Source organism: Camelus dromedarius, chromosome X, assembly GCF_036321535.1.
Source record: "Camelus dromedarius isolate mCamDro1 chromosome X, mCamDro1.pat, whole genome shotgun sequence".
NCBI classification, from domain to species: domain Eukaryota; kingdom Metazoa; phylum Chordata; class Mammalia; order Artiodactyla; family Camelidae; genus Camelus; species Camelus dromedarius.
Window position 1 is genome coordinate 11,742,342 of NC_087472.1, and position 72,089 is coordinate 11,814,430.

Here is a 72,089-nt window from a genome sequence, read left to right on the forward strand (position 1 = left end):
CATCATATATTGTGAAATAATAGCCAAAATCAAGCTGATTAACATATTACCTCACATAGTTAACCTCTTCATTCTTTTTCTTTTTCTTCTTCCCTCCTTCCCTTCCTTCTTCTCTTTCTTTTCTTTAATAATAAGAACACTTAAGATCTTCCTTCTTAGCAAATTTCAAGTATACAATACAGTACTGTTGACTATATTCACATTGCCGTACGTTAGATCTCCGTAATTTATTCATCTTGCATAACTGAAGCTTTTTACTTGGCCAACATCTCCCCATTCCCCACTTCCAGCCCTTACTCTTGGCAACTATCATTTTATTCTCTGTTTCTATCAATTTGACTGTTGTAGATTCCACATATAGCTGGGACCATACAATATTTGTTTTTGTGTATCTGACTTGTTTCACTTGGCATATTATCCTCCAGGTTCATCCATGTTGTTGTAAATGGCAGGTTTTCCTTCTTTTGTAAGGCTAAATGATATTCTATGGTATGTACATGCCACATTTTCATTCTCCATTCATCTTGCAGTGGACAGTTAGGTTGTTTCCATATCTTGGTTATTGTGAATCATGCTACAAGGAACAAGAAATGAGGTATCTCTTTGAGATACAGATTTTAATTCCTTTGGATATATACCCAGAAGTGGGATTGCTGGATCATGTGGTGCTTTTATTTTTAATTTTTTGAAGAACCTCCATTCTGTTTTCTGTAGTGGCTGAACCAATTTACATTTCTGCCAACGGTGCACAAGGGTTCCCTTTTCTCCACATCCTCACCAACACTTACTATCTTTTGTCTTTTTGATAATAACCATTCTAACAAGTGTGAAGTGATTTCTCATCGTGGTTTTGATTTGCATTTCCCTGATGATTAATGATGCTGAACAACTTTTCATATACCTGTTGGCCATTTGAGTGTCTTCTTTTAAAAAATGTCTGTTCAGGTCCTTGCCCATTTTTAATGAGGTTATTTGTTTTCTTGCTCTTGAATTTTATGAGTTACTTATATATTTTGAATATTAACCCCTTTTTTACTTGATACATGATTTTCAAACATTTTCTCTCGTTATGTAGGTTGTCTCTTCACTCTGTGGGATGTTTCCTTTGCTGTGGTAAAACTCTTTAGTTTGATGTAATCCCACTTGTCTATTTATGCTTTTGTTGCCCGTATTTTGAGATGATATCCAAAAAATCATTGCCTAGATCAATGTGAAGAAGCTTTTTCCTTATGTTTTCTTCTTATAGTTTTACAGTTTCAGGTCTTATGTTTAAGGTTTTAATTCTTTATGAGTTGACTTTTGTATATGGTGTGAGATACAGGTCCAGTTTCATTCTTCTGCAGATGAATATCCATTTTTCACCAAATCAATTATATATATATATGTGTGTGTGTGTGTGTGTATGTGTATATATATATATATATATATAGTCAGTTTACAATGTGTCAGTTTCTGGTGTACAGCATAATCCTTTGGTCATACATGAATATACATATATTCTTTTTCATATTCTTTTTCACCATAAGTTACTACAAGACACTGAATATAGTTCTCTGTGCTATATAGTATGAACTTGTTGTTTATCAGATTTTGTGAGAATCCTCCTGTATTTTGAAGTAAGAGACACTCTGCCAGAGTTCAGTAGGTGTCCTGTGTGATTCAGTGGGTTTGTAGATAAAATTCTTGGTGTATTTGTCAGTGAGGGTGAGCTGTGAGTCTCTCTACTCTGCCATCTTGGCACCTTCCCCCCAAAATCATTTATTGAAGAGACTCTTTTCCTGCTGTGTGTTCTTGGCACCCTTGTTGAAGATCAGTTGACTGTAAAAGTGTGGATTTATTTCTGGGCTCTCTATTCTCTTCCATTGCTATGTGTCTTTCTTATGCTAGTATCATACTGTTTTGATTACAGTCGCTTTGTAATATATTTTGAAATCAGGAATTGTGATGTCTCCAGCTTTGTTCTCCTTGCTCAAGATTGCTATGGCGATTTGGAGCCTTTTGCAGTTCCATGTGAATTTTAGGATTTTTTAATCTGAAAAATGCCATTGTAATTTTGATGGGGTTTGCACTGAATCTATAGATCTCTTTGAGTAGTATAGACACTGGTTGTCTTTCCGTTTATCTGTGTCTCCATTAGTTTTCTTTATTGATGTTTTATAATTTTTGGTGTACAACTCTTTCACCTCTTTGTTTAGGTTTACACCTAAATATTTCATTCGTTTCATTGCTATTGTGAATGAGATTATTTTCTTAAATTTCTTTTCACATAGTTCATTGTTTGTATGTAAAAATACCACTGTTTTTGTGTGTTGATCTTGTATCCTACAACCTAACTGAATTCATTTTTAGTTCTAATAGATTTTTTTTTGTTGTTGTTGAATGTTTAGGGTTTTCTTCAAACAGAGATAATTTTATTTCTCTGTTATCTTCAAACAGATAATTTTACTACCCTTTTCCTATTTGGATGCCTTTATTTCTTTTTTCTTGTTTAATTGGTCTGGCTAGGACTTCAAGTACTATTTTGAATAGAAGTGACAAGTGTGGGCACCTTTGCCTTGTACCAGATCTTAGAGGGAAAGGTTTAACATTTTCCCAATTGACTATGATGTTAGCTGTGGGCTTTTCATAATGTCTTTTATTGTGTTGAGGTATAAAATAGCCAAGTCTTGAAAACAAAAGACAAAGTTAGTAAACTTATATGTATGAATTCAAGTATTGCTATAAAGTTTCCGTAATTAAAACAGTGTGGTACTACCATATAGATAGAAAAATATATCAATGCAACAGAGTAAGGACTCTAGAATTAAACCTAAACTTCTAAATTCAATTGATTTTTAGCAGTGTGCCAAAGTAGTCCAGTTGGAAAAATGAAGTCTTTTCAACAAATGGTCCTGAAACAACTGAATAACCATATAGAAAAAAAAAACCTCTCTTAACTCCTACCTCATACCATACAAAGAGTATAATTCAAGATGGCTCATAAATTTAAGTATAATGCTTAAATTACAAAGCTTGTAGAAGGAAACATAAGTGAATATCTTTGCAGTCTGGGAGTAGACAATGTTTTTTGTAGAGGACACAGAAAGAAATAGATATATAAGCAAATATCTTGGTCAAGTAGACTTAATTAGAGTAAGACTTTTATCAAAAGATACCATTAAGAAAATGAATAGGCAAGCCAAATGCTTGGAGAAAATATTCACAAAACATAGTAAAAATAATGAAGAGGTGGAAAGGACTGTGTTTCCCCCACCAAATCCATTATTCTCTACTGTATCTCCCCAGTATTCCTGTTCTACCATTTATCATAATATCTAATTATCCATTTGTTTATTTGTTTGTTGTCTCTCACACAAAAATGTAATCCGTCTAAGAGAAGAGTCTTCTGCCAGTTTCTATTTCGGTGTATACAGTAGGTGCTCAAGAAACATTTGTTGAATAAATAAATAAATAGTATATATCCATTGATCTAGGAGGGGCTAGGACTGTATGTTTATTCACTTGGTGAGGATGGGCATCATCGAAAGAGCCAACTTGGCTGTGTGTGGGAGGCTCTGAATGTGCACCTTTCACAGTTCAGGCTGGATCTGCTTTGGTAGTTCCATTTGTTGACAACTTGAGATACCTTTATTCCATGCCTCTGCCTCAGAAAGAAAAGTTTGATGTTTGTTAGTCATCAGGAAGCTGAACAAAATTTTTAGGTTTGTATTGTTCCTTGAGTTATTCAACTGTGCTTAGCTAGCAACTCAATCAGAATGGTCCCAAATTTCATGGTAAATCTTTTGGATTGGAGTATGGCAAAACCTAGCACTTTATCATGGGTTTAAAGTTGCCTTCACATATTGATGAGGATATCAAAGTATTTCAAGCTCCAGATGAAGGCACTTAAATGAACTGCACATCATCTTGGTACAGGAAGCATTGACCTTGGTGCTCATTACACATAGGACTTACCAACCCTGTTTTACATCTGAAAATGCTAACAAAGATAGTGAACACTGAGAACAGTTTGGCTATTGACTGTTTATATACCAGCCAGTGTTAAAATTTTGCTTTCAAATTCTCAAAGTCTATTTCCATTTATTTGCACACAAATAAAGAGAGCAGGGATTTGAACTCAAATTGGCACCTAAATAAATGCCCCTGATAAATTTGGCCAGCATTTCTAACAGCCATCTGGATGGGGCAAAGTGGGTAATTTGCAAAGCTGTGTTTACCCTGAATAAATTTGAGAAATTCTATTTCTTTGCTTGCAGCAGGAGAGTGGTGGGTGCAGACTGTCTCCCAGTGGGCCAAGACCTGCTGGCCACAAGGGGTGGATGCTCACCATTGAAGCTGATCCTGCCTCCTCTTCCCTACGTGCGTGGTGTGAGTCATTTCTTTCTTAGCAACCTCAAACTGTGGTTGATCTCCTGGGACTGTTGTCCATGGTGGCATGCATTGTTATGCTCTTTGCTGTCCTCCATCCGGTGGGACTCCTTCTCTGGAGGTGGTAACAGTTGCCACTTGGTTGACAGTTCAACAAGCACCTCTTGTGTTCCAGGCTTCATGTAAGTGAGGTTCTAGGGAGGTGGAAAAGTAATTAAAACCTAGTCTCTCTGCTCCAAGAGGCTCATGATTTAGGAATAGAAGTACACAAAAATTATACTTATCATTTGCTAAGTACCTACTATGCACAAGGACTTCATCTAACCAAAGCTTCTTCTCGTTCCATTTAGCACAGAGTTACTTTTGTCTTGGTTTTGTTGGGACAGCCCTGGTTTATTCTTGTTGTCCCTGTGAAATGATTAATAGCACCCTTTTTACTCTCGAAGTGTCTGGATTTGAACAATAAATTATATAGTCAGCCTAACTGAGCCACATGGGCTCTCAAATCTGCTGACTCAGAAGTATAGGCAGAGTACTGTGACTCCTGGCTAAGGAGCAATGAGATCACCCTTGGGTTGGTTGAGGGAAGAGGGGGTCATGGAGAGGAATTTGTGGAAGACTAAACAGAGTTTCTGACAGCAGAGGTGATGACTTTTGATATGTTTTTCCTTTTCCTTTGTTATGAGTATCTCTGTGCTTGGATGTTCAAAGCCAGGATCAGTGAGTCCTGCTCCAAAACCTAGGGATGTACATCTAAGCACAGAAAAGTGTATGAGTGAAAAATAGGACAGAACATTGATTGATCCCTTATTAGGTACCAGACATTGTACTAAGTCAGTCATGTGCAACACGTCATTGAATCCTTACCAACCTGTGAGATGGTGCCTGTGAACACTCATCCCCTTTCTAAGGAGGGGAAATGAAGTCTAAGTGGGGTCAAATGACATGTTCGGGGTCACACAGCTAGCAAGTTGTGGAATCAAGATTCAGAGAGAGGTCTTTCTGACTCCAGGGCTCGTGTTCTTATCTTTTAATTTGAGATATAATTGACATATAGCAGTGTGTAAGTTTAAGGTGTACATCATGTTGATTTGATACACTTGTATACTGCAGTATGACTGCCCCCATGGCATTAGCTAACACCTCTATCATGTCACATTATGACCATTTCTTTTTTGTGGTGAGAACAATTATGATCTGGTCTCTTAGCAACTTTGAAGTATATAATGTAGTATTGTTGACTGTGATCACAGTGCTGTGCAGTAGAGCTCCACAACTTGGTCATCTTCTCACTGCAGGTCTGTGCCCTTTGACCAACTTTTCAATTCTCCTACCCCACAGCCCTTGGTAACCACTATTCTACCCTCTTTCTTTTATTTTGGCTTTTTAAGATTCCGCATGTAAGTGATATCTTACGGCACTTCAGAGTTCATTGCAGAGTTATTCTCAATAACCAAGATGTGGAAACAACCTGTGTCCATGAACGAATGAATGGATAAAGAAGACGTCGTATGTGTGTGTGTGTGGGGCTGTATATCTATATAGATACATATACATAGTCTACCTTCAGCTATTACTCAGCCATGAGAAATAATAAAGTCCTGCCATTTGGGACAGCAGGGATGGACCCTGAGGGCATTGTGCTAACTGAGAGAAGTCAGACAGAACTCACATTCTTAAAACCTTTACTATCCTGCTTCCAGATATTTCCATAATCTGGAATCAGAATTCTGCTATTGTCCATGCAGCTGACAGTTTCCGTTGATCATGGTAACAATGCTAGGGACCACCATGTTTCGAGCATCCACGATCTACCAGGCACTGCTCATAATTTAGTTTTAATCCTCATAACAACCCTGCTAAATAGATACTTTTCATCTTATGGGTAGGGGATCTGGAGTTCATAGAGGTTCGGCGCCGATACTTAATTGTAAACTTCACGTCCTTCATGATGGGGAAGAATGGTAAGCATAAGGATGCCTTCGGGTAGCACAAGGGCTGTACACTGCTGGATTTCATTAGACACTTCCTGAGCTGGTTCTAAGAGAGGCAAAATCTCCTGTTCTTTCTAATCAGTGAACCTCTGGGAAATAACACAGAATGTTCTCTCTTTGCTTTCTCAGAGTCACTAGCCATGTCACCCTAGGCAATTTCATTCCTCTCTAGTTTGTTTATTCATCTGTACAGTGGAGATAACTCCTGCCTCACAACCATGTGAGCAAGATTAAGTGAGAAGGTGCATGCAGACTACTGAGCCCAGCGTCTATCTGTTCATTACCCTTCCCTTTCCAATAATTATTGATCTTGCCTTTTTGTGGGCAATGGACTGGTATCTGTTTCACCTTTGCAGTAGTCATGGCTAAAATTTAGCTCAACTACTTTTCACATTAGGAATATGTGTTTCTACATGAGAATTTGGATAACTTGGGAAAATTAAGCTGGAATAATTTTGTATCTGATTCCTCCCCACCCTGAAATCCAAGCAGTCTGTTCTCTGGATGTTTACCTAGAAATACTAACCTCCTAAAGAATGTACATAACAGAGGTTTCTAAACTTTGACCTTTTTTCTTACCTTATATTTCTAATAGTACATGCACATGGGGGGAAAAGGCAAAAGCTATTGAAGGTTATACACTGAAGACTAAGTGGTTCTTTCCTACCCCCTTCAATTCCCTAGTCACCCTTCTTAGAAGTGGCCACTGCACTTCTTTTGTGTGCCTTTCAGGAGAGATACCTGCTCATGTACAGGCATATCTTTTTATTTTTATCTCCCTGCTTTTCTTCACAGGCATCATAGCATATTCTGTGTGCGGTTTGAACCTTGTTTTTGTTATTTAACAATGTGTCTTGGCAATCTTTCCATTTCAGTATGAATAGCTCGCCCTCATTATTTTTAATGGTGGTGTGGTATTCAAATATATGGATATCCTATAATTTATGTAAACAGTCCCAAAGTTATTTGTGGTCTTTTGCTATTACACATAATTTTGAAGGCATTATCTTCATGCACACATCGTTGTGCACGTGCATGTAGAGTCTTAAGATAAATACCTGTTAATGGAATCACTGGATGAAAGTATATGTACATTTACAATGTTGATAAATATTGCCAAATTGTCCTTCAAAGAGGGTGTCCCAGTTTAATTACCACTAACAATGAACGAGGGTGTTTCTTCGCATCCTGGAACACAGTTTAGTTTATCCTTTTCAATTCTGGTTGGAAGATGTTCATTTGTTTCAGTTTAATTTTGTATCTCTGTTACCATGAGTGAATTGATCATCTTTTCATATATTTAAGAGTCATTTACATTTCTTTTTCTATATATATGTTCCTTACCCATTTCCTTATAGATTATTAAATTAATTTTACCAATTTATGAAACCTCTCTCTATATTAAAGATTTAGATTTTTTTTTTACCATATATATATTTTGTCTGCCACTTACCTTTTGATTTTATTCCTGGTATCCATGCTATTTTGATATATGGATATTTTAAATTTTAATGTCTTTGTCTCTTGTTTAATGGTTTTTGGTGTATGTGTCATACTTATGAAACATTTCTGAGAACATAATAAATTTTCCCTGTTTTCTTTTGTTACTTTAATAGTATCATTTTTTAAGAAAACATTTGACATTTTTATCCATCTGATATTTATTTTAGTATAAGAAATGGGGCAGGTATCCAAGCTAATTCTTTTTTCAAATGCCTAGCCAGTTGGCCCAATACCATTTATTGAATAATTCATTTACCCCTGTTGATTTTAAATGCATCTTTAATAGTAGAACAGATTTTTAAAATACATATTTTGGTCTATTTCTGGACTCTGTTCTGTTCCATTGATTTGTCCATTCATTTACTGGAATCAAACTGTGTTAATTACACCAGCTTTATGATATTTTAATAGATGTTATTGCTAGCACACTCTCACAACTCTTTTTTTTTTCTCAGAATGTTCCTTGGGTTTCTTACAAGTCATGTTTCCACTTGAACTTTAAGAATAAGTTTGGCTGTCTCAAAATAGAATCCTATTTGTATTTTATTTAGATTATTGACATTTATAAATATTCTTGAAAGAATTGTTTTAGTAAGAATCATTTCTGTTGCTACTTTAAATGGGTTATTTTCTTTAATTATATTTTCTAACTGGTTATTTGTTATATATAGGAAAGTTAATGTTATTTTTATTAAATAATTTCCTATGCAGCTATAAATATTGCGACAGGGAAGCATGTGTATTGTCTACATGATGAGTGCCCTGGTTCCAGTTTTGAAATATAGACAGATATAAAGACTCCTAGAAGATACATTGGCAGGACGTGAGCCAAAATATCAACCTTGATTCTCCCTGAATGGATGATAATTCTGAATGATCTTTGTTGTCTTATTTGTGTTGTTCATTGTTTCCCATTTCTTACAGTAAGCATGTATTGCTGTTATATCAAGAAGAAGAAATATTTTAAAAAGAGGGTTGACAGTATACTTAAGAGATATAACTTTGGAATATACTTGTGATGCTCCTATAGGGAGGAAGAGAATACCGTGATCAGCTGTGTAGTCGGGGTAGATGAACTGCTGTAATAAACTACCCCCAAAGATTCAGTGGCTGGAAGCAATCAAAATTTCTTTCTTTCTTACAGTGTAATGCAGGTCCACAGGAATTGGTGCAGGGATGGGGGGCTGTTGCCTATAGCAAGTTTTAGGGTCACTTTCTCTCACGTTCCATTGGCTCGCACTCAGTCATATGACCACGTCTAGCTGCAAGGGTGACTGGGCAGTGTAACCTAGCTATGTGCCCAGGAAGAAGAGAACATGAAGTCGGATGTGCACTCCCAGACTCTAATGAGCATTTACAGTTGCACTGTATTGCAAATGGATTTGCAGTTGCTCCTGCATCATATTCCAGGGCAATTACTTGGGTTTGGGAGCATTCTTCCCAGTGAGCTTCCATGAAGTTGTTGAGAGTACCCTGATGGTCCCTGAATAACTGAACAAGCAGAGCTGTGTCTCCCTCCCCAACCCAGGATTCCTATGCAAATTTCTTGGTATCTTGTAACCTCTGTTCAGCCTTCTTGTGCATTGAGCCATCTCCAATCTGAAGTTGAATCCTCAGACTCTGATTCCCCACTTTACATCTGCTCTGGCTTGATATCTTCAGTCATTTAACTCAGTATCTGACCTTCAGCTACGTTGGGTGCTGCTTTCTCTATGTACAATGCTTTGGTGCACTGTTTACATTTCCTTACGTGTCTGAACTCAATCCATCTCCCACTTCCTGACCTGACACTGGATTGTCAGGTTGGCATCTCGAAAGGACTCTGTATCATCTTACCTATGGCTGATTACTTCCTGGAGAAGGAGGGAATAATTCTCCTTGCCCTGGTTTCTGGAGAGTGATTGATGAACTATTTAGTTCAGTTCATGCCGTCCCTTGCCCAGTGTTCTTTGGTACCCTGAGTTTGTGTAAGGAAGCTGATGGATGGATGCAGTACAGCCGGACGTGGCTTATCTGGAAAGGATTACTGATAGACAACTGACACCATCACCTCCCCACAGAACATGAAAATGCATGATATGGTGAAAACATTCAGTATGTTATAGAGGACAGACCCTCAGTAAATCTCCCGGGAAGCCAAGGTCTGATTTTGCTAGCTCTGTGCTCACACTGAAAGAAAGTATTTGTTTCTTTCTCATAGGGCCTTCCTTTCCCACCCACAAGTTTTCTGTGTTGTGTTTTAAATGAGCCTTTATTTAAGCAGTGTCTGTGCTCTGCTAATGTTTTGTGATCCAACAAGCTGCTGCACAAACAAAATGCCTGGGCCCTATGACCAACCTTGGGTATTGAAGTCTAGAGCTATTTGAAAATACCACTTTCTTTCTGATTATAAAAGTAATGTGTGACAATGGCTTAGACTTTTGAGTACCTCCTAAGAGCTCAGTACTGGTCTGTGTTTTGTATGCATTGACTAGTCGTCACAACTCTCTGTGGTAAATAATATGATTTCCATTTAACTTAAAAGCAAACTGAGGTCCAGAGAAATCTAGTATCTTGTTCAGGATCACAGAGCTGGGAAGTGGTGATACTAGAATGAGAACCTGGGTCTTCCGAGCCCTGAGCCTGCAAATCGTGCCTCTCTACCTAACTATTACAGCAGATCTGAAGACAAGAAAATATAATGAAGAAAACAACAGCAAGAATAAAAATTATCCATAATACCTTAGCCTAGAGACATCTGTTACATTTGGTATGTTTTCTCCAAGTCTTTACCCTTGATAGAGAGATAGATACATTTTTTTAATGAACAGGTTCTATTCGTGGTTTTGTACTTGCTTCTAACACTTAACCTCTTATTGTGAGCGTATTTTCAAGTCATTAAATTATGTTGAAAGCATTTTCATGGTTGCTTGCTGCTCAACTCTACTATAATTCATTTAACCAGTCTTTTATTACTGGACATTCTTCTGCTTTCAGTTTTTTCTATTACAAAACCAATTATAAATAATTCTACCATGAATCAATTTGTCTATATTTTGACTGATTATTTCCTTGTTATAAAGCCCTAGGAGAATTACTGTTTTAAATATAGGGTTATGTTTAAGGCCCTTGACACATATTGTCAAATATAACAGATTTTTGATCATATCTATATCACTCAGCCACAATTGACTTTAATATATGTCATAATTGATTCTAACCAGATCTAGAGACATCTTTTTTATATGGCCAAAATAGATTTGGATTATTTTAAACTGCTATGTCTTCTTCCTTATCTGAAGATGTATATTTTGGGAATAAGGGGAGGATGGGGCTTCAACCCTACCAGCTTAGAAAGGCCTCAGGAGACTGGAGGTGGGGTTGGATGATATCTCCCACAGTACCTGGCCACTACTAGAGAGGACCTGCCGAACAAAGGCTGAGGGAGTTCTGCCTACTGTAAGGATTGTGCATAGATACAGCATTTGCAGCTACATTCCATTTGTGAGATTGGCATCCTTGAGTAAGGAAGATGGGTAAAAATAACTTTGAGCACTTAGTCTCTTCCAGCTTAGAGACTGAATTTAAAGTACTAGACATTTGAAGCTGTCATGAGTTTCCCTATGTATTGCCTTTGCAACAACCCTGTACGCCACACAGATTAAGTACTATCATCCTCACCTTACAGAAGATAAGAACAGGAACAGTGGAAATTTATCAAGCACATACTATGGGACAGGCATTGTGCTAATACTTCACATGTATTATTCTCCTTAATGCTCAAAAGAATCCTATGAAATGGGTATTATATTTCATGTATTAGGACGATGGGACGCAACAATTTGAAATAATAATTTAAAGCCACAAATTTAGCAAGTGATAAAACTGGGATTCAAACGTACTTAGTCTGTCTCCAGAGAAATCTCAGAGAGGTTAAGGGTCTTGTAGAAAGTCTCCCAGAGTATTGCCTCACACTGGTCAGAATGGCCATCATCAAAAAGTCTACAAATAATAAATGCTGGAGAGGGTGTGAAGAAAAAGGAACCATCCCATGTTGTTGTTGGGAATGTAAATTGGTGCAGCCACTATGGAGAACAGTATGGAAGTTCCTTAAAAAAACTAAAAATAGAGTTACTGTATGATCCAGAAATCCCACTCCTGGGCATATGTCTGCAGAAAACTCTTGATTTGAAAAGATACATGCATTTTTTTAAATGAACTATCTACAATAGCCAAGTCATGGAAGCAAGCTAAATGTCCATCAACAGATGAATGGATAAAGAAGTTATATATATAGTGGAATACTACTCAGCCATAAAAAGGAATGAAATAATGCCATTGGAGATTGTTGTGTTAAGTGAAGTAACTCAGAGGAAGACAAATGTCACAGTGTATCACTTATATGTGGAATCTTAAAAAATGAGAAATGAACTTGTTTACAAAACAGAAACAGACTCACAGACGTAGAAAAGAAACTTATGGTTGCCAAAGGGGAAAGGGAGGGATAAATTAGGAATATGGGATTAACAGGTGCACACCCCTATATATAAAATAGATGAAAAAAAAGGACTTACTGTAGAGCACATTCAATATCTTATAATAACCTATAATGGAAAAATATGAAACTGTATACCTGAAAGTAACATAATATTGTAAATCAACTATAGTTAAATTTTTGAAGGGAAAAAACTATTAAAAAAATAAAAAATAAAGTCCTGGAAAAAAAATAAAGTCTCCCAGAGACTAAGCAGTTGAACTGGAGCCTGTGTCCAGGTCTCAGTGTTCACTGATCCTTTCTCTCCACCAGGGCCCCACTGTAGCCATTGGGATGCAGTCGGCAGTATCAGCCCTCATTTGAAATGCCCAACCCTGCTAAGAGACTTTCAAGTACAGACCAAGTTTGATCACTAACACGTAGCGACAAATCATTGATTTTGTTCCCTGACATCTGTGTATGCCCCTATGTGTGTTTGTCCCTGTGAGGACCAAAAGTTCCCAAAGGCACCATTTTACCCACGAGTAGGTAGAGGAACTGAGAGGTAGAATACTGTGTCCCAGGTCACACAGCTGGTAATGTAAGTAGAAATCATAATACCCATCTCCTGGAATTGTTGAGAGTGTTATATGCATGTTGGAAGGCACCTATTGCAAGGTAAGCATTCAGTAAGTAATAGTAAATATTAACAACACTGTTGATGATAATTATTCTGTTACTATGATAGGGTAGTGAGTTCTTCAGCCTCGTTAATCCTGTGTCCTCAGCTAAGGACCATTGTAGTCATTCACTGTCTTACTGGACCAAACACTACCTGTGAGATTTGCAAATACTGATTGCACTTTGTATGAAGAATGCCTCCTTGGGAAGTTGCTGATTGGCCCAGAGAACCTCGGCTTTGTACCGAAACTACACGGCCTTCTAAGCAAAGGCATTGTTTTCAATACGTCACCCTCTCGCATATCTTTGATAAGCAGGGCACTTCTACTTTTACACACTATACTTGGACACAAGTCTGCTTCCACGTGATAGGAAGCCACATGCTACCCTGGGCCTGCTATTTTGAGTATTAAATAGCAAAATCCTGTGGCAGTCTGGGAAACTTACTCTGCAGGATGTGCTGACACAGTAGAATGGAATTAAACAGGACCTCATACCTAGTGTATTCCACCACCAGCATGTTTTATTCATCCTTGCTCAGCTGTATGAATGGGCAATTTTCCTTCCAGATGAAGAGGCACTCTAGTAACAGAGCTATAATTTTCCTGGGAGAATTACTAGGGCCCTGTTTCGGAGGAAGAGGTCATTTTGGCTGGGAGAAATTGTTAGTTTCCCCATGTGGAATTCCCTTTACCACTAAAATACATGGTGCGTGGATTCCAGCTGGATTTGTCCTATGAACGGAGAATGCAGTGAGACTCCCTAGTCGTCCTCCATTATCAAAGCCGCATGTTCTAGTGAGGCTAGAACCAGACGTGGCTCTCTGCTGGCGTTCTGGCTGTAATTGTGCTGGGGAACACATCAGTGCCATGTGCGTTAGTCTCCTCACTGGGACATGGGAAAGTAGAGCAAGCCATACCCCTTAAAGAGGACTCGTGAAGAAAGTGGGTGTCATTAGCCTCCCCCCTAGAGCACCGAGTGCGGTGTATTGACACGCTGAGGGCCAGCCATTACCAGGAGACCAGGCAGACCGCATGGCAGATACTATTGACCCAGTCCCACTCCCAAAAGAAAATATGAAATAGAGTAGTTAATGGAAGACTTGGTTTCTGCTGACCATCAATTATGTGAAAGAATGAGGCACCTAAAATGTGCTAGAGTATTATAGTGGGTACTTCACTAACAGTATTGCCAAACCTGAAAACAATCATGTAGGCTAGCTACTATTATTATCATACCCATTTTCAAGATAAGGAAACTGAAGCTCAAAGAAATAATTTCCCAGGAAGAGACAGTAGGAAAGAAAGCTGAGATGGAACCTGAGAAGTTTATTTAATTCATGAGCCTGTGTTCTTAACCACTAGGCCAGTTACTGAAAATAGGTGCTTTATTGTGAACACTAGATCAATACAGGAATTTTACAGTGTATTCATTAGAATACCTATGTCCAGTTCCGTGTGGAACACTTCTTTAAAAAAAAACTCACAGTAGCCTTAAAAGTTAAATTCTATTGTTATCTCCACCATACAGATACGGAAACTGAGCACATGATAACTTCCCCAGGGCTGTCTTCTTGTTTGGTATAGTACAAAGCTGAGACTCAAATTCCAGTTTTTCTGATTTTAAATCCCCAGCCTACAAAGTGGCTGTAAAGATGAATCGAACAAGGCTCTTCCTCGTCATGAACGTGTGTTCTAGTAAGTGGGGAATGGACTCTGGACATGAAGCACTGTGATACAGAATCCAAAGTAATAAGTTCCATATGGGTCATGAAAAAGAAGAAGGCGTAAGAGGGGAAATGGGAGGAGGAGGAAGGAGGAAAGAAGAAAGAGGAAGGAGGAAGAGGCGGAGAAGGAGAAGTAATCCCGTGAAGAGGCAGATACCATTTCTGTTCATAAATGGCTCCATGCGAGAGGGGGTGGTAAGTGCATCCTTGAGGGATGGATAAGGCTTAAAAAGACAGCACCTCCTTTTATTTAGAGCCTGCTATATGTATGCCAGCACTAGATATTTTTCTTTTTTGATAGCAACCTTGAAGTCTTTGTTTTCTTTTTTTCCTGCTACAGCTAAGTTTTTTTTTTTTGTAATTGAAGGATAGTTTATTTACAATGTTTCATGTATACAGCAAAGTGATTCAGTTATATATATTCTTTTTCAGATTCCTTTCCATGATAGGTTACTATAAAATATTGAATATAGTTCCCCGTGCTATACAGTAGGTCCTTTTATATATAGTAATGTGTGTCTGTTCACCCCAAATTCCAAATTTATCCCTCCCTCACTTTCCCCTTTGGTAATCATGTTTTTTTTTTCTGTCTGTGAGTCTATTTCTGTTTTGTAAACAAGTTCATTGTATCATTTCTTATGACTCCACATATAAGTGATATCATATGTTATTTGGCTTTCTCTGTCTGGCTTACTTCACTTAGTATGATCATCTCTGGGTCCATCCATGTCACTATAAATGCCATTATTTCATTCTGTTTTATGACTGAGTAGTATTCCATTGTGTGTGTGTGTGTGTATATATATGTATACATATACATATACATACACACACACACACACTTCATCTTCTTTATCTAGTCATCTGTCAATGGACATTAAGGCTGCTTCCATGTCTTGGCTATGGTAAATTGCACTAGGTAATTTACATCCATTAAAGATTCGGTCTCACAAGAACAATGCCATTATTTCCACTTTGTAGATGAAGAAACAGAGGCTAGCAAGAGATGATGTAGCCAGATGTAGGTGAATGGCATGAACAAAGGTCTTGCCCAGGGACCATGAATAGAGATGTTGTTTTAACAGAGAATGCTCAGGGGAAGGGTGTAGCTCAGGGTTAGGACAGGTGCCTAGCATGTGCAAGGTCCTGGGTTCAATCCCCAGTACCTCCATTAAAGATAAATAAATAAACAAACAAACCTAACTACCTCCACCCAAAATGAAAACAATAATTTTAAAAATTATTTTAAAAAACCCAGAGAATGCACAGTAATATTGGAAGAGTCCGCTGGGCCCAGCTTCCAGGAGTTCTGGGACTCTATGGAATTGACAGTGGAGAGCTAGTCAGATTTCCTGAGGAGGCAGGAAGGAGATAATGAGAGCTGTGTTTTAGGAAGATTCTCAGGCATTGGTATGCAAGGATGAATTGAATGGCAAGAACTAGAGTGAGAAAAGACACTATTTTTCTACTCCAGGCACAAGGCAACAAGGCACAGGCCCTAGGGGCCTGAGTCTGAAGCTGAGCTCTGTCATCAATTAGCCGTGTGATCTTAGGCAAGGCATTCGGTGTCTCTTCACCTACAGTTGTCTCAGCTATAGATGAAGATGGTAACAGAATGTCCCTGGTCTCACAGGGATGCTGTAAGGAGTAAACAAGACAAAACGTGTGAAGTGCTCTGCCCAGTGCCTGACCCACAGTAATCGTGCCTGAAATGGGAGCCCCGATTTTTTTTTTTTCATTAAAAAGAGTGAGACCAGCTTGGAGATTGTTGATGTGCCAAGGGCCCAGCCTGAGATGGTGTCCAGAGAGGACAGGAGGAGGGAAATAATGATGTTAAGTGTAAGATGCTTGACTCCTCCTTGCCTGGCTAGGTTGTTGAGAAAAAAAAAAATCTTTCCTTAGCCAGAATATTCTGTTGTCAAATGCAAACCAGATTTCAAAATGAAAATTATCTGTCGTGTGCAGTGTAGTATTTGTAGGGCTTTTGTTAGATTGTGAGACATGGACACCAATTTCGTAATATCTAGATCTATCATTCTCTAAGCACATTCAGAATGTTGATTTCCTATCTCCTAAAGCCTTTCCATTTTGTAACTATTGAAATGAAAGTTTTTGAGATAAAGCAAGGGATTTGAGTATATGTGAAAATGCGTCCTAAAATGGAAGATTGACTTTCATATTTACAACCTTTTAGTCTGATTCCAGAAGACTTGCATTTTCATCATTTCCATTATGTTTCCTAAACTGGCATGAATGTTAATAGATATTAAGTCTGATATTTAATTAAAGGGAGATTGTCTGTTCATGTAATTGCTATCTAGGGTAATTAGTCATTTGTCTTAGGTAGCTGGCACTGAAATGTTTCCACCACAAACCGATGTTAGCTATTTGATACATAAACCAGACCCTGGAGAGAATGACCTTAGGAATTCAAAATGTGGAACTTGTCTTTGATTGCAATATTCAGCCCACAATAAAAAAAAAAATAATAAAAATCCAACCTCCAACCCTTTCTTAAAATGAGTTTATTAGTTGATCATTAAACATATGGTATATGCCACATAATTAATTTTATAGTAAAGTTGGCTAGAGCCTGGATAAACGGACAATTACTCCTTCCCCTGCAAGCAGACCCATTATCATAATTGCTACTGAAACAAAGTTCACATGCATACGTAAGACACAAATAACGCCGCCCTCTCTCTTAGGTATTTGACACAGAAGCAAAAAGCCCAACCTGTAATATCTAGCAGGACTCATTCCCTCATTATTTCCTTTATCTTACAATGGTAATCAAGTTTTCTTACAAAGCTGTGCTATCTTGTTTGCATTTAATTCTCCAGCTTCCCTTATTGAAACCTAAAGCTTGTGTTTAACACCGGAATATATTATTAGCTAGATTTTGAATGCCTAGATAAAATGAAAAGAGTATATAAGTTTCAGTAGGAGGCTTTAAAAACATAATTAATGTAATAGATCACTTATAATATGTCTAAGCATTCATAGGTTTAATATCTCTGAATGAAAAATAAGAGAAACGACACATACTTTGATAACTTCTCTGCTGTAGACAATAATATTGGTGGATAATATACAGAAAAGATAAACAAAAAGACACAGCTGGTCTTGGAGAGAAGACAAGTCTCTCCATGAATTGGATGTAGAAAAGCAAAGCACAAGTGAGAGTAGGGCTGAGTTTCTGGGCTCGTGCTCTGCAAATTGGCGACAGTGGTCAAGTGGTTAGGTCCTTGGTGAAAGCAGCTAACATGCTCCACATATAAAGGGGATCGGGACTAACTCAGTGCTAACTCAGTCCCAGCCAGATCCAGGAATGGGGGACAGAACACTTCAGCTTCTCTCATGACAGGAAGCTGCAAAATGTTACCTAAGACCATATCCTCTGCCTAAGAGATGGGCCTTAGGAAACAAGAGGACACAGAGACAGCCTCATGACCGAGGAATGGGCCAAGGGGTCCATTTGTTCAGTGAAAGGATCTACCAAGTTCCCAGTATTACCCATGGGCAGAAACTCCAAACTGACTGTGTGACACATGGTTCTGGAATAGGGACCTGTAGGGCAGGGTGGAGACAACAGTAACACCAGAACTGCTAGATGGGAAGGGCTGAGAACAGAAGCAGACACAGAAAAATAAACAAGGCCCTAAGCAGGCTGCTTTTAAGAAAGCCCTTGCGCAACACTGAGAGGAAGCGGCTCCTTAAGTTCTGTGACCCAGCTACCTGACTTTCCTCACTGCGTCCTGCTCTGGATCCACCAGTCCATACAAATATCAATATAAATAAATCATAAATAAATGGAGAATTTGTGAAAGCTTTTCTCGACAGAAAATGTTAATAAATGTAGACGGAATAATAGAAAAATCACCATTTGGCGATAATCATCAATAGATGCTAAAACTTGCAGGTTCCATTTTGAGGAGAAATGGCATATTTACATATTTTAAAAGAATCTCCTTTATAAGACACTTATTAATAACAAAGAGGAAAACAGTGACTTTATAGTGGAGAAACCTGGAAGACATCACCATAACCAAATGATCAAAATTTTTATCACCCATAACAGGATGCAGATACCATGTATCTCCTGGTTAGAAATACTGAGGAGGACATGTCATTTCTTTGACATCTCTGCCAAAATTATGTAAATAACCTGAATTTTATCTTGGGGGAAAAAAATCAAACAAACCCAAATTGGTGACCATCTTCCAAAATAAATGACCTGTACTCTTCAACATTGTCAAGATCACAAAAGACAAAGAAATGTGGTCTGTTCCAGATAAAATAGATACCAAAGAAATGTGACAACTAAATGCACTAAACATAAATAAGATTTGTAGATTGTAATACTGTATCAATGTGAATTTCCCAGTATTTGATTATTGTACTGTACTTGTGTAAAAGAATGACCTTGTTATGAGAGATAAAGAGATGTTACACCAGCAACTTTCTTTCAAACAAAGCAGTTTAGAAAACTATATAATATATACAATTATATATGTTTATGTGTGTATATATATATGCGATGTTAACATTTGTGGAATTTGGGTCGTGATACATAAGAATTCTTTTATTATTTTTGCAGCTTTTCTGTCAACCTTAAATTATTTAAAAATAAAAGATTGCGTGTTATCTTGTGAAAGTGATAATTAAAGGTAATTTTACCATCTTAACTTCATTTAATTAAAAATTAAGGAAAATTGAAGATAAATGAATTAAATGTTCAACTCAAGAAACCAGAAAAAAGGAAAACAAGGTAAATTAGAAAGAAGGAAGTTGTTAAGAGCAGAAATTAATGAGTTTGGTAGAAAACAAATCAACAAAAATTTAAAAATTAGTTCTTTGGGGAAAAAAGAAATGAGTACAGTGAGAAAATAACAATAGTGGTCAAGAAAAGACAAATAACTTTAGGACCAAAAAAGAGAATATTTACAATCGTATAGGTGAGTTGAAGATTTCAGTGATCATAAAACTAAAATCAACTTTATGCCCATAAACTTGAAAACTTAAATGAGTATTTTCCTAGAAAATGTATCAAAAGTGACTCAAGAAAACACATACCTCCATAAACCAATAAACATCAATGGAAGTGAGTTGGTATTCAAAAGTTTTCTACCTTAAAAACCACTAGGCTCAGGCAGTTTTATGGCAAAAATTTACCAAATCTTCCAGGTCAGATAATTCTTCTTTTACAAACTGTTGCAGAGAATAGAAAAATAGAGGAGAAACAGCTACAAGATTTTGGAAGAACCAAGCAGAGCATCTTGCTGTACCTGATATCAAAACTTCCTATAAAACTATAGTAATTAAGACACTGTGCTTGGTTCAGGGAGGAGCAAAAACCCTGGTGGATGAGAATAGAGAGCCCAGAAATGTACTCAGATGTTCACGGAACCTGGATATATGTTAGGTGTGGCATAGCAAATCAGGGGAATGGAAGCATCAGTCAGTATATGCTTCCTATTGAATTAGGGATAATTTGGGGGAAAATAAAATTAAACCTCACACATAATATAAAACCAAACACAGGAGAAAATCTTTGATTGTTGGACAGGGAAAGTTTCCTTAGACAAAACAAAATATAACAAAAAAGCACAAATCATAAATGGAATAACTGATAAATTTGATTCTGTAATTTTTTAAAAATCTGCCCAGAGACATCATTTAGTATCTTGCAAACATAACGTTCAGTGAAAAAACCATGTTGCCTCATGATACAGTGCGATCTCATTTGTGAAATGTTGAAAAATACACTAATAGTATACAGGGTTTATGGATGTGTATGTGTGGCGTAAAATTACTAAAAATATGCATGGAAACTTTAATGGTGTATTCCTAACTAGCAAGAAGAGAAAAATGGGGAATGGGGTTCTCAACCCTATCTGAAATGGTTTTTGTTTCTTAAAAATGAAGTCTGAAATAAATATGGGCTAAAATTAAGATTTGATAACATGGAATGTGGGTAAATGGATATTTGTTAATATCATATATTCATATCTGTATGCTTGAAATACCAATACCCTGTGTCCAAGCTATAGTGGGAAAGTATCAGCCTAGATCATGGTTGAAGTCCAGGCTCTATCACTTGTTAGCTGTGGCCTCTGCCAGATTATTTAATTTCTTAGAACTTCAGTTTCTCCATTTGTAAATTGGGGATAATCATAGTACTTAAAACATTGTTATGAAAATTATATGAAACAGTGCATGTAAAATGTCTTGCATGGTGCCTGGTACATAATAAATACTTGACATACTCTGGCCTTTGTGATCGTTTTCAGCAAATCTGCTAAATTTTAATTTTTAGCAGTCCTTTCTTTAGTGATGTGTAATTGACATATAACATTATATTAGTTTCAGGTGTACAAAGTAATGATTTGATATTCATGTGTATCAGAAGTGATCATCACAGTAAGTCTAGTTAACATCTGTCACCATGCATAGTTACAAATTTTTTTCTTGTGATGAGAAATATTAAGATGTACTCTCTTAGCGACTTTCAAATATGCAATACAGCATTATTAACTATAGTCACCATGCTGTACATTACATCCCCATGACTTATTTTATAACTAGAAATTTGTATCTTTTGACCCCCTTCAGCCATTTCACCCATGCCTCTGGCAACTAACAACTTGTTCTCTATATCTGTGAGCTCTTTTTTTTTTTTTTTTTTTAAGATTCCACATATAAGTGAGAGCATATGGTATTTGTCTTTCTCTGTCTGACTTACTTCACTTAGCATGATCGTCTCCGGGTCCATCCATGTTGCTGCGAATGGCATTATTTCATTCTTTTTATGGCTGAGTAATACTCCTTTATACATATATACCATGTTTTCTTTATCCATTCATCCATGGATGAACACTTAGGTTGTTTCCCTGCCTTGGCTATGTAATGCTGCAATGGACATATAGATGCATGTGTTTTTCCTATTTAGTGTTTTTATTTTCTCTGGGTAAATACTCAGGAGTGGGATTGCTGGATCATTGGGCACTTTTATTTTTAATTTTTTGAGAAACCTCCATTCTGTTTTCCATAGTGGCTGCACCAATTTACATTCCCATAAACAGTGCACCAGGGTTCCCTTATCTTCACAACACTTGCTTATTTCCTGTCCTTCTGATAATAGCCTTCCAAATAGGTGTCAGATGAGATCTCATTGAGATTTTGATTTGCATTTCCCTGATGGTTAGTGATGTTGAGCAACTTTGCGTGTGTTTGTTGGCCATCTGTATGTCTTCTTTGAAAAAAATGTTTCTTGAGGTCCTCTGCTCATTTTTCAATCAGCTTGTTTGTTTTTTGATGTTGAGTTGTATGAGTTCTTAGTATATTTTGGATATTAACCCCTTATCAGATATATGCCTTGCAAGTATTTTCCTCATTAAGTAGGTTGCCTTTTTCATTTTGTTGATGGTTTCCTTTGCTATGTAGATTTTAGTTTCATGTAATTTCACACTGGCCAGTGATCTACTCGCTGAGTCAGTAAGCAGCCCCAACATTTCTTTTTTCAGTGGAGATACTGGGGATTGAACCCAGGACCTTGTCCATGCTAAGCATGCGCTCTACCACTTCCCAGCCCCACCTCCAACATTTCTGAGCAGGGATTATTTCTGTGGCATTTGCTGAAATGCTTAGAGAGGCCTACCCTCTCTAAGGGGTAGAGAAATCTGGGGTATGGCATTTTTCTCTGTGAACCGGAGTCACATAAGTGAGACCCAGCTTCAGATGCCTGAGGCCAAACTTCAGATTTCCTAGATTCTTCTTTCAGAATGTGTGCGCACGCTCATGCGTACGCACGATGTGCCATGCGTGTCCTTTTGATTTGTTTGTTTGATTTTTTTTCCAATTCATCAAACCCAGCTTCCTTTGCCACTTCATCCTCTGTCTTGTTCTCTGCTGAGGCTTTTAGGCACAGACGCTCGTTTTCTCCTGGGGAAGTGGAGGCCCAGAGGCATCCCCCTTGATGAGGCTCTGACCAGAGTAGCACTAAGCAGGCCTGGCAGAAGACATCACCCACCTTTAGTGACTTAAGGGGAGAAATAAAAAAGTTTTGGTGCCATAGGACAATGAATCCCAAAAGTAGATCTGAGGAACTTTGCTAATCTTTGACAATGTTTCCTATATCTGTATCTAAATGAAAAAAATAGACAAGGCAGTGAGTTTTTCATAAAGCCAAAAGGATTCAACAGAATGACCTGTCCTCTATTTTGAAATGATGCACTTCCATTTTTTGGTGATAAAATGTCTTTTCTTTTTTGAAGTTATTGTGGTAGGTTTTTAAAAAGCCTTCATTTGGGAGTCAAACTTTGTAAATCCTGCATATGTCCCCAAAATGTTCATGGGAAATGTTATTGGTCTATGAAATCCAAAATCTGGGAACCATTGATTTGGACTGCCAAAGATGAAAAGATTCTTTGGTATTAAGTTCCCTATCCCAATTTTACAGAGAAGTCATCTGAGAGACTTAAATTCATGGCAAGTTGGTAGCAGAACCAGGACTAGAAGTGCATCACCTGCCATCCAGCCTCCTCAGCCTTCCCCCCACTCCCTGCCCTGCTGCTCCACATGGGGAGAGGCACTGCAGAAAACCTTCATTGACCTCACTATGTAACGAGTTTTTACCACGCACTGTTGATTTCCTGTTTCATTTTAAATCCAGGAACTAAGAGAACAGCCAAAATCCCAATGGGAAATGATGTCGACTGAGTTCCCTGCCTCATAATCATTAACCCTGTTGGAGTGGAGGCGGGCAAGAAAATGGTCGCTTAAAGTTTTTGCTGACTCGCTCACTGTTGAGTCAGAAGAAGTGCCTACTCAGAGCATTAATTTCTGATTAGCTGTTAATCCAGCTCCAGGTTAGAAAATAAGATGGAGAACAGTAAGCATTCACATATCCTTTCCAGATCGTTAACGAGCAGTGACTTGCAGAAGTGGGTCAGTGCTGTTACAGAAGGGGAACCTGGAGGCTTCTGAGCTCTCCCTAAAGCAAGAGACGATCAGCTTCTAGTTCAATATTGGGCACTTGGGTAGTTCACACCTAAAATTCTAACTGCTGTGCCAAGATTAGAGGGACCCTAGAAAGAATCGTGGAGACGCACTGCCCTGAGAAAACCTCTCTCCACATGTAGGTTAAAGGAGGCCTAGCTTCGATTAGAAAGCCTCCAAACATCATAATTTTTTATACTAGTGTATTCATTTCTTATAGTTGCTATAAGAGATCACCACAAACTTGGGTTTAAAACAACCCAAGTTTATTATCTTATAATTCTAGATGTCAAAAGTAAAATGAGTCTCCCTGGGCTAACGTCTAGGTGTCAGCAGGGCTGTGTTCCTTCTGGAGGCTTGAGGGGAGAATCCATTCGTGTCTATTCCAACTTCTAGAGGCTGCCCGCATTCCTTGTCCCATGGTGGCATCCCTGAAACTTATGCTTCCATTGTCACATTGCCTTCTCTCTTTCTCACTCTGACCCTCCTACTGCCCTCTTTTGAGGACCCTGTGATTAAACTGGTCCTCCCAGCATAATCCAGGATTATTTGCTCATCTTCAGATCCTTAATTTATTTTTATTTTTTATTTAAAAAAATTTTTTATTGAAGTATAGTCAGTTTACAATGTTAATTTCTGATGTACAGCATAGTGGTTCAGTATATATATAGATATATATTCCTTTTCATATTCTTTCTCATTAAAGGCTATTACAGGGTATTGAAAAAAATTCCCTGTGCTATACGGTAGGACCTTTTTGTTTATCTATTCTATATATAGTAGTGAGGATTTGCAAATCCCAAACTCCCAATTTATTCTCCCGCACCCTCCCATTTCTTCCCTGGCAACCACAAATATGTTTTCTATGTCTGTGAGTCTGTTTCTGTTTTGTAAATAAGTTCATGGCCAATAGGCACGTGGAAAAATGCTCAATATTGCTAATTATCAGAGAAATGCAAATCAGAACTACAGTGAGGTATTACCTCACATCAGTCAGAATGGCTGTCATTAAAAAGTCCACAAACAATAAATGTTGGAGAGGGTGCAGAGAAAAGGGAACCCTCCTACACTGCTGGTGGGAATGTAGTTTAATGCAGCCGTTATGGAAAACAGTATGGAGATTCCTCAAAAGACTAGGAATAGGCTTCCCATATGACCCAGTAATCCCGCTCCTGGGCATATATCCAGAAGGGACCCTACTTCAAAAAGACTCCTGCACCCCAATGTTTATAGCAGCACTACTTACAATAGCCAAGACACGGAAACAGCCTAAATGTCCATTTACAGATGACTGGATACAGAAGATGTGTTATATATACACAATTGAATACTGCTCAGCTATTAAAAAAAAATAAAATAATGCCATTTGCAGCAACATGGATTGACCTAGAAGTTGTCATACTAAGTGAAGTAAGTCAGACAGAGAAAGACAAATACCATATGATATCCCTTATATGTGGAATCTAAAACAATGAGTCAAGATCCTTAATTTAAAACATGTCAGCCAATCCCTTTGGCCATACACGGTAACCTTCACAAGTTCCAGGTACAGGTACTGAGATCTGGGCCTTGTGTGAGGTGGGCATTATTTAGCTTACCACAATTAATAAAACTACTATTTCAAGCAAAATCACGTGAGGAACCCCAGTACATAAATTGCATTAAAGCAGAGCAACTGTAGTCAAAGTCTTACCCATTTAGTCTCTACTGCTTTCGAACCATGACAGTCCCAGAAGCACCCAAGTGGGACCTTGTGGTTCTCAGACCAGTCTGAATACAACTGATTTATACCTGGAGGGAGGACACCATTTGGAAACAGCTCAGCCACCACATCCTCGTTGTTCATTATATTCTTCAGTGAAACCAGATGCCTCTTAATGCTTGTCAGTGAGCTCTGTGGGACAGGAGACCTTGCTCATTTAGCTCAACATCCCCAGAATCTGAGGAGCTCAATGTTTGTTAAATGAATGAGTGAATAATGAGTTAATGGGAAGTGAAAATTGCTTAGGCAGCATCTGTTTCCTGTTTCCCTGCTCACAATTGCCCACGAGTCAGACCTATACATCAACATTAGTGGCAAAAGATCAAAAGGGAACTGTGCCACCGTGCTCTCCTTCAGTATATCCGGTCCCAAAGCATTTACACACATGTACATTCGTGGAATTTAAGTGCTTGCCGGGGGTCTTAGTAGATGTATTTATTGTTTCAAATCTTGATCATGGACATCTTAGTTGCACATCATGGAAGTAAACAGTGGTAGCCTAATATCTTTCTCTTCCTGTTTCCTAGAACCTCATCCCTGAGGGCATGAATCTTAGAGATTCCAACTTCTAGAGGCTGCCCGCATTCTAGGTGCTTTGGTGCCTTAAAGGCTGTCTAGGGCAGGCAGCTTTACAGATGAGGAAGCTAAGGCCTAAAGAAGACGAGGGACTTAGCCAATATAATTTTATTTATAAGCACATTTTACCGGATCTAAACTAGAACCCAGGTCTTCTATGCCTGAATACAGTGTTCCTTCCATTGTTTCAACAGTTGTGTAAAGATGAGCAGTTTTATCTAGAAGAAGTTTAGCTATAGAGATGATAAAACCTGAAGTTTCAAGGATGATACAATTATCTCTTATCTCTGTAAATTTAAATTTGGCAAACTGGTGGATCCCAAGACAGATCTAACCCACAGACCTGCTTAAATTGCCCCAAAGTTTCTTTTTTGATTGAGTTGGTGTGTCTTTAAGTAGAGTAGGCACACTCCAGCTCACCAATGTCCCCAGCACGCCTGTTGTCTTATATTTAGTCCATTTCACTCGTTCATGTTATGTATTTGATCCTTGCAGACCTTTGAGTTTTTAACCTCTGACATAAACAATCAAAATGGACAAGAACTGTTAATGTTTGGGGTCACAAATTCTATTTCTAAGTGTCTTTAACTCTGTAAGTGGTATAAACATTTGACAGACCATGTGTCTTGAAGACTGATGGTTTAGAAAATCATCATCATCATAGTTAACCCGTATTTCAGCCAGTGCATGAGAAGGGAGAGATGATAAAGCGGACCATATCTCCTTTTCCTCCAAACCAGTCGTCCCTAACTTCTCACCTGGGTCTCCCTCCACCAGCCCCTTTGGAATCTTTAAGCCTGACTCTTACTGAGAGTAGCTTTAGCTGACATGTGACTGTGACTTTGGCAGTCTCACCTTATAGCATGTGGAAAAGATGATTGTAAAGCCAGTTATCATGTGAACTCTTGAGCATGAGATAAATGTTAATAGTGGGGGCAGAGCAGAGCTCCAGTGCCAGTGGGGAACTGGAATGATAATTAGAAACTGTCGCTGGGCACATACAATGAAACTTACAGACAGAGAATACAGACTTGTGGTTGCCAGGGGGGTGGAGGGTGGGAAGGGATAGACTGGGATTTCAAAATTGTAGAACAGATAAACAAGATTACACTGTGTAGCACAGGGAAATATACACAAAATATTATGATAACTCACAGAGAAAAAAATGTGCCAATGAGTGTGTATATGTCCATGAATGACTGAAAAATTGTGCTGAACACTGAAATTTGACACACATTGTGAAATGATTATAAATCAATAAAAAATGTTTTAAAAAATGAGACTTGGAATGGAGGCTTTATTTTAGTTGGCATCGAGTGCCCAAAGTCTCCTCTTAGATACACCAGGGAGCAGGTTGCTGGTAACAAGACTGAGCCTGCCCCTACCCCTGGTGGAGACTGGGCTGCTGGTATCCTACTCTGAATAGACTTGATAGGCTTTTTGTACCTAAAGCTGGGCAGAGCTGGGGCAAATAGGGGTTGACAGTTACCACCCTTCTGGGCACATCACTGGTACCCAGTCAAAGCATGTGGATTGAAGTGACTTATTGGTGTTAATGCCAGTTTACCCAGTAGAAATATAATTGGTTCCAAGTTGTGATTCTGGACTTGCACACCTGAAAACATTGAAACAACCTCAAAACTTTAAGCATGGTGCACCACATAGGGTATTTTTAGAAACTCTCTGGTTTTATTTGGAAAATTATATCTGATATTTGGTCAGGTTGAAAGTTTCCTGGGCTTTGAAGTTATGCTGAATCCTAAACGGTGAACCTTCAAAAGCTTTGACTCTGCCACAGGGCATTGATGTGATGTATAAACAAGGAGAGAACAGTATTTGAAAAAGAAAAAAGTGCCAAGTTTTGATATTATAATAGGTAGGATTCCTTCTTGATTTCAGCAATAGTCCTATCCTTTAGGAACACAACTCCGAGCAAAGATATCTCCGGAAAAGGCGTGAGCAAGAAAGCAGGGCAGTACATCGACCTGGTTCTGCCACTGGTGTCCTCTGACTGGACACATGATGGTGAGAGAAATGCAGTTCACACCAGGAATGTCTCCTGGGAGACTTAGACTTATAAGCTCCATGAAGACAAGAACTCTAAGACACTCACTGTTATATCCCTGTGACCAAGAGTTAGACCATGTGCCTGGCACATGGCTCATGCTCATGGGGGCTCCCAATTTCCATTTCAGCATCCAGATCCTGAACAAGTTGAGAAATATACAAAACACTGCATATAGACTTCAAAATATCACGTCATTACTGATGGAGGCCAGGCTAGAAAACCTAGTTTAATGAGCAAATCAAATGTGTCTGTTAAATGAGTTGTAAAAATTAGACAGACTTATCCACTTCAACATAAGCATCACAGAACCAGGGCAGGCTGCCCACCTGAAGGAGCCCAGGAGAACACTTACTCCCCTGAGTCCAATCGCTCCCAAGAGAAAGGAGGGCTGAGCTGAGCTGAGTTCGCTCAGTAATCTACCCAGATTTACCAGTCAAATAAGCGTTCCTCACTTGTGGTGCTCCATAAATACTTTATGAAGGCATACATGAATGGTACCTGTGGATGGGGGAACGTGAAGTTGGGCTGCAAAAGATCAGAAACACCACCTGTGATAATTAGAGCAGCCCGAAGACTGACCTTCTTGTTTGCCTGAAGAGCACCGGGGCAGCCAGAATGGGGTCTTTGCGTAAAGAGCACCCTGGAGCCCACAGTAAGTTTCCCTAGCACCTGGCTTCAGATCCTCTCACATGCAAATAAGGGGAGAGCAAGGCTGCCTTGGCTTCTGGAGAGGGTGTCAGAGGAAAACATGTTTCACCCTGAGATAAGGTGAACTCAGCTGGGTTTCAGGGCAAAGGGTTACTGATACAACGTGAATAAGAGGGATCGGCCAATGTTTTCTCCAATACTAAAACTGGATGAAGAAGAGATTCATTAAGCCAAAGCAAGTTTCCTGCTTTGGTTTGCTTTGATGTGCTTTGTAGGACATCTGTTAATGTCCCTCTCTATCTAACTATGTTTCTTATTGAACTGATCCAAGACAAGAAAAAAAGTGCCAAAGGGCCTAATACTATCAGAAGGGGGCTCCCTTCTTCGTGAAGACCTCTATCATTGGGAGCCACAGGCCGGAAAGGGAAAACATTTGAATCTCCATGTTTCTAAATTGCTGAGTTCAGTCATTGAAAGTGATTGGAAAGGATTTGTCATCATGGGTCCACACTTTTGAGGTAATAACACTGGCAGGTTCTGCAGTGGCATTATTTTGCCTCTCAGGTAAGTTGTATGCAAGGAAGTGACACTATCATCATGTGCCCTGGTATGTGACCCAAAGTGCTGGGCTTAACTGTGGCAAAGCATAGTTGACAATCTTACCATCCATTAACGACAACCACTCACATTTAATCTGATTCTGTTTTTGCTCACAGACTTTGATTAGACCACCCTTGTTAACTTACCCTAAATGAAATCTGAGAATCAAATCCTTCCTGGGTCTAGGATTTGCATCAAAAGCCTAATGACCTGTCTAGTTTTCTTTATGTCGCCACCATCAGTATTCTTTTGACCGTGCTTAAGCTTTAGAGAGAATTAAAGGGACAGCCTTAGGTGGTCATTAATTCAGCACTGATTGAGAGCCCACTCTGTGTCAGGCTCCGTGCCCTTTAAGCTCTTTGCATACATTATCTCATTTAATATTTACAACAGCCCTGCAAGGTTGATGGTGTTCTTCCAGTTTCCCAGATGAAGAATCATCTCATTAAAGAGGTGAGATCACCTGTCCAAGTTCCACAGAGACTAGATGGCGGCGCTGGGATTCACACCCAGGTCTGCTGAGCCTCCAAGCTCCACAGGCTCTTTCTAATAATAATATGCTCAACTGCTTCCAGCTGCCTCTCTAGCTCATCTCCAGATCAGGGGATGCCAGTCCTGCTTTATGTGACGTTTTCTGTTTCTTACCCCAGTTGAAACAGAAAGAGAAGCTGCCCCATCACAATAGGGTGAGCCCCTTAATGGTAGCAGTTGCTCACTGATTTCCTCCTCCTTGGGGAAGAACAGAATGGTCCTCTTTCTGTTATCTGCTTCTTTGCCTGGAAACTACCATGTGTGAAGAAATGTAACATCATTAAATTACATTTTAAAGCTTCCTTCAGTAACTGCTAAAACTAAAAAACAGCCTTGTTTGGCAGAGCTTCCAGGCACAAACTGAGGCTTGTGCCACAACAGAACTTTCTAGATGTTTTAATCTAATCATCATCAAAGTTTTAAATCAGAGACTTAAAGCAGTTTCATCCAAGCCTCAAAACAGCAGGGGTATCCACAGGTAGGCATTAAGGTCAAGCCCAACGGTTCTGGGAGTCCCCACCACCCACCTTGCCCATCCCAATTTTGGAGGCCAGAAGGCAGGGGAATGGGAGAGTAGGATTGTTATGATTCCTCAATACCTGAGCTGAAATGGCCCCCAACGATTGTCTTCTCAGGACACTCTTTCGTGTATGTACTCTCAGAATAGGAGAGTGGGGCACCTGGGGAAAATGAGCTTAGAATTCCTCAGTGGATTCCAGGGTCATGGCGGAGTCAGCCAGCACATTCCCCAGTGTGGCCTTCCATCCCAGCTGACCCAAGATGAGCCATCTAATAGAGGATGGCTCTCATATTGCCCATTGGAGACTTCCTGTAACTCTGGGACAAACTGTTATTTTTATTTTTGTAAACAGAAATTTGTACGAATGCTCTCTCATTAAAGAGGCCTTGTGGTGAATCCTTTTGTAAACTGAAGAGACTTTTTGTAATGCAAATAAGTTCCTCTAATCTAGCTACATTGTTTCTGAATTTTGTGTTTAGGATTTTCTTAAAGAGGATATATTAATAATGCCCCAAATCACAAATCTATTGTTTATTTATAAGCTACTCATTTTAGAACACAGCCCACCTAGAAATTCCTTTCCCATTGTTTCTCTTTATTGTTAATGAGTCTTGCAAAATACTGACTTTATTTTAGGGCCACTTCCGCCTGTCATATCAAGCTTTGGAAACTTTGTGGGAGATTTTCAAAACTAACAAGGACAAAAATCAAGCGAATCATGAAATAAAAGAGAAGCCAGGTGTCAAGTATCAGGATAATGACACTAAGGTCTTTCTTTTTGCTTTTGTTTTTATTTTTCCTTTGAAAAATGAAGTAGGTAGCCCTGTGCATCCTATATAGTGGCAGAAAGACTTTTCTCTTTCTAGTTCTCAAGCTGGAGTTAGGGCACTGACACCTTTACAGAAATCATTTGAAACTAGAAAGTTTTGCCTTTTTTTTTTTTCATTAAATTCTTGTTGAAGTATAGTTGATTTACAATGTTATGTTAGTTTCTGGTGTACAACATAGTGATTCAGTTATACATGTGTTTATAAATACTCTTTGTCATTATAGGTTATGACAAGCTATTGAATATAGTTCCCTATGCTGTACAGTAGTGAGTATATGTTAACCCCAAACTCCTAATTTATCCCTCCCTGACTTTTCCTGTTTAGTTACCATAAGTTTGTTTTCTATGTCTGTAAGTCTGTTTCTGTTTTGTAAATAAATTCATCTATATCATTTTTTTAGATTCCACATATAAGTGATATATGATATTTGTCTTTCTTTGACTTACTTCATTCGGTATGATAATCTCTAGGTCATGTTGCTGCAAATGGCATTATTTCAGTTTTTTATGGCTGAGTAGTATTCCATTACATATATATATACACCATATCTTCTTTATCCATTCATCCGTCAATGGACATTTAGGTTGCTTCCATGTCTTGGCTATTGTAAATAGTGGTGCTATGAACATTGAGGTGCATGTATTTTTTGTAATTGGATTTTCCTCTGGATATATGTCCAGGAGTGATATTGCTAGATCGTATAAGTCTGTTTTTCATTTTTTAAGGAATCTCCATGCTGTTTTCCATAGTGGCTGCACCAAATTATGTTCCCACCAGCGGTGTAGGAGGGCTCCCTTTTCTTCACACCCTCTCTAGTATTTGTTGCCTGTGGACTTTTTTAACGATGGCCACTCTGACTGGTATGAGTTGATACCTCATTGTAGTTTTGATTTACATTTCTCTGACAGCGATATTGAACGTCTTTTCATGTACCTATTGGCCATCTGTATGTCTTCATTGGAGAAATATCTTTTTATTCCAAATGTCAAACCTCTGATGGGTGTTGGGGCCTCTTTGCTTCTTAGTTGGCTAATTTGCATGTTGTGCTCCTATGGTTCCCTCGGGACAGCTGAGACAGAAACCAGAGGCTGGGGCAGCCTGCTGAGACTGAGGGTGTAGAGATTTTGAATTTTGAAGTGAGATTGGAAGGAAAATAAGTAAATAAGTTTGGTCACTATCACTGAGGAGACGTCTAACTCATTCATCCCCAGCAATAGCCGAGTCAGAGGGACTTTACAAAAGAGGGAGATATGTTTTTTCCCGACAAGGAATTACAAGTGGGCTGGTGATCCCAATGCGGTTGACCTCTTTCTTAAAGGAGAAGGCTTTCCAGAAGATAATAGAAGTAACAAGGACACAAACCAGCAAACCTCAGGGGAACCAGAGAGACCAGTCTGTGAGAAGCATGCCTTCTAGAAGTAGATCCTGATCAGAGTTCAGAGACTGGTCCCCAGGAAAGGGAATGGAGACCAAGTAGATTGTTAGGAGGATGTGATGTCAAATAGTAATTGGTCTTTAAAGTTATTTGTGAACTGAGCTGAAGAGTTGTTGGTAGGAAGTGCCCTGCTGACTAAGAGGGTATATTCCCCTAGTTTCATAATAGGGCAGAACAGTGAACTTCCAGACTCTTAGGTGAACACCACCAGATATGCACATATCACATTTGGTCTTATCTTGCTTACCCATAGCTGTCTGGTGCTTTTGACATGCCTAACTGGGTAGATAATACTCAATTACATTCCTAATAAATTGAAACACAACTGAAGAGTAAGAGGAAACCATTTTGTCCAAATGTTAAGTAGTCACTAATGACATCTTTGAAACTAAACTTGATGAGAAGCCTCAAAGGAGATGTTCATAGATAAATATGTACAATAGGAAGTAAATCCACCCTCAGTTATGCTCTGCTTTCTTATATGAGAAAATAACAGCTAATTTGGAAACAAATTGAATTGTGATCCTTCATTTGATTTACTTAATTATGAATTTCTGTGGTTTTAAATAACTGCTCATTTCTCAGTGACATCTGCATCATCAAATTGCCTACCTAGGATGGACGTGAAAATTTTTGTCTGCCACTATGGGAATCCAGCTTTGTGTTTTAATTTTTGTGTGTAATTTTTGTGTACAGGGATGAGGAAGGTAGTTGGGAGGTATCTAAAAAGGAGGGGATCTGGAGTACTAAAGAATAAGACTGGCTGCCTGCAGTCTAATCGCATTTTGCTTTGGATAAGCTGCTCATTCATTTATTTATATAATCTGTGATTATAATGGCCTCAAAAACACATTTTATAGTATAGGATTGAAAACTGCTATCATTGCTGAGTCCTTCAAAAGTAATTGTAGGAATAAATTGTAGCTAATGCCTAACTATTAGCCTTTAATAAGAGGCAAGCAACATGAAGCCAGCATTTGAGGACCAAATTAGTGATAAGTGGTCGTTATAAAAATGATGCCTGGAACAGCAATCAGTTGGGAGTTACCCAGAGACCTGAAGGACCAGATGAACTGTACTCAGCAAGCTCCTGCTCAGCCACTGGAGTTCTCAACACATGGCTGGGCCTGGGAAAGGGCCAAAGGGATCCATGCAAAATTTGAGGTTGGATTCTGCAACTTAACTAGAGTCACGTAAAGGAAATTTCTTAGCTAAAGGGAGAGTGGGAGGAGCAGGGCTGATTCTTCATCGTCCCAGATCACCTCTAGGTTGCTAAATGTAATGGACATTTTTCCGCCCTCATCTTACTTGACATCTGTCCCAGAAGCCCTCATTTTCGTAGCTGCCATTCAGCCTGGTTCCCCTCAGTCTCCTCAGTCTGTCCTCTCCCTGCCGTTCCACTGCTGGAGTTTATCAGAGCTCTGTCTTCAGTCCTCCTTTATGCTCACGTTCCACTCCCCTCAGATGAACTGATTCACTGCTCGGCTTCAATTACCGCCTCTCTACTGAGCTGACAGAATTCTGATTTCTATCTCCTTTCCCCTGAGCTCCAGATCTATACATGCAGCTGCCCACTGCCCTGCCTCCCAGGCACCTGAGTTCACCTCATCTCAAAATGAACTCCCTATCCTTTCAGCCCCCTCCAAACCTGCTCTTCCTCCGGGCTTTCCCATCCCCGCGAACAGCTCCCAGCATCCACCCAGTGCGCAAGCCTGTGAAGGAGTCATCCCCAACACCTCCCGCTCTCTCATACTCCACGTCCAACTTATCATCAGGGCTTTTCAGTTAGATCTCTGTCATCTCTCTCACATCAGCCCATTTTGCTCATTTCCTGTGACTTCTTTCCTCCTCCAAGCTCCATCACCTCTCACTGGGCAGTAGCATCCAAATATGTCTCTGCGCTCCTGCTCTGTCTGCCTTCCCACACCCATTCTCCACACAGCAGCCAAACCTTTTGAAAACAAAAGTCAGGCCATGTCACTCTCTGGCTTAAAGCCCATCAACAGCTCCCCATTGTCCCTAAAAGCAAGTCTCTTATTCTGGACAAAAGGCCTTGAGTGATGTGGGCCCACTGACCTCATCACCTCATCCTCTACCATCCTTCCTTTTGCTGATTACCCCCAGACTCACTAGTAGTCTCTCAACTCCTTCAGCTTGGCACCACCTTTCCTTTCTTGGGGCCGTTCCTAAAGTTTCCTCTGCCTCCCTCTGCCTCTGCCTAGAAAACTCAGCATCCTTCAGAGCTCAGACCACATGTGACTTCCTCTGTGACCCTCCAAGCTGGGTCAAGCCTCCATTATCTGCTCTCTTAGCAACCTGTTTATTTTCTTTCTATCATTTAGATATCAAGCAAGCAATTAAAAGAAGAAATGTGTAGTTACAATTATACAGTCCCCTTGACTAGATTATAAGTACCGTATGATCAGAAATGGTGCGTACTTTTGAATCATCACTGTATTTCTTTTTTTTAAATTGAAGTATAGTTGATTCACAATGTTATGTGAGTTTCTGGTATACAGCATGGTGATTCATATATATATATGTGTGTGTGTATATATATATTCCTTTTCATGTTCTTTTTCACTACAGGCCACTTCAAGGTATTGAATACAGTTCCCTATGCTATACAGTAGGACCTTGTTGTTTATCTATTTTATATATAGTAGTGTGTATCTATTAATTCTAAACTCCTAATTTATCCCTACACCCCTTGCCCCCGGGTAACCATAAATTTGTTTTCTATATCTGTGAGTCTGTTTCTGTTTTATAAGTAAGTTAATTTGTGTCATTTTTTTTTAGATTCCACATATCGGTGATATCATATGATATTTGTCTTTCTCTGTCTGACTTACTTCATTTAGTATGATAATCTCCAGGTCCATCCGTGTTGCTGCAAATGGCATGATTTTATTCTTTTTTATAGTTGAGTAATGTTCCACTGTATATATATAACACAACTTCTTTACCCAGTCATCTGTTGATGGACATTTATGTTGGTTCCATGTCTGGGCTATTGTAAATACTGCTGCTGTGAACATTGGGGTGCAGGTATTTTTTCGAATTAGAGTTTTCTCTTGATCTGCGCCCGGGAGTGGGATTGCTTCACCAGTATATTTCTAACACTGAGCATAGGACTTAGCACAAAATATGTACTCAATCCATATTGGTTAAATAAATATGCGAATAGCTCTAATCACCTTTATTGTTACCTCTTGCCCAGCTGAGCATTGTTTGTGATCACTGAGGGCAGACACAGCATCCGTCTTGTGCACCACTGTAGTCACCATGCCCCGTGCGGTGCCTGGTGAAGGAGTGAGCCTGGCTCAGGGCTGGGCACGGCCTCATGTCAGGGATGCTGAGAAGGGCGGCCATAGGAGTCTCTGACAAAGCCAAGCCTGTGAGGGGCACAGCTCAGTGTTCTCAGCAGAAGAAGCCACAGCTGGTGCGGAAGACCTACCCAGAGGGGCTCCTAGATCTAATCCTTCTGGGGCTCAGGTATCCCAAAGGGGTTTCCAGAGCTGGAGCACGGAAACAGGGCCTCCATTCTCCAGAGCCCCACAGGATAGACACCCCACCTATATGAGCATTCGTAGTGAGGGTCCAACTGTCACAGGTACTGGGTGAGCAGTAGGCATCGAAGCCAGCTTAGCAGATGGTTCAAGGCACCAGAGAAGATGACTGTGACCGGGGGTCAAGTTCCAGAGAATTTGTATTGAATGCTTCGCAGTCCCAAGCACCGTGCTGAGGGTTTTCCAGGCATTCACTTATTAAATCCTTGAAAAACTCTATGAAGTAGGTGCTCATTTATAGACAAGGAAATTGAGGCAGAAAGAGATGAGGTGATTTTGTCAGGGTCGTGTAGCTAGTAAGGTGGCAGAGCCATCCTGATCTCCAGTGCAGAGACCGGCTCTCTGGACATAAAGGGAAACAGACTTATACTCACGGGGCCTTGGTTTCCCCGCGTGAGAACTGAGGAGGTGGGACAAGATTGCCGTCAGGGGCCCTTTTCCGTGTTTCCATCTGGCAGCGACAGCTTGTTTTCCAGGGAGCAGTGGCTGAGGCCCCTTTCAGAGCCCAGCTGTCGCCTCGCCGGGCTCCTCGTTCCGGGCTGTCGGCCTGTATCTCGGATCCCGCCTCAGGAAACGTGGCTCCACTTCCGCTGCGAGGAGAGGGGCTGACTGCCGTCCGCTGCCACTGGCCCCTGGCGCCCAGGGCTCTTCCACATCCCAGCGCGAGCCGATTTAAATCCCGTCTTCCCTGTGCCGGGCACCTTTCCTGCCGCTGTCTCTGGCCTCCCAATCGGGGTTGCAGGGAGGGAGCTGAAGCCCAGGGGAGCTGCTTCTCTGATAGTCGGAGGCCCAGCTTCACGTTTCAGGCTCGTGCTAGGAACTGCAGCCCGGCAGTGGGTGTGTGCTCGGTGCCAGGCTCTCTGCTAAGCGCTGCGCTCATGTTACTGCATGTGATCCCCGCCACGAGGCCGTCAGGGGGACGTAGTCATGCCCATTTTACATATGAGCCAGCCAAGGTGCAGGAAGTGACTTGGAAGAGCTCACGTTTAGAAAGTGGCCACAACAGAATTCCAGGGCCAATCATTTTCTGCCTACATGGCTTTCCTGTCACTAACTCTCTGCGTGGGTTTTGACAAGGGACCTAGCCTCCCTGAGCCTCAGTTGCCTCATGTGTGAAAAGCAGATGATAACAGCCCCCATCTCTTAGGGTGGCGAAAGGCTCAAAACACAGTGTGTAAACCGAACACGTGGTAAGTGCTCCAAACATCATAGTTGTGGGTGTCATTGTTGTTGTTCTTATTATATCATGACCACTCTAAGCCACCCCCACTGAGCTTTTCCTGCCATCCCTCTAACCCGCTCAGCCAGGGGTCCAGGGTATAAGAGCCAAGCCTCTTCCTGGCTGGGGAACATGGTAGTGTTTCATCTCGCCCCCCTTCCCATCCCATCTGCCCTGGGAGAGCCAGCTTCTGAGTCACAGCTCTGCCCAGGTGACCATAATAATGAGGTGATGTACAGAGTAGGCAACTCAGCCGCTCATGCCTAATGAAAAAGTGAAATTCCTGAGGCTAGCCAGCCAGTGCCTTTAAATAAAACTGAAATCAAATGAAAGGAGAGATCTTCACAATTGTTTAAATCATTGCTTTCTGCACCTGCGGAAGGGAATATGCGGTGCTCACATGTTGAAATCTAATATGCGGGCTCGTAATCTCTCAGAACTGATTACTTTAATGAATTTTAAAGGTACAGCTTTAATTAAAACGGGTCTCCATGGACAGAAAGCATGCTATTCTGTGAGCTCTGTAAATATTGTCTTTTAAACTAATAAGTTCAGTTACCAGAAATACTACTGCACATAAACAGTTGGCTTTTTTCTTCCTGTGCTGTGGAAACATAACTAGATATTGAAGAGAGCCTGGCTACATTTCAAAGCCTGGCATTTGGCTTTCAAGAGAATAGCGACTTAAATGTGCAGGACATCTTTCTCTGGAGAATAAAGAGCTTTCCAGGCATGATCTCATCCTGACTTCAGACATTTGCCTCTGAAGCTAGACTGGGGAAGACAGTGTTCATTGTATCACATCGCCAGGCCTTTGTGACTCACCCCAAGACCCCCATTGCACCCCCATCCCACCCTCCACATTTCTGAGAAGACTGAGGCCAGCCAAAGGAATGCCACCATTTCTTTTCCCTTTCTCCTCACCCAGCCAGTACCACTCTCCTTTTGTTCAGAAGAAGAATAAATAATATGAGTACTTATGCGGACATTTATATGCCAGGCATTGAGCTGGATGTATTATTTCATTTAACCCTCAAAACAACCCTGGGAGGTAGGTATGAATGTTATCCACAAAGGTTTGTCCACGTCACTTAGAATAACAGCCAAAGCCTTTGCAACAGACTGCAAGTCCCCCCTGCAAGGCCCTCTTAGCTCTCTGATCTCGTTGCGTCCTCTGTCCCTTTTGCCTGGTTGGACATCTGAGAGACGAGGACAGGCCAGAGCAGCAGGCCCCACATTGAGAAATTAGCGTGCCAGTGTTTTGAAAAAGAGACCCTCTGCTGGATGTCTTCTCTCTGCCAAATTGCGTACCCATCAATTTTACATAAACTACCTGCCCTTCCCAGTAGCTCTGTGAGAAAGGTGTCATCATTATTATATTCGTCTCAGTGATGAGAAAACCAAGACTTACAGAGGCTGAGATCTTTTACCAAGGCCACAAACTTAGAAACTGGCAGGGCAAGAACTTAAAACCAGACCGTCTACCTCCAGAGGCTGCCCTTCAACCCACTGCCTCCCAAGGTCTAGAAGCATGTCTGCAGACATATGCGGAGTTCTGCAGCCTCTCCCACTGCACTTCTCCCATTGGTTTTAACTTCCCCTAATAGCAGCATGATTTGTGGGCTGAGAGGCAGTGTGCATGGCTTGTATCACCTGTCGTTCACCTCTAATTATGTGACTTAGCCATTGAGTGCTTTATTGTGAGAAAGTGCTTTTCTGTCAGTAGAGGTTCTGTCTTCATTCAAGTAACCTCTGATTTGTGGGCTGAACATTCCCTTTGGCTTATTTGGAGGAGGTATTAGTCATGCTGTGGTCCGTTTCAGGACCCCCACTTGTTTTCCTTCCGTCTTTACTCATCTCCAGATTTATTAGAATGACTTAGTGATTCCTGATGGAAAATCAAAGAATGGAGGACTTGACCTTGGAGAATGTGACTGAGGCCCCTAGCACTCACCATTTATGTTCTACTCTTCTTAGGCACATAGCTCAACTCTAGTTCTCATGCTCCCCTGCAATAAAGTGTGGCCGTCGGACTATTCCTCATAAAATACAAATGTAAATGATGTGAGCTGTGTCCAGACTTAGCCCAGAACAACTACATGTGATCCTCACCTCCTTTCCTATATATTGATCAGATTGAGGGAGAGAACTGTGCAAATTAGAGGACCCTAGATCCAGGATGACAGTGAGGGAGCTGCCCAACCAGGAATACTTGCACTGGATTATGACATGAGTGGGAAACAACCCTTTTTCAATGTTAAGCCACTAAAGTTTGAGTTACAGAGGCTAGCTTTACTTACCTTAACTAATTTAGAGGAAAACACTAATTTCTGAATATCCAGAGTATGGATGGAAAGGAAGGAGGTATTACAAGCTAAGAAAAGCAGTATCACTGATGAGGAAGAATCTGACATATGATGAATGGATTACCTCCTTTCTCCATTTTCATATATCCTTTTATCTCTCTCTTCTCCATCCTGCAAAGGAATCAACACAACTTTAAACAAGAACAGTTCCTCCCCACATAGAGCTGATTAAGAGCAGTACACACCAATGGGTGAATGACTTCTATATATGTGCAGAACCACTGGTCAATTCCAACATCTCTCCAGTTGGTAGAGATCTTTTTGAGGAGGAGTCTAAGGTGTGGAGGTCACTGCTGACCAGAGAGGGTCTTCGTTTTCCACGACCAGTCCTCATGGGTCTCTCTGGAGATCAGCTTGTCCTCCCAGTCCCTTCAGCAGTGACTGTGACCCATGAGAGTCAATGCAAGCAGATCAGGTCACTGGGGAAAGGGAGTTATGCATATTCAATACCAACAACCCTAAAGGAGACAGGGCTTTGGGCAAGAATACAAAGATGCTTCTAGATTTTTACAGGTGACATGGAGGCTTATTGTAACTTTTATCCACTGTGGAGATTTGGAGGAGGTTTTTAATAGACTGTACAGATGGAGACATGGAAGCCTCAAGGGGTGGGGTGGACTGACCTGTTCAACACCCCATGGCTGGTCAGTGCCACTTGTGAGAACTAGATTAAGGATGACTGCGCCATATCCTTTCAAAGCAAATTTGGGTTTGATCATTTCATAAAAATGAGAAATAATTTTAATGTAATAAATCTTTTACAGTGCGCTAAGCTTTGAGGCATATCTTCCCCCAAACTCAGGGCAAGTTGTGGAAATACAACTGAGTGAATAATCTCTTTGTGCATATATTTATTTGAAAATATTAGAATATTGTAAATGAAGGGGTTTTTTTTCCAAAATATGAATTTGGAGATTTGCCTGAAATCATGCAGTTTTTGCCTCTGCTGTATTATGTAAAAAATTATTTCTTAATGAGTGACTAATAGCTGCAAATCTGTTTATCATTAATCAGTCATTAAACATTTAAAGAGCACTTACTGGGGAGTTGTGCTAGGTGTCGCTGGAGGAGTATGTGGATATGTGGGCCGAAGACATGCTTTGCTCTGGGGCACAGGCCCTTAAGCTCTCGACTCCCCTCCCCTATATTATTCTACAAGGGCCTTCCGGAAAGCTGGAGCAGCTCTGACCACAAAGCAAGGTTCTGCCTTCCCGCTGTCAGCACTGCTTTGTCCAGGACTCATCCTTTCAGCTCCATGGAATTGGTCCCATAGTCTTCCTGCTCCTTTGCCTCTTCTGCTTTAGCTGCTCTGTTGCTTTCTCTTAAGCATTGAACTTTTCAATTGTTCAAAAAATACATATTCTTTGTAGAAGATAAACAAAATATGGACAGGCAAATGGAGGAAAAAATGCATTAACTCCATCAACCTTGGGAAACCACTGTTGACATTTAGTGAACATACTTTCAGTCTTTTTTCCTATGCATATAAAGAAATACAATTTTAAATTTTATACTCATAGAATTATATATCACATACTATTCTATAACTGTCTTTTGATCAATTGTGGAATTTTTTCCATGACTGCAAATACATACTTCACTTTTATTTTTAGTGGCTCCGTGACATTTTACTATAAAGAAGAACTATCATGCACTTAATCACATATTGAATATTAAATTATTTCCAGTTTTTCACTGTAATGAATAGTGTTTCTGTATTCATCCATATATACATATTTGTATGCTTATCTTATTATTTCCAAAGAGTAAATTCCTAGAAACTCAATTTCCATATCAAGGGGTGTATACTTTTTCAAGGTTCTAATCCCTATCTGATTAGCCTTTGATCCAGCTTCTCCTAAAACTATTGCTTCCCAGATTGTTCCATTTTGGCTGCAGAAACCTCAGACCAAGAGTTGCCCTAACAACCAAGACCTCATATCACACAGCCAGCTAGCTATTGTCAGAGCTGAGGATAAAGCCTGCATTTCCTGACCCAACTGACTTATAAACATTTGGGTTGCCACTAAGGGTTAACAAAGGCTGCTGCCAGCCAACTCTTTCTCACCAGCAGTGATCTGGCTGGTTCCTGGAAGGGGGAGAACCTGGTCTGCAACAGGGGTCTGGCTTATCTTGGTATTTTCACTCATGTCCAAATGGAAATCACATTACTTAAATTACAAACATGATTTAACGATTTTTAAAATGTATAGCTGTCTCCATTCTAATTGCCCATTAAGGTGGGGAGAACGCCTTTGGAATGATTTCAGAAATGATACGCAGATAATTGTGAAACTGAGAGGGAAGGGATAAAAGAGAGGTAGCCTGGTCTAGTAGAGAAGAACAATAGACCAGGTTCTAACTCTCCTCTGCCACTAACTCTCTGTGTCACCTTCAGAAGTCATTTTGCAGAGGAGTTGGACATTGATTTCTAGGCTTCCTGTCAGTTTTAATGATCTAGGTTTAAAAATCAACAGGTTGAGGAGATCATGATGGTGAAATAGAAGGACATAGAGCTCAACTCCTTCCGTAAATACATAAAAATACATCTCCATGTGGAATAGTTCTCACAGAATACCTGCTGAACTCTGGCAGAAGATCTCATACAATCACAACTGTAAGAAAGAGCACCACATATCCAGATAGTACAAAAACAAACAAACAAAAAGAATCAGGATGGACCCTGCACCCCTGGGAGGAAACTGTGGAAAGGGAGAGGTCCCCTCACCCTGGGAACCCCCTTCAGTGACTGGAAGATCAGCTGGGACAGATAGGGAGCTTCACAGGCTCAGAAGAGAGTGCAGCATCTGGCTTGCAGCATTCAGAACAGAGAAAGACCAGCACAGAGGGTCCTGGCCGCCTCGCTACTTTCCCCAGAATGAGACGTGTGTCTGCTGGTGTGCATGGGGGCTGGGTGCATGAACTAGGGCTTTAGAGGACAGACCCAGGGAGAGGACTGAGGTTGGCTGCTCAGAGACAGATTGAAGGGACTGGTGTGTGGTATGGGCCATAACTGGGACTGTGTGCAATGGAACCTGGGTCCACCATAAAAAGCCCCATTTTTAAAAATTGAAGTATAGTCAATTACAATGTGTCAATTTCTGGTGTGCAGCACAGTGTCCCAGTCCTGCATATACATACATATATTCATTTTCATACTTTTTCCATTAAAGATTATTACAAGATATTGAGCATAGTTCCCTGTGCTATACAAAAGAAACTTTTAAAAAATCTATTTTTATATATAGTGGCTAATATTTGTAAATATCAAACTCTCAAATTTATCCCCTCCCACCTCCTTTCCCTGGTAACCATGAGATTGTCTACTAAGTCTGAGAGTCTGTTTCTGTATTGTAGATGAGTTCATAGTGTCCTTTTTTTTTTTAGATTCCACATGTGAATGATATCATATGGTATTTTTCCTTCTCTTTCTGGCTTACTTCACTTAGAATGGTGATCTCTAGGTCCATCCATGTTGCTGCAAATGGCATTATTTTATTCTTTTTTTATAGCTGAGTAGTATTCCATCGTGAAAATGTACCACAATTTCTTTATCCAGTCATCTGTCAATGGACGTTTAAGTTGCTTCCATGTCTTGGCTATTTTATATAGTGCTGCTATGAACATTGGGGTGCAGGTATCTTTTTGCATTAGAGTTCCCTCCAGATATATACCCAGAAGTGCGATTGCTGGATCATATGGTAAGTCTATTTTTAGTTTTTTGAGGAATCTCCATACTGTTTTCCATAATGGTTGCACCAAATACATTCCCACCAGCAGTGTAGGAGGGTTCCCCTTTCTCCACACCCTCTCCAGCATTTATCATTTGTGGACTTTTGAATGATGGCCATTCTGACAGGTGTGAGGTGATACCTCTTGTAGTTTTGATTTGCATTTCTCCGATAATTAGTGATATTGAGCATTTTTTCATATGTCTATTGGCCATTTGTATGTCTTCATTGAAGAAAAGCTTGTTTAGGTCTTCTGCCCAATTTTGGATTGGATTGGATTGTTTGTTTTTTTGTTATTAAGTTGTAGAGCTGTTTATATATTCTGGAAATTAAGTCTTTGTCAGTTGCATCATTTCCAAATATTTTTCCCATTTTGTAGGTTGTTGTTTTGTTTTGGTTATGGTTTTCTTTGCTGTGTGAAAGCTTATGAGTTTAATTAGGTCCCATTTATTTATTTGTGCTCTTATTTCCATTGCCTGGGTAGACTGCTCTAGGAGAACATTGCTAAGACTTATGTCAGAGAATGTTTTGCCTATGTTTTCTTCTAGGAGATTTATTGTGTCTTGTCTTATATTTAAGTCTGTAAGCCATTTTGAGTTTATTTTTGTGTATGGAGTGAGGGAGTGTTCTAAATTCATTGATTTACATGCTGCTATCCAGTTTTCCCAACACCACTTGCTGAAGAGACTGTGCAAAAGCCCCATTGTTAATGCACGGGAAGGGAGAGGCAGGACCCCACCATAGCAGCCTCCTTCTCAGGGCAGGCTCACAGTGGGCATGGCTCTGCCTTAGAAGCCCCATTGTTAATGTGGGCACATGAAGGGAGGGGTGGGACTCTGCCATAGCAGCCTCTCTCTCAGCGTGCTCACAGACTGCACAGCTCTGCCTCTGGGAGCCTACAAGCACTGGCAGATTGCCCCCAAGCGGAGGTGTGACTGAAATCTGAGCCAAGACTGGGTGGCCTTGGCGGATTTACACCACAGGTACCTTTGTAAGCTCAGTGCCTGCGGGACATGCCAGCAGGTTACTGGTGCTAGGCTGGGGCAAGTCCAGTGGTAGCAGCTGTGGGCTTTGCGGGCATCTGCACCCTGAGGCAGGGCAGGGCTGGGGTCTGGCCTGACTCCGTAGCTCCCATGGCAGGTACAGGTGCAAGACTACGCTCAACGGCAGTGCGTCCTGCTGCCTTACTTCAGCGGGTCTGTGCTGGTGGCTTTGTGAACACAGAGACTGAGTGACATCCAGGCTGAATGCCTACATCCCCCTGGCTGAGGCAGGGCTGAGGGCAGTGCCAACAACAGTGAATTTTGTGAGCCTGCACAACAGGTGACAGGCATCACCACACAGTGCACTTCCCAGGGGACAGCTCCTGCAGAGGGATACTCAGTGGCTCCTCTCCCAACAGAAGCACTCCAGTCCTGCCTACCTCACAACACAGCTCAGAAATGGATCAGGGGCTTCTGCCCAAACAACTGGGGAGCAGCCCCAGGCCCCAACAGGGTATTGACAACCGTAGAGCAATGAAGAGGCCCCACTCAACATCCAGTGCAGGCTCTTGACCACAACACGAATCACATCCACCAACAAGGGAATAACAGCCAGGACCCAGGGAAGAAAGATGTGGCAGCCATCCATAATAAAAACAGCCCTCACACAAAAAAATATTAGATGCACACTTGCTACACAGGGACGCTCCCGCATGAAAATAGCCCTTCAAGACCACAGTAGATAACTGTTACACCTACATTCATACAGTAAGAGAAATATAAGTAGGATGAAGAAGCAGAGGAAGCACTCCCAATTAAAAGAACAAGAGAAATCCCCTGAAAGAACAAGCAATGAAGCAGACCTCTCCAGTCTACCAGAACTTAAGTTCAAAAAGGTGGTAATAAAAATCCTGCAGGAATTAAGAAAAGCTATTGATAGAAATGCAGATCACTGTAACCACAAACTAGAAACTATATATATGAGCCAATTAAAAGTAGAAAACTCATTTATCGAGACAAAAGCCAAGCTAAAGGCAATAAATAGCAAACTAAATAATGCAGAAGAATGAATAAATGATCTGGAAGATAGAATAATGGAAATCAGCTAATTCAAACAGCAAACAGAAAGACAAATAAAAAAATGAAAGCAATATAAGAGACCTATGGGATAATATAAAGTGTGCCAATCTACACATAATAGGGGTCCCAGAAGGGGAAGAAAAAGAAAGGGAGATTGAAAATGTATTTGAAGAAAATATGGTTGGAAGCTTCCCAAACCTAAAGAAGGAAATAGATATCCATGTACAGGAAGCACACAGGGTCCCAAACAAGATGAACCCAAACAAAAAGACACCAAGACATAATTAAAATGGCAAAAAGTTAAATAAAGGATTCTAAAAGCAGCAAGAAAAAAACAGTTAGTTGCAAGGGAACCCCCTTAAGACTATCAGCTGATTTTTCTACAGAAACATCGCGGGCCATAAGGGAGTGACAAGATATATTCAAATTCTTGAAAGGAAAAAACCTGCATCCTAGGATACTCTAGCCAGCAAGATTATCATTTAGAATAGAAGGAGAGAGAAAGAATTTCTTAGACAAGCAAAAACTAAAAGAAGACAGCAATACTACTTATCCTAAAAAAAAAAATTGAAAGTTCTTCTCTAAATTGAAAAGCAAGAATCTATAGAAAAGAGAAAACTACCATTGCAAATGCAGTGTAACTACAATGAACAGCAAAAGAATAAACATGAAGATGTAAAAGAGGACATCAAAATTGTAAAATATCAGGGAGGAAAGTAAGAAAATGTAAGTTTTCTTAGAATGTGTTTGAGCCTATATGATGACCAATCTAAAGGCAGTAGATACAGTAATGGGTTATCATAATTGACAAATAGGGTAACCACAAATGAAAAACATATAATAGATTCACAAAAACCAAAAAAAGAGAACTCAAGCGTACTACAAAAGAAAATCATCAAACCTCAAAAGGAAAAACAAAAAGAAAGGAACAAGGAAGAAATACTTAATGAACTAGAAAACAAGGTTTAAAATGGCAATATATCTCTATCAATAATTACCTTAAATGTCAGTGGACTAAATGCTCCAATCAAAAGACAGAGAATATGGCAGATTGGTTAATAAACAAGAGCCTACAATATGCTACCTACAAGAGACTCACTTTAGGGTGAAGGACACACATATATTGAAAGTGAGGGGATGGAGAAAAGATATTTCATGCAAATGGAACGACAAGATTAAGATATTCAAAATATACAAAGATCTTAAAACCCAACAATTAGAAAAGAAACAATCTGATTTAAAAATGGGCCAAAGATCTTAGCAGACACCTCACCAAAGAAAATATTCATATTTCATATAAGCATATGAAAAGAGACTTCACATTGTGTGTCATCAGGGAAATGCAAATTAAAACAACAGTGAGACACTATTACACACCCATTAGAATGGTCAAAATCTGGAATACTGACAACACCAAATGCTGCACAGAATGTGGAGCACAGGTACTCTCATTTGTTGCTGGTAAGAAGGTAAAAAGTATTATAGCCACTTTGGAAGATAGTTTGGTAGTTTCTTAACATACCATCCAGGACTTGCATTCCTTGGTATTTACCCAAAAGAAATGAAAACTTATATCCACACAGAAAATTGTCCACTGATGTTTCTAGCAACTTTATTCATAATTGCCAAAACTTGAAAGCAATCAAAATGTCCTTTGGTAGATGAATGGTTAAACAAACTACGCTGTATCTATTCAATGGAATATTATGCAGTATTAAAAGGAAATGAGCTATCAAACCATGAAAAGACATGGAGAAAACTTAAATGCATATTACTGAGTGAAAGAAGCCAACTTGAAAAGGCTGCATGCTGTATGATTCCAATTATATGACATTCTGATAAAGGCAAAACTATAGAGACAGTACAAAATCAGTGTTTGCCAGGGGTTGTGTGGGGATAGGTGAATAGGTGGAGCACAGAGGATTTTTAGGATAGTGAACATATTCTGTATGATACCATAATGATGGATAAAAGTCATTATGCAATTGTCCAAACCCATAGAATGTACAACACCAAGAGTGAACCCTAATGTAAACTATGGACTTTGGGTGATTATGATGTGTGAATGGAGGTTCTCAATTGTAACAAATATACCTCTCTGGTGGGAAATGTTGATAATGAGGGAAACTGCACGTATGGGGCAGGGGATATGCGAGAAATCTCTGTACTTCCCCTCAATTTTTCTGAAAAGCTAAAAATTTTATTAAAAAGTTTTAATAAAAATGACCCAGCTATATTGTCTCTACAAGAGCTTCACTTTAATTAAAAAATCATTACAAGAGACAAAGAATGACACTATTTATTGATAAAAGAGGTAGTCTAGGAAAAAGATCCAATAATTATAAATATATAGATAGCTAGTAACAGCTCTAAACTATATGAACCAAAAATTAAGATCTGTATAGATAGTTCTACATTATATTTGGAAATTTAAATACCTCACTTTCAAAAATCAATAGAAGCAGAGAGAAAATCAGTAAAGAAATAGTGGATTTTAACAACATTATATACCAGTTATACCTAACAGACAATATACTGAACAGCAGCACAATACACACTTTTCTGAAGTGCACATGGAACATTATCTAGGAGATATAAGCCATAAACTAGGCCACAGAACAAGTCTCAACAAATTTAAAAATATTGAAATACTATAAAGTCATTTCTCTAACCTAAAAGAAATGAAACTAGAAATCAATAAAATAGTAAATCTGAAAAATTCAGAAATATGTGTAAATTAAACAACATAGTCTTAAACAACCAATGGATCAAAAAGAAATCGCAGGGGAAATTATACAACACTTTGAGGTGAGTGAAGGTGAAAAGACATTATACCAAAACTTAATGGATGGAGTGAAAGTAGTGCTCAGGGGAAAATTTATGGCTATAAACACTTACATTAAAAAAGAAGAAAGATCTCAAATCGATAACCTATCTTTGTATCTTAAAGAAATAGAAAAAAGGAGCAAACAAAACCCTACAGTAGCAGAAGGAAGGGTTGAGTTTAGAGTGGAAAAATTTTTAAATAGACAGTAGAAAAACAACAGAATCAACAAAACCAAAAGTTGAATCTTTAAAAAGATCAACAAAATTGGCAAACCTCTAGCTAGACTGGCCAAGAAACACAGAGAGAAGACTCAGATTACTAACATCAGAAATGAAGTTGAGGACATTAAAATAGACCTACAGAAATAAAAAGTATTATAAGACAATACTGTGAACAACTTCATGCCAAAAAATTAGATATCCTAGATGAAATAGATAAATTCCTAGAAACAAACTAACAAGCCTGACTTAAGAAGGAATAGAAAATCTAAAAGATTTAATCAACAAAAGAGGTTAAATCAGTATCAAAAGCCTCCCAACAAGGAAAAGCCCAGATCGCCTCACTGATGAATTCTACCAAACGTGTAAAGAATTAACACCAATTCTATTCATACTCTTCCAAAATATATAAATGGAGGGAATACTTCCTAATTTCTTCTTTTTTTTCCTAATTTAATTTTTGAGACCAACATTCCTCTATCAAAGCCAAAGACATTGCAAGCAAAGAAAACTATAGATCAATATCCATTATGAATATAAATGTAAAAATCATGAACAAATTACTAACAAGCCAAATCTAGCAATATATTCAGACTGTAAACCATGAACAGCTGAGATTTGTCTAAGGAATGCAAGAGGTTCAACATTAAAAATAAACAATCAGCATATATTAGTCTCCTAGGACTGCCATAACAGAATACCACAGAGTTGATGGCTTAAACAACAGAAATTTATTTTCTCATAATGAGCTACCACTTCATACCCATTAGGTTAGCTGTTGTCAAAATAATAGAAAATAGCAAGTGTTGGTGAGGATGTGGAGAAATTGGAACCCTTGTGCACTCCTCGTGGGAATGTAAAATGGTGCAGCCCCCATGGAGAACAGTATGGTGGTTTTTCAAAAAATTAAAAAAATAATTACCATATGATATAGCAATTCTACTTTTGGGTATATGCTCCAAAAAACCTGAGAGCAAGGACTCTAACAGATATTTGTACATTCATGTTCATAGAAGTATTATTCAAAATAGCCAAAAGATGGACTTAATCCAAGTATTGATCACCAGATGAAGGGATAAACAAATGTGGTATATCCATACAGTGGAATGTTATTCAGTCATAAAAAAGGAAGGAAATTATGATTCATGTTACAACATGGATGAACCTTGAAGACATGCTAAGTGAAATAAATCAGTTCCAAAAACTAATGTATGATTCCTCTTCTATAAGGTACCTAGAGTAGGCCAGTTCATAGACACAGAAAATAAACTGTGATTATCACAGGTTGGGGGGAGTGGGAAATGAGGGGTTATTGTTTAATGAGTACAGAGTTCCAGTTTGGGATAATGAAAACCTTCTGGAGATGGATGGTGGTGATGATTGCACAACAGTATGAACATACTTAATTCTACTAAATTGTATGCTTTGAAATAGTTAAAATGGTAAACTTTGTTATGTATATTTTACCACAATAGAAAAGGAGAATGGCATTGTTCTTAAGAAATACATATTGAAGTATTTAAGGATTGAGTGGCACAGTGTCACCATCTTAGTCACAATGGTTCAGAAAAAGAAATTATGTCCATGTTTGTGTGTACATGAATATATAAAGATATACGTGTCATACCTATGGGGGGGGGGTGGAGAGAGAGAGAATGAGACTGAATGGTCAAATGATAAAATTATAAACAAGTGGGGCGGATGTAAACAGTTGGTGAATCCAGGTCAGGGTATACAGAAGTTCCCTGTACTATTGCAAACTTTTTGTAAGTTAGAAATCACATAAAAATAAAAAGAAACAACTTAGGTTAGATTAAAAAAATAAGAATCTGTATAAAGTGCTTAGCATGGTGCTCATCCAAGCTCAACCTTATTTCCCCTTCTTTTACTTGCTTTATCAGTGCCCAAAAAGAATAAGAAGAAGAGAAAAATTTCCCTGCAAATTATCCAGTCTTTCTTCTCACTCCATGACTGGTGCCCTGGCTGCCTCCAGGGTTGTTATTCTGAGGGTTTCTGAATCTTAAGGGCGATTGGCTTGATGGGCAGGCTGACAATATGGCTAATAGACAAGCCATCCCAGGATACACTTGGCCCTTCCAGGGTCATCGCTCACTTTGGAAAGCAGCTTTCTGGAACCGAATCCGGGTTTGGGACAGGATTTGGCTGCTCTTTCTTATGCTCCCTTTGAACTGCTATCCTGAGCCATGGCCATTGGGAATCTTTCCCCCGAGAAGGTCTGCCAGAACGATCACAATCAAGACACTGAGGCTGACAACTATACTTACTTTACACTGAGCAGCGAAGGGATAGGGTAGGGTACAGAAGAAACTTAAAGCGTGGTCCTTGCCTTCAAGGAGTTTACAGTCTAGTTGGAGAGACCAAGCTATCAAGTGCTGTGCTCAATGCTGGAAGGGAAGTAAAAGTAGATTTGTCTGTTTCTGTCCCAGAAGGGCTGGCGAGAACAAAGACGACACTGAGAACTTCTAAAAGAGATTAAAGCCACAGGGGAGGCCTTCTTGAAAGCTCTAGAGGGTGTTCTGCCCACTCCCAGACTGTAAGGCATTTTACAGTGGGGACAAGAGACTAGGTGGAGGTGTAATTTAGCGTTTCTCTGTGACATGCATTGGAAACACCTTGGCTTCTGTTAAAATGCAGATTCTGATGCAGTAGGTCTGGGATGGGGCTTGAGAGTCTCCATTTTCAACAAGCTCCCAAGTAACACTGATGTGGCTGACCATACTCTGCAGAGCATACTTTGAGGATCATTGTTCACCTTGGTCTTCAACTAAACCATTCATTCGGCAATTTTTTTTGAAGAAACGACTGTAATAGAAAGTCATATAGACATGGTTTGTTGGGAATTAGGCCTTGAATAAAGTTGGGTGTGTATATGTGTAAAATAACAAACACTGATTATTTACATTATCTCTTTCCAATCCTTATAACAATGCCATGAGGAAGGCACTTGTCTCTTAGACTGGGTGGCTTATAATCAATAGAAATTTATTTCTCACAGTTCTAGAGTCTGGGAAGTCCAAGATCAAGTTGCTGACAGATTCAGTGTCTGGTGAGGGCGTACTTTCTGGCTCATAAGTGGCCAGCTTCTTGCTGTGTTCTCACATGGTGGAAGGGGCTGGGGAGCTCTCTGGGGTCTCTTTTATAAGGATACTGGTCCCCATTCAGAAGGCTCCACCCTTATGACCTAATCACCCCCAAAGGCCCACCTCCTAATACCATCACACTGGGGATTCGGCTTCAAAATATGAATTTTAGGGGGATACAAATACTCAGTCTCCAGCAGCACTATTGCATCTGAGGGACCGAGCACAGAGAGGGGAAGTAATTTGTCTGTATTTATATAACTAGAACGTTGCAAAGCCAGGAGTTGTTCCCAGATAGTTGGACACCAGAGCTCTTTAACCAGTACTCCGTCCCAAACTAGCTTATCAGTCTCCACCCAGAACTCATAAACTCCCCAATGGCAAAATCGGGTATCATTCACGTGTTTATCTGTTTATTCTTTTCTATCTCCAATACCTAAAATCGCATGAAAATGTCTTTTAGAAAATGATAAAATGAAACGAGCATGTTGTTGTGAATGTTTACTCTGTGCTAGGTTTGACTAGGACCTATTATATAAAATCATCTCATTTAATTTAATTCTCACCACAGTCTTCTTGGATAGTTATTATTGCCCCCAGTTTACAGGCAATGAAACTAACCCTTGCATATATTAAGGAACATGTTCAAGATCACTAAGCTAGCAGGCGGTAGAACCAGGATGGGAACCCAGGTCACCAGGTCAGTCAGTCTACTTCTCACTGACAGGCTGCTTTTGCAATGATCTGCATAGAACCTTGGTGTTGTACCACTCAATGAACACTTCTTGGCTTTGGCCATCTAAGCTGTGTAGACAAGCTTAGTATTTACTGTTTATGCTGCCTTGTTCAGGCTAGGTAGTCTCAGAGTCATTCTTACCCTATCCCAACCCCGTCAGTTCCCTTGGCCAGATATCGCGGTTGTCAAACTTTGGCTGTAATCCTGTTCTCAAGGATCCTGCAACACAGTGAATTTTCAGAGTGTGTGGATGTGGGTAAGGTGAGCGGCAGTGGGGTGGTAGTGGAGGCTGATTAAACATTATAAGCCCATTAGCTGTATTTGTGGCTTTCAAAGTTAACAAGCCTCCACGTTCTCTCCACACTCTTCAGTGGGTTTTAATGGGTGTTTTTAGAAGTACATCTTGAACTTCACAGTGAATTCTGAGAAGTCAAAGCAACTAAATGCCCCAGTGGAATCAGATGTGCTAGACAATGGGTGGGGCTTGTACTCAGACTTGAGCGAAATGTTCTCTTTAGGTCCTTTTAACCATTGTCAAGTTGAGATGAGTTATGTTAAATGAGGTATTTTAAATTCACAGAAAAGTATAGAGAGTACAAGAAGAGACACACCTATATCCCACGTCCAATATTAATAAATGTTAACATTTTGCTTCAAGGTTTTTCATTTTTTAATAAAATTTATGTTTCAGAAACTTCCAGGTTTAAGATGGTAGAATAAAATTTTTGAGTTGGAGTGAATATACCCCTGGGAGTGTGTAGGTACTCTGAATCCACTTCCATCTCCTCTCCTTATGTATTTGCTCCTGAAATTGATCTGCCTGAGAAAAGATGTCAGGAGGACTTAATAGACTTGCCCACTGATAGGTCATTAAACATAATTTTTGATGAAATATGACTAAGTGATTCGGGCATGAGTCAGAAGGGGTTCAGGGAATTGAGTGACTTTGCTGTACCAAACTCCTTTTAATACTTGTTTATGTGACAAAGTTACTTAGTCTTCACACATACACAGATGTAAAAGAGGGATAGACTTGATGCTGGACCCTGTCTCATTCTGTCAAAAAGTAATATTAATTCAGAGATGCATAAGTTAATTGAGAATCTATCCTCATCCAATACATTATGATATGAATTTGCAATAAAATTTTATTTTTCAGTTTAATAATTTTGTCAATATATAAATATATTTATGTTGTTTTAAACAATTGTGTAATAGTGATAATTATGATTATAATGCAATCCAGAAAAAAAGATATATAGAACCTTGTGTTTATAGAAATTTTTTAAATTAATTTTAATGTATGTATATATTTTGATGTGACTTAATTATAGATATTCAACTGTAAAAATATATTATGATAAAAGTATTGGGATGAAATGGATGCATGATGTCAACGACAAATAGGAACTGTGTATATTTAAAGTAGATAATGGTGAGTAGTAAATAATGATTCAACAGTTTTTATTTTATTCACAATATATGGAAAATTATATTCCTCGTACCTACTTACACATATGACAAAAAAGAGTCAACATTAAAACATGCAAAGAAATACTTGGAGACCACTGAAATAAAGACTTTACTCCTTCTTTCAGAAATAATCTAAAATTAGCCAGTAGGAAAAGAAATCAATATACAATCTATAACCTAAAACCAACATGTATGAAGAAGGGGTGCCAAATGTAACACATGCAGGTGTGTATACAGATATGAAAGATACCAGGATAGATGGGATAGTAAAGTTCAATTGAAGCTAGCTGAAATGGCACATTGAATAGTCTCTGATCAAAGTGAACTACAGGTAGAAAAATTAGATAACAAAGACAATAATAAGAAAACACTATCATTTGAAAAATTACAAATGCTATATGAATTTTAAGATCAGTAGGTCAAATTCCGTTGAAACTTCTATAGGAATTTTGATTGGGATTGCAATGTATTAATAGATTACTTTGGAGGAAACTGACATCTTAATCATTTTGTGTCTTCCCATCCATGCATACCTCTCTAAACCTTTTTTCAAGTACTTCTGTAAAAGTTTGTAATAGATTACATTAAGTGATGCACCTCTTTTGATGTAATTTATTCCTTGATATCTTATATTTTGTCTGTTTTTCCTTGTTTATAGATACACTTACTTATTTTTCTTTATTTATCTTCTTGAATCTTGCTGAGTGCTTATATTATTTTCAGTAGTTCAGCTTCAGCTTTTCTTGGATTTTCTAACAACCATATCACCTGTAAATAATGAACATTTCCCTTTTTTTAAATAATTCTTTTAATTTTTTCTTGTTTTACTTTATCAGCCCTGATCTCTAGTCAGTGGGGAATAAGTTGAAATAATCAGCTTCTTTTCCTTGTTCCTGATTCATTATCAGTGTTTCTAACATTTACTACGTAGTATGAAGCTTACTATAGTTTTTCTGTAGACATTTGTTATCTGGTTAAGGGAATTCCTTCTATGTCCTTTTTGCTAAGAATTTTTAAATCATGAATTTGTGGAGAGTTAAATGGAATAATGACTCTGCATTCAGTGAGATGATTTGGATTTTTTCTTCACTTTTTCTTTAATTCCTGCAACAAATCCAACTTGGTCATGATGCAATTTTTAGAAAATCTGCTTCACTGGATTCAGCTTGCAAATATTTTATTTAAGACTTTTGCATGTATACTCTTATGTTGAATTTGCCTATAATTATACTTTGTCTTTTTGTCCTTGACTTTTATGTTGGTATGTTTATTTTGAGATTTTAGGTTGTAATAGGATTATAAAGGAGTTGAGGACATTGTTTCTTTTCCTGTTATCTCAAATAGTTTATAGAAGATAAGAGGAATTTACCTCAACATGAAGGCCGTATAGAAACAGTCCACAGCTTTTCACTCAATGGTAAAAAACTGAAAGCTTTTCCTCTAAGACCAGGAACAAGACAAGGATGCCCACTCTCACCATTTAAATTCAGCATAGTAGTAGGGTCCTAGCTAAAGCAGTTAGGCAAGAAAAAGATATAAAAGGCACCCCAGTCAGAAAAGAAGAAGTTAAATAGTCTCTGTTTGCAGGTAGCATGATTTTATGTGTAGGACATTGTAAAGACTCACAAAGAAGCTGTTAGAACTAATAAATGTATTCAGTAAATTTGCAAAATATAGATTCAACATAAAAAAATCAGTTACCTTTCTATACACTAACAATGAATTATTTGAAAAGGAAGTAACTTATAATAGCATCAAAAAGAGTAAAATATTTAGGAATAACCTTCACCAAGGATGTGAAAGACTAACACACTGAAAACTATAAAACACTGATGAAGGAAATTAAAGAAGACACAAATAAATGGAAAGGCATCCCATATTCAGGAATTGGAAGACTTAATATTGTTAAAATGGCCATAGTACTCAAAACAATCTACATATTAAATGTTATCCCCATCAACATCCTAATGGCATTTCTTCAGAAATAGAAAAGCATGCAGAAAATTCATATGGAACCACAAAAGACCCCAAATAACAAAGCAATCTTGAGAAAGAACTAGAGGCATTATACTTCCTGGTTTCAAAATATATTGCAAAGCTACAGTAACGAAAACAGTATGGTACTGGCATAAAGACAGACATATAGACCAATGAAAGAGAATAGAGAGCCCTGAATTGACTCCATAAGGACATGGTCAAATGATCTTCAACAAGAGTGCCAAGAATACACAGTGGATAAAAGATAGTCTCTACAACAAATGAGAAAGTTGGGTATCTGCATTTCATGCAAAAGAATGAAATTGGACCCTTTTATCACTCCATACACAAAAATCAACCAAAAATAGATTAAAGACTTAAATGTGAGACCCAAACCCATGAAACTCCTAGAAGAAAACTTTGGGGAAAAGACTCTTGACATTGGTTTGGCAATGATTTCTTCGATATGACACTAAAATAAATAGCACAGGCAACAAAAACAAAAATTGACAAGTGAGAGGACATCAAAAAAAATCAAATAACCTGATTAAAAAGTGAGCAAAGGACCTGAATGGACATTTTTCCAAAGAAGACATACAAATGGCCAACATGTATATAAAATGATGCTCAGTATCACTAATCATCAGGGAAATACAAATCAAAACCATAAAGAGATATCACTCCATACTTGTTAGAATGGCTATTTTCAAAAAGACCAAAGACTTTGTGGAGCTTACAGTGAGTGTTTTGATGGGGAGGGAAAACAGATGTTTAAAAAAACAAAAGTTAGGTGGTGGTGAGGATGTGGAGAAAAGTGTTGGTGGGAATGAATGATCTAGTAATCCCACTTCTGGGTATATATCCAAAGGAAATGAAATCTGGATCTTAAAAAGGTATCTGCATTTCCATGTTCATTGCAGCATCATTTACAGTAGCCAAGATATGGAAACAACTATGTCTATCGACACAGGCATGGATAAAGAAATGTGATATCACACACAGTGGAATATTATTCAGCCTTTAAAAGGGAAAAAAGGAAATCTTTCTCATGCAACAACATGGATGAACCTTCAGGATATTATGCTAAGTGAAATAAGCCGGTCACAGAAGGACAAATACTGTATGATTCCACTTATATAAGGCATCTGAAATAGTCAAACTCATAAAAGCAGATGGTAGAATTGTGGTTGCCAAGAGCTGGGAGGAGGCAGAAATGAAGAGTTCCTGTTCAGTGACTATGAAGTCTTAGTTATGCATAATGAGTGATTTCTAGAGACCTGCTGTAAACAGTGCCTAGAGTTAATAGTGTTGTGTGCTTAGAAAATTTGTTAAGAGAATAGATCTCATTTTAAGTGTTCTTACCAAACAAAGAAAAAAACGAAACAGAGGGTAGGAGGAAACTTTTGGAAGTGATATATGTTTATTACCTCAATTTTGGTGATAGTTTCACAAATATATGCTTATATCCAAATTCATCCAACTGTATACATTAAATGTATGTATTTTTTTGAATTTTAATTCAATAAAGCTGTTTAAAATATAATGAATGAATGAATGAATGAATGAATGAATAAATAAATAAATAAATAAATAAATAAATAAATAAATAAATAAATAAATATTATTTTATCTCTTCCTTCAAGTTTTGCTCTGGAAAATTCCTTGGCTTAGTGATTAGGTTTTTGAGGTTTTTGGGGGCTTTTGGGTTTTGTTTTTTTATTGTTTTGTTTTGTTTTTTTGTTTTTGGTACTATTCAGTTTCTCTGGTACTTTTAGTCTGGTATCCTTCTTGATCAGTTTAAGCACACTTTAAAAAGTAATTATTCATTTTGTCTATATTTTCAAATTTGTTGGCATATACTATTCATAGTATTATTTTATTATCTTTAAATTTCTACAATATCTATAGTAATGTTCTCCAGTATTTATTTATCTGTTCAGAGAACTAACTTCTGATTTTTTTTAATTGAAGTAAGTCAATTACAATGTGTCAATTTCTGGTATACAACACAATGTCCCAATCTTGCATATGCATACATATATTCATTTTCATATTTTTTCCATTAAAGATTATTATAAGATATCAAACATAGTTCCTTGTGGTATACAAAAGAAACTTTTAAAAAAATCTATTTTTATATATAGTGGCTAACATTTGTAAATATCAGACTCCCAAATTTATCCCCTTGTTGTTGATCATTTTTATTGTTTTTGTTAATATTGACTTTTAGTGTTATCTTTCCCTTCTTTCTGCCTGGGTATTGTTTACTCATTTTTATTTTTCTTGACTCTTGATTTGAACTTTTATCTCATTAATTTCATTTTTTCATGTATTATAAATATGTACTTAAAACTATAAAATTTACCCTAAATATTCCCCTTAAACTGGATCCCACAAATTTCAGTATATATTCCTTTCAATGTTTTTTATTGCAAATACTATATCCATTATTATCTCATCTTTAATCTGTACTTCATTTGTAAGTTCTTTATAGAGTCCATGTTTTTGCTATAATTATTGACTTCTAATTGTATTAAATGTGGTTAAAGAAGTCTATATGGCATTGAATTCTTGGAATTTATTGAATTGTCCTTTGTGGTGAATTACATTTATGTTTTAAAAGAATGTACATTCTCTACTAGTTGAGTTCAAAGTTCTATGTGAGTCTATGAGAGAGTACTTGTTAAGTGTTGATGAAATCTACTGTAGATTTGCTAATCTCTGTTTGCTTGAGATACCAGTTTCTTAGTGAGGTATCTTAAAAATTCCCCAGTATAGTCGAGGATTTATCATTTTATCATTCAGCTGATGTTTTGCTTTATATATAAAGACAGGTATAGAAAATACATCCTTGTGATTATTCTTGATGGATTTTTCTTTTTATCATTCATCAGTATGTCTATTTCTAGTAATGCTTTTCAGTTTATATTCTATTTTGTCTGATATTAATATCATGAAATCAAATTTCTTTTGGTTAATATTTGACTAGTGTATCTTTTTCAATCCTTATACATTCTGTATTATATTTTCAATATATCCCTTACAAACAGCGTATCAGTGGCTATTTTTTAATCCATTGTGAGAACCTCTGTCTTTTGATAGGTAAGCTTAACCTGCTTACATTGTTATTTGAGTATTTTGATGTATTTTTTCTTTTTGTTTGTGCTTTCTTTCTGCTGTTTTTTCTTTACCTCTTTTTTTTTCATTACTTACTCATTGGCATAATTAAGGATTCTTTATTCCTTTTCTCCTCTCTCTTGGCTTCATATACATTTTATTTCCATTCTTTTGTGGTTATCCTTAAAGTTCTACTCTTAATACATATTAAATGTAATCAATATTTCTCTCCTCCTAAAAAATAAAATGACTGTAGGATGCTTTAATTCTAAGCTCACACTTTCCATCTTCTATGTTACTATTGGTTAGATTTTTAGTTTCACCTTACATTTACCATTTTCATTAGTAATTTATTAGAGTTGATATTAATTAGAGAGGCAATACAGCAAAGTAATTGTGGGCACAGATTCTGTAGCCAGACTTTGCCATTTACTAGCTATGAGACAGTAAGCAAGTCACTTAACTTCTCTGAGTCTCACTTTCCCATTTATAAAATAGGATTATTTCAGTAGCTATCTCAAAAGATCGTTGTAAAGTGCTTAAAATAGTATATGGGTAAAGTTATGTAAGTATTATATAGTAGTAGTGGGTATAATACTAGGTGTATCAAATTATTTAGCATTTTATATGTTTACAGTGCTTTTTGTATCTAAAACTTTTCTTCTAGTTTTATTTCCTTCTTGTGATAATGTGTCATTTAGTAGTTCTGTTAGTGATGGTCTATGAGTAATAAACTCAGGATTTATATGTCTATAAAAGTATTTTATGCTCCTCTAGGATGAAAATTTAGCTCTGTATAGCTTATTAGATTGTTATTTTCCTTCAGCACTGTGAATATATTATTTTTTCTGACATCTCTTATTGTTGATGCAGTATCTACAGGCACTGTGGCATTCTTTTTTTCCTTCCAGTTTTATTGAGATATATTTGACATACACTGTGGCTTTTTTTCCTTTGCAATTAATCTGTCTTTTGTCTCTGGCTGCTAATTGTTCTGGAATTTCACTACAGTGTGTATAGTTGTGATTTGTTGTAACTTATCCTGCTAGGGATTCAATACACTGCTACTTAAATCTGGGAACACTAGCTTTTCTCAATTTTGAAGTTTTTGGCAGGCATTGTCTTGAAGATTGCTTCTATGCTGTAAGTTTCTCGAACTCCCAATAGCCATGTGTTGGCTGTTCTCATTCTACCCTTCTTGTCTCTTGACCTCTCTTTCATATTTTCTTTTTATCTCTTTGTGTTGCATTTTCAGTGATGTCCTCGGATTTATCTTCCAGTTCACTTAACCCTTTTCAGCGATCTCTAATATATTGTTTAATACATTCAGTTTTTTTAAAATTTCAATGGTTACATTTTTCAAATTTGGAAGTTTTTATTTGGATCTTCTCTAAATCCACCTATTCTTACTATACTGTTTCCTTTTCTTTCTTTTTTAAAAAACATGTTCAAAGAGATTTTAAACTAAATACATTTTAAATGCTGGTTATTTCTAGCTCTGAGGAGGTCCAAAGTCTCATTCATAGTGTTTTGTTTTCTTGTAATTCTTGAATGCGAACTAGTCTTCAGAGGAAATTATTTTCAGTAGATATTCCAGACCCTTTGGTTGCAGATACAATCCTGTAGGTCAGTTTGGCTCTTTCTTTCGGATCCCTATAGAATTTTCTTGCTTCAAATTTATTTTTATATTTATTCCTTGGCTTTAGTTTCCTGAACCATGCAGGTATTATGAATTTGAGTCTTACTTCCATGGATAATGCAGATTTGAGGATCCATTCTTGAAGTTGACTCTTTTTTTTTTTTACCCATAGTGATGAGAATATGACAAGCTACTTTGCTGCTTCCCTTGGCTGGTAGGCAGAGTTTTGTGATTTTCTGTTTCACATAAAAGACATTTTTGGTGGGGAGAGTGGTCTTTTGAGGGGGGAGGGGGCATGTAGCTTTATGCAGGGAGCTCATTTCTGGCTTTCTACATGGGCCTGGGTTCTTATTTGCTATCCCTGAATGGATGTTAAAATACAAACTCCAAGATCTGTCCTTGTTATATTTCCAAGAGCTGTTCTATGTCAACAGTGTGTGCCATTCTAACTTTTGAGTTCCTTCTTGGTTTTTGACACAAAGGTATTATGTCTTCCTATTTTTAATCTTGGTCATGCATTTTAAAGTGATTTTGTCCTATTTTATCTAGCTTCTGTTTTGTGTTTGGATCAGAAGGTTGTTTTTTATTTTGCTTTTACTGTTACCTCAGTATACCATCTTGACAAGAAATATCTTTGGCGTGATATTTATAGGTACCGATAAGTTGGTAAGGGGGTTTAATGGTGCAGTTGATCCCAGATCAAAGCTGCGATGATAAAAGTCCTCGTAACATGCTTTTTGTTTTACAGTACTTAGTACTACTTATTTGAAGCTATACTCTTGATATATAATTTGCTTCAAACAACTTTCCTCAAACATAAGTATATTACATATATTTATGTAATATATAAATACACATAATATAAAATATATTACATTGCATTTTTATTCAGCTTTGAACATTTCATATAGCTTCCTTAGAGGACAATTCAAATGCAATACAAATAGTGCAAGGTTTAAAATGAAGTAATTTTATTTGGCTTTTTTTTTTTTTTTTTTGCTATTGAGTTGTATGCATTCTTTATATTCTCTGGATATTAGCTCCTTATCAGATATATGATTTGCAAGTATTTTTCTCCATTCTGTAGATTGTCTTTTCACTTCATTGATGGTTTCTTTCACTGTACAGAAGCTTTTTAGTTTGATATAGTTCTGCTTGTTTATTTTTTATTTTGTTGCTTGTGCTTTAGTTGTGATTTCCAAAAAGTCATTACTATGTCCCATGCCAAAGAGCTTTTCTCTGTTTTCTTCTAGGAGTTTCACAGTTTCAGGTCTCACAGTTAAGTCTTTAATCTCTTTCTAGTTAATTTTTGTGAGTGGTATAAGATAGAGATCGAGTTTCATTCTTTTACATATAAATATCCAGTTTGTCCCAGCATCATTTATTGAAGGGAATCTCTTTTTTCCATTGAGTATTCCTGGCTCCCTTGTCCATCAGTTGACTGTATATGCTTAGGTTTATTTCTGGGATCTCAATTCTGTTCCATTGGTCTATTTGTTTTTTTTTTTTTTTTTTGCCAGTACCATACTATTTTAATTATGATAACTTTATGATTTAGCTTGAAATCAGGAAGTGTGATGCCTCCTGCTTTGTTGTTTTTTTTTTCCTCAAGATTTCTTTGATATATGAATGGCCAGCAGGTACATGAAAAGATACTCAACATCACTAGTCAATAGAGAAATGCAGTTAAAACCACAATGAGCTATCAGCTCATACCTGTTAGAATAGCAGAGATAACAAGTGCTAGCATGAATGTGGAGAGACGGGAACCTTGTACACTGTTGGTGGCATTGTAAGTCGGTACAGTCACTCTGGAAAACAGTATGGAGGTTCCTCAAAAAATTAAAAATAGAGCTACCAAATGATCCAGCAATTCTACTTCTGGGAATATATCCAAAGGAAATGAGAACACTAACTTGAAAAGATGTCTACACCTCCATGTTCACAGCAGCATTATTTACAATAGCCAAGACATGGAAACAACCAAAGTACCCATCAGTGGATGAATGAATAAAGAATTTGTGATACATGTGCACACACACATATACACACAATGGAATATTATTCAGGCATAAGAAAACAAGGAAATCCTACCATTTGTGACAGCATGGATGGACCAGGAAGGCATTAATGCTAAATGAAATAAGTCAGGCAGAGTAAGACAAATACTGTATGATCTCACTTATTTGTGGAATCTAATTTAAAAAAGAAAACCAAAGCCACCAAACGCATAGAAAAAGAGATCAGATTTGTACTTACCAGACACAAAGGGAGAGTGGATTAGAGGAAGGTGGTCAAAAGGTACAAAGTTTCAGTTATAAAATAAATAAGTTCTAGGGATGTAGTGTACAACATGATGACTATAGTTAACATTGCAGTATGAAGTATAGGAAGTTGTTAAGAGAGTAGATCCTAAGAATTTTTATTACAAAGAGTTTTTTGAGGGGGTATTTATAATGAGATGATGGATGTTAACTAAACCTATTGTGGTAATCATTTCACAATATATGTAAATTAAACCATCATCCTGTACACCTTGAACTTATATGGTGGTGTATGTCAATTATTTCTCTTTAAAACTGGGAAAAAATGAATTAAACAGACATCACAGTTACCTCCTCTCATTGTTTTCCTGGGCTGTTTCACCAAATTCAATATTCTTGCTAGGATGTCTCTCATGACTCCTTCCTTCCTTCTTTCAAGTGTAGTATGTTCTCAATGTTGTGTTGTTTCCAATCCATTGTTTATTCCATCTGTATCCTGAACTGACTTCACCCCAAACCACTATTTTATCAAATAATAATAAATGGTATTTGTTGAGTCTTTACCACATACCAGGCACTATTTTAAGCGCCTTACATGGAGTGACTTAATTAATGTTCATATCATCCCTCTGAGGAAGGTACTGGCATAAGCCCTATCTTACAAAGAAAGAGATGGAGTCTGAGAGAGCTTAAGTTTCCCAAGTTCCTTGGCTAGTAAGCCAGGATTTGGAACCCAAGCAATCTTACTCCAGACCCTGTTCTCCTAAATGCCATGCTATATGCTGCAGATGTGTCATAATTCACTCAGTTACCAGTGAATTTTCATTCAATTCCCTAATCATATGCTAGAGCTCTGGGTCAGTTTTCTCTTCCAAACCCAGTGGCTGACCAGTGTGTACTGATTTCCTTAATCCTTTAATAGAGAGGGTAGAATAGTTGACTTTTAGACATAATATCAGACAAAAGACCTTGTTGGCAATTCAAGATCTGATTTCTGCTCAGGAACATTTTAACATAATTTCAGGATGTAAATTAGTGATTTTTTTCCAATGCAGACAGTACAAGTAAAACAGAAATTATGTTTCTCGGCAGTATCTGAATTAAATATATACATGATGTGAATACTTAAATGATATTTTAAAATGCAAATAAAAATGTGATCATTTAAACTATTGTTTGATTAAAACTAACCTTGGAATTAATGATGTTTCATATTACCAACTGCAGTAGGGGTAAAATATAGGAAATTCAAAAAGGCAAAATTGTATATGAATGTTAAAATATCAGTATATCTCAAAGTATTTTAGGGAAATAGGAATTGTAATTGAGATTCTAGAATGTTAAAAATATGAAGGTCAAATTGAACCACTCAAACCTCACTATACTTAAACATGATCTGGTTGGGGCCAAATTTATTTAGAGAGCTATTCAGATGAAGATGGGAAAGATGAAGAGAGATTTAGAAAAATAACATATATATATCATTCTGTAACATTCCTTCTCAACCATTCAAGAGAACTGATAGAGACCAAATTTAATGTATAAAAATATTTACTATTTATTTTTATGATATTAGCTATACATACTCATGTATAAAAATGAGGAAAAGCAGATAAGCAAATAGATGAAAAAGTTTAAAACACTCATAATCCTATCACTCAGAGGAAATTGTCATGTAAATCTAGATGCTTATTTCTTGCAGCTCATTGTTATGCACACATGTGTTATAGATAGTTTCAAACCACATTTTATTGCATATATTATTTTAAACTTTTTGAAAACATAAGATATTTAAAACACATTTGATAAATAATAATCTACAATGTCATTTTTAGTGATTGAATAGTGTTCCTTCATTTGAAAGAACCATATATAACTCATCCAGACCTCTATTACTGGCGTTTATCTACTTTGCAGTTCATAGCTACTAAAAACAATACTACAGGGAAGATTTATTTTCAGGATACAGATCTGGCATGTATTTTGGTGGTATTATAAAAGATAATGCTTCTTTTAAAATTTCAATTCCAGTTGTTCATTGCCAACATATAGAAACAGATTTTTGTAAAGTAGATCTTATATCCTATGACTGATAAACTCATTTATTACTTCTAGAAGCTTTGTAGTAGATTATTTGAAATTTTTTACAGATTCATGTCTTCCATGAATGAAGATAGTTTTATTTCTTCCTTTCAAATCTCGTTTGATTTGAGAGTAAACATTCTCTTACTTCTATTGTATTTGTAGCTAGGACCCCTAGTACAATGCTGAATAAGAGGTGAGAGTGGACATTCCTGTCTTATTCCTGACCGTAGGGGGAAAACATATACTCTTTCACCATTTCAGTATGCTAGAGGAATTGTTTTTTTTTTGAGAGAGATCAACTGGCTGTGTATATGTGTGTGTGTATTTTTTAAATAGATGCTCTTTATCAGTTCTAAGAGCTTCTATTCTTGTTTCCTGAGGGCTTTTAACATGAATGAATGTTGCATCTTATCAAATATTTTTGCTGCATGGAGTGAGATAATAAAAAAACTTTAAAAAATTTATCTGTTGTTATAGCAAATTGCCTTATTAGTCTCTGAATTTTGAACCAATGTTATGTTCTTGAATTAAACTCTACTTAGGTATGATATATTATTCTTTTTATATATTGATAAATTAAATATGCTAATATCTTGTTAAGGATTTTTACATCTATATTTAAGAGGGATATTGTTTTGTAGTTTTCTTATTCCTAGAATATCTTTGGTTTGGTATCAGGGTAAAGTTGGCCTTATAAAAGGAGTTAATTATTCCTTCCTCTTGGATCAATAATTTTCTTTGGGGAAGTTTCTAACCTGGGACTGCGGTCTTGTTTGTGGGAATGTTTTGGCCTCAAGTTTTATTTCTTTAATAGCCACAAGGACATTCAGGTGATCTATTTCTTCTTGAATAACTTTGGTGGTTTGTGATTTTCAAGGAATATCTAAGTTACTAAATTTCATCTAAGTTGCTAAATTTATTGGCACAGAGTTGTTTGAAATATAGCCTTAATATCTTTTAAATATCTTTAGAAACTCTAGTTATCACATCAGTCTATTTTCTGATATTAAAATGTTATGTTTTATCTCATTTCTTTAACAATGTTCCTAGAGATTTATCAGTTTTATTAATCTGTTCAAAGAAATAATTTTGATTCATTGATTTTCTATACTGTTTCTATTTTCTATTTCATTTCTGTTCTTATCTTTGTTATTTCCTTCATTTTGCTTGTTTTGTGTTTAATTTCCTCTTCTCTTTCTAGTTTTTTGAAGTGGGAGCTTAGGTGATTGATTTGAGACTTTTCCTCTTTTCTAATTTATGCATTTAGTGCTATAAATTTCCCTCTCAGCCCTGATTTAGCTATACCCAACACATTCTGACTATGTTCCATTTTATTTTTATTCAGCTCAATTTTTTTCTAATTGTTATGACTTCTTTGCTGTTTCATAAGTTCTTTAGAAGTGTATTTCTTAATTTCCAAATATTTGAGCATATTCCAGTTACCTTTTTGTTATTGCTTTCTATTTTAATTCTTTTGTAATCAGGAAACATACATTGTATAGTTTCAATTCTTTAAATATTTTGGAGGACTTCCACTTCTGAGAAGATGGAGTAGACATACTTTATCCTACTTCCTCTGAAGTACAACTTAAAGTCCTAGAAATTATATATACAAGAAATATAAAAAGACTCTGAAATGTGGAGAAGAATGCGAACTGTGGCCCTTGGGACCCGAGGTACAAAATGGTACTGAGTTCTCTGGGTTTTGTTTTTCCCCCTGTGTCTCAGACTTGGAGCTGAAGAAGTCAACAACAAAGAAACAGCAATGGGCACAAACCAAGAGGAAAAAAAGCCCCAATAAAAGCATGTTCTCTCTAGCCAAAGGACTAGGGAAAATGCAGTCTAGCAAGACAGAAACTTTTAGACAATACTGCTCTACTTCAGCCAAACACCACAGAAAAAACTATGACCCCACCTCCACTCATACCAGTAAAGACAAAATGGGAAACAGATTTCCACCCTTGCAGATTGTTACAAGGTGACCCGATACTTCCACCAGGGTGATGTCAGAGAAGACCAAGTAGGGAGCAACTTTCATCCCTGACAGCTAGTAGTGAGCCCTCCACTTCATGGTGTCAGTAGAGGTTATTTGGGGAAAGTAATAAAGAACTTCTCCTCCTGCAAGGCAGGGAGGTATCAATGGAGGCCTAATGGGGAGCCATAAGTCCTCTTCACTTCTCGACAGTAACAGGTGCCTCTTCTTAATTGTTAACAGTGGTCAAATGGGAAACCTGGATTTCTAACCCTTTTATCAGCAATGAAGGTGTCATCCTCCCTCTGCTAAGGTACTGTCAGAGAAACCCAGCTAAGGTTTAAGTAAATTAGATCTAAAGTTTTAAAACACAATATGTCTGTGAGTCTGTTTTTGGTTTGTAAACAAACTATGGTTACCAAAGGGGAAAGGGCAAGGAGGGATAAATTAGTGGTTGGGGAATAACAGACACATGTTACTATATATAAAATAGATAAACAACAAGGACGTACTGTACCGCACAGGGAACTATATTCAACTTCTTGTAATAACCTATAATGGGGAAAATCTGAAAAGAAAAAAATACATATGTATAATTGAATCAGTTTGCTGTGTGCTTGAAACTAACATTGTAAATCAACTATATTTCAATAAAAATCTTTTAAAAAACAAAATATGAAATTACCCAAATTTCAATAGAAAATTACTTATACAAAAACCAAGGAAGATCTCAAGCTGAATAAAAAAGATGATCAAGAGATGCCAACACCAAGATGACATAGGTGTGAGAATTATTTGGCAAAGATTTAAAGGTGGCCATAATAAAAATATTTCAAGGAGCAATTACAAATACACTCGAAAAGAATGAAAGCATTAAAAGTCTCAGCAAAGAAATAGAAAGTCTCAACAAAGATGTAGAACGTGTAAAGAAGAACAAAACATAAATTTTACAATTGAAAAATGCAATAACTGAAATAGAAAGCTCAGCAGATGGGTTCAAGAACAAAAGGAGGGGACAGAGGAAAGAATCAGTGAACTGGAAAATAGGATAATATATATTACTCAATCTGTACAACAAAAAAGGAAATATGGTACAAAAATGAATAGAGCCTCAGAAACCTGTGGAACTATCACAAAGTATCCAACAATAATGTAATAAACTTCCTGGAGAAGATTTAAAAAAAAAGAAAACAGAGCTGAAAAAGTACTCAGAGCATGGCTGAAAACTTCTGAAATTTGGCAAAGACAAACATGGATTCAGGAAGCTAAACAAACTACAAAAGGATAAACCCAAAGAAAATCTATGCCAAGACATATTACAATTAAACTTCTGCAAAATAAAGGCAGTGAAAACATCTTCAAAACAGTAAGAGAAAAATGACACTTAGTTTATAGGGAAAAAACAATTGGAATGAGGATTTCTCATCAGAATCTGTGGAGCTAGAAGGAACTGGCACAATGTTTCTCAAGTGCTGGAACAAAAGAACTGTCAACTGAGAATCCTTTACCCAGTGAAAATGTCCTTCAAGATTAAAAGGGAAATCAAAACATTCTCAGATAAAGGAAAACTAAGATTTTTTTTTTTCACCAGCAGATCTAAACACGTTGATTGCCCACTGTGGATCAGGTGCCCCTGAGGAAACACAGCTGTCACTCAGATTTGGGTGATGGCGATCAGTGTGCTAAAGGAGAGGCTAAAGGAAGTTCTTTAAACTGAAAGGAAATGATTAAAGTAAAAAAGAAACTTTAGAACATCAGGAAGGAAGAAAGAACATAGTAAAAATGCAAGTAAATAAAATAGGCTTTTTTTCTCTTCTTGAGCTTTGCAAATTATGTTTGACAGTTGAAGCAAAGATTGTAACACTGTCTGATGTGTTTCTAAATGTATGCAGAGGAACTTTTTAAGACAATTATATCACAAATAGGGAGAGTAAGTGAATATAAATGGAAATAAGTTTTCTACACTTCACTCAAACTGATTTAGTGATGACACCAGTAGCCTGTAATAAGTAAGGTATATATAATGATACATCTGGAGACACTACTGAAAAAACCTTATACAAAGAGATACAGTCAAAAACACTATAGATAACTCAAAATGGAATTCTAAAAAACTTTAAGTTTTTCCCACAGGAATGCAAGAAAAAGAAGAAAACAGAGAAAAGAAAAATATAGAGATCAAACAGAAAACAAAATGTCAACTTAGGCTCTAACATACCAATGATTACGTTAAATGTAAATGGTCTTAATACACCAATTAAAAACATAGATTTTCATTGTGGCTTAAAAAACATGACCTAACTATATAGTGTCTTTAAGAGACTCACTTTAAATATAATGATAGAGGTAGGTTGAAAGCAAAAGGAGGACAGAGAGAAATCAGGGGTATATTAGTGTCAGATAAAGTAGATTTCAGAGCAAAGAAAATTACCAAAGGCATAAACATAATATAATGACAAAAAGATCAATCAACCAAGAAGACATAAGAATCCAAAATATATATATATGATAAAACAGAGCTGCAAAATATGTGAAGCAAAAAAACAAAAACAAACACAAAAACCCACCAAAAACAGAAAAATAGCAAAATCCAGAGGTATATTTGGGGACTTCAGCATCCCTCTCTCAACAGTTGATGGAATGAGACAGAAAATCAACAAGAATATAGAAGAAATCAACAATATCATCAACCAACAGGATTTAATCAACATTTATAGAACACTGTACGTCAAAACGGTATAATACAGATTATTTCCAAGTGCCCACAGAACATTTAACAAGGTAGTCCATATCTTGGGCCATAAAACAAACCTCAACAAATTTAAAAGAATCGAAATTGTACAGAGCATGTTTCTCCAATCACAATAGAATCAAATTATAAATCAATAACAGAAAGATAGCAGAAAAATCTCCCAAAATTTGAAACCTTAACAACACACTTCTAAATAACCAATAGGTCAATAAGGACATCTAAAGGAAATTTAAAAATATATACTGATTGAATTAAAATAAAGATACATCAACATACCAAATTTGTGAGACACAACTAAACTAATGCCAAAAGGAAATATTATTGCACTAAGTGCATACATTAAGAATGAGGAAAAGTCTCAAATTAATACTCTAAGTTCCCACGTCACAAACCTAGAAAAAGGACAAAATAAACCCAAAGCAAGTAGAAGGAAAATATTAAAGATAAGAAAAGAAATCAATAAAATTGAAAACAAAATCAATAGGGATAAACATTAATATAAAGATAGGTTCTTTGAAAAGACCAATAATATTGAAAAATCTTTAGCAAGACTGTGAAAAAAAAAATAGAAACCAAAAGACAGAAATTACCAACATCAAGAATGAAGCAGGTTGTATCACTACAGACACTGCAGATAGCAGAAGAATGATAAGGGGAAATTGTGAACAACTCTACACACATAAATTTGACAACTTAGGCAAAATGGACCAATTCCTCAAAAAAGTATAAACTACCACAATTGAATAGACTGCTTTAATATTTGAAAATCAATCAGTATAATCCACTGTATCAACAGTGTAAAGAGAAAAAAATATCACATGATTATATCACTCAATATAATCAAGTAAAAAGTATTTGATAAAATTCAACTCCCATTCGTGGCAAAAACTCTCAGAAAAATAGAAATAGAAGGAATTTCCTCAATTTGATAAACAGCATCTACAAAAATCCTATAGCTGACATTATATTTAATAGTGAAAGATTGAATATTTTCCCCCTGAGACTGGGAATGAAGCAAGGATATCCACACTTATCACTTTTATTCAAAATAGTAATAGAAACTCTAGCCACTGTGATTAGGCAAGAAAAAAGTATACTGTTCGTAAAGTAAAAAGAAAACTGACCCTATTTGCAGAATACGTGATTATGTATATAGGAAATCCCCCCAAATCTAAAGGAAAGCAAAACAAAAACAAAAACAAAAACAAAAGCCCTCCTAAAGCTAATAAGTGAGTTCACCAAGGTCACAGTATATACAAGAGTAACTCAACAAAAATCAATTGCACTTCTATATACTAACAATAAACCTGCAGACATAGAAGTTACAAACACAATGTCTTGTACAGTTGCTCAAAAAAATGAAATACTTAGGTGTAAATTTAATAAAACATGTATAGGTTTTGTATGCTGAAAACTACACAATGCTGATGAAAGAAATCAAAGACATTCTGGACACTATGTCTTTAATTGATGTGTTTAGACCATGTGTATTTAATGTCATTATTAATATGTTTGGATTTGTGTATACCATTTCATTATTTGTTTTCTGTTGGTTCCATTTGGTTTTGTTTTATTTTATTGCTCTTACATTTTTCCTCTTCCGTCTTACTTTGGGATATTTGAAGATTTTTGTCCCATGTTTCTGAATATATGTTACTGTGTAATATTTTTAGTGGTTATTCTAGGGATTACAATATATATAGCTAACTTTCCACAGTCTAATCAGGTATTTTATTACTTCAAGTGAAATATAGAAACCTTACCACCATGTATGCCTTGTTACCCTTCCCACTCTGTGTTGTAGTTTATGCTACACACATACACACACAAACCCATCAGAAAATATTATAGTTTAAAAAATTTTTTGAGACATCCCAAATATTTGGAAATTAAAACAGTTCCTCAAAATAGAAAATATTGTATTTTTTTTGTTTCAACCATTAAATATATTTTTAAAGAACTCAAGAAGGGAAGAATGGGAAATTATATTTACCCAGATATTTATCATATCTGTTGTTCTTTTGTAATCTCTGAATTACCACCATGTTTCCTTCAAGTGTCTTTTCCCCTCTTTGAAGATCTTTCTTTAGCAGTTCTTTTAGAACAGGTCTGATGACTACAGATTCTCTTAGTTTTCCTTCATTTAAGAATGTCTTTATTTCTGAAGAATATTTTTGCTGGATATAGAATTCTGGGTTGACAGTTATTTTCTTTCAGCCCTTTAAAATGTTGTACCCCTTCCTTTTGATCTCCATGATTATGTATGAGAAATCCACAGTTGTTCA